The 64,233-nt window shown below is 50.5% G+C and overlaps 3 protein-coding genes and 1 long non-coding RNA gene across 10 annotated transcripts; 1 reads left to right on the plus strand and 3 right to left on the minus strand.

Annotated features, from left to right (window-relative positions):
- Nucleotides 1–261: 261 nt before the first annotated feature.
- On the minus strand, nt 262–15,170 carry LOC110545597 (uncharacterized). 2 transcript variants are annotated; one of them, XR_002476267.2, is made up of 3 exons: nt 14,872–15,170; nt 13,930–13,989; nt 262–6,697 (listed from the first exon to the last, which is right to left on the minus strand). It is a non-coding gene; the product is annotated as an uncharacterized LOC110545597 (long non-coding RNA). The 2 variants fall into 2 exon arrangements; XR_009591514.1 differs by having other exon boundaries at nt 262–6,065; nt 6,305–13,989; nt 14,872–15,167.
- Hnf1a (HNF1 homeobox A) lies at nt 13,130–33,218 on the plus strand. 3 transcript variants are annotated; one of them, XM_021631806.2, is made up of 10 exons: nt 13,130–13,455; nt 19,899–20,098; nt 24,276–24,462; nt 24,823–25,064; nt 26,245–26,396; nt 26,502–26,703; nt 27,679–27,870; nt 29,359–29,477; nt 29,598–29,742; nt 31,465–33,218. In XM_021631806.2, the coding sequence occupies exons 1-10, from the start codon at nt 13,130–13,132 to the stop codon at nt 31,590–31,592; spliced, it is 1,893 nt and encodes a 630-aa protein (XP_021487481.1). In that variant the 3' UTR covers nt 31,593–33,218. The 3 variants fall into 3 exon arrangements, with proteins under 3 accessions (XP_021487481.1, XP_060238548.1, XP_060238549.1); XM_060382565.1 differs by having other exon boundaries at nt 31,572–33,218; XM_060382566.1 differs by lacking the exon at nt 31,465–33,218 and adding an exon at nt 30,406–30,556.
- On the minus strand, nt 33,188–38,845 carry C4H12orf43 (chromosome 4 C12orf43 homolog). Of its 2 annotated transcripts, none has more exons than XM_021631808.2 (6): nt 38,652–38,845; nt 35,872–35,914; nt 35,613–35,711; nt 35,343–35,416; nt 34,588–34,678; nt 33,188–34,161 (listed from the first exon to the last, which is right to left on the minus strand). In XM_021631808.2, exons 1-6 carry the CDS (start codon nt 38,797–38,799, stop codon nt 33,828–33,830), a joined length of 789 nt encoding a protein of 262 aa, XP_021487483.1. In that variant the 5' UTR covers nt 38,800–38,845; the 3' UTR covers nt 33,188–33,827. The 2 variants fall into 2 exon arrangements, with proteins under 2 accessions (XP_021487483.1, XP_021487484.1); XM_021631809.2 differs by having other exon boundaries at nt 33,188–34,158; nt 38,652–38,844.
- Nucleotides 38,846–42,016: 3,171 nt separating this feature from the next.
- On the minus strand, nt 42,017–55,303 carry Oasl (2'-5'-oligoadenylate synthetase like). 3 transcript variants are annotated; one of them, XM_021631759.2, is made up of 6 exons: nt 54,875–55,298; nt 50,958–51,240; nt 49,761–49,936; nt 47,050–47,291; nt 44,273–44,420; nt 42,017–43,016 (listed from the first exon to the last, which is right to left on the minus strand). In XM_021631759.2, the coding sequence occupies exons 1-6, from the start codon at nt 55,070–55,072 to the stop codon at nt 42,516–42,518; spliced, it is 1,548 nt and encodes a 515-aa protein (XP_021487434.1). In that variant the 5' UTR covers nt 55,073–55,298; the 3' UTR covers nt 42,017–42,515. The 3 variants fall into 3 exon arrangements, with proteins under 3 accessions (XP_021487434.1, XP_060238550.1, XP_021487435.1); XM_060382567.1 differs by lacking the exon at nt 50,958–51,240 and having other exon boundaries at nt 54,875–55,303; XM_021631760.2 differs by lacking the exons at nt 42,017–43,016; nt 47,050–47,291 and having other exon boundaries at nt 44,310–44,420; nt 54,875–55,301.
- Between the last annotated feature and the right edge of the window lie 8,930 nt (nt 55,304–64,233).

A 64,233-nucleotide genomic window follows, 5' to 3' on the forward strand; every position in this document is an offset into this window, starting at 1 on the left:
AAGCGTCACTGGTTCCTGGAGTGATTGGGAAGAAGGGAGAGGGAAGGGCTGTTTGTTTGTTTTTAGAGACAGGGTTCCTCTGAGTAACCTTGGCTGTCCTGGACTTGGTAGAGCAGGCAGGCCTCGAACTCACAGAGATCCGCCTGCCTCTGCCTCCCTGAGCCCTGGGATCACAGGTGTGCGCCACCACACCTGGCTGGGAGAGTGGCATTTTACATGGAACTGATAAAAGAAAGCCTATTTGATCTAAGTGTGTCTGGATGGGAATAAACTATAATTTATTAAAAATAAAATAAATAAGTAAAATAAAAAATAAAATAAAATAAATAAAGGGAGAGGTAAGCTTGGGAGGTGCGCTGGGCGTGGAGGTGCACGCCTTTAACCCACCGCCTAAGGCAAGCGGGCCAGCCATGAGCCTCAATGCTGTCGCCTGGAAAATGAACCAGCTTTTACCCAGAACACAGAGAAACGGGAGCACCAACCAACGAAAAGCATTTTGCAAAAGTAGCTGTTGTCACCGCCAGGGCTGTGGAGGACCCCGTGAACATGCAGTCATGGGCTGCTGCTGTGACCCCGGGGACCTGCCCAGTCCCTGCCCGCTGCTGCACACAGTTTACCATGTGACTGCTACCTGCATTTTGACTGAAGATAAATCCCTTTCTGCCGGAAGTCTCCGAGAGACTCGAAGCTTCTCTCTCTTTGCTTTACTTCAACTGCCCCTCACGCGCCTGAGCTTCCTCTTCTACTGTAGAGTCCTCTCTGCCTGTCAGATGGCATCTGCAGGGGCCACCTTAATCATCCCAGCCGGGCTATTTATTGCGACAGACACCAAGCTCTATGCATAATATATGCAAGCCAAATATAACCAAGGCTTCTCACTGCCCGGTCTCTGTGTGGTGACTTACTTGGCAGAGGAAAAAAATGTGATTGGAGGTAATTAAAATCTTTTCCAAGCCTCTTGGAAAGTGCTAGGCTGAGTAGTTTCTTTTTATTTTTTTCGGTGGCATGAAACCAAGAGCCTTGTGCAAGCTTGAGTGGTGCTCTGCCACTGAGCCACGCCCTCCCCTATCACCAAGAGCGAGCACCAGTTTTTAAAAACATGCAGTTTCTCTTATCTCCGGCTGGCCTCAAATTCACCCTGTAGCCGAGGATGACCTAGCATTCTTGATTCTCCTGCCTCCACCTTCCGGGTGCTGGGATTAGGGCGAGAGCCACCATGCCCGGCCTTATTCAGTGTTTCAAATCAAAGCCCGGGTTTCAGGCTTCCTAGGCATGCACCCTACCTGCTGAGCCACAGCGTTAGCCCCAGAGAGACATTTGTAAAAGCTCTAGGGCTGGCGAGACGCCTCAGTGGGCAAACACGATCGCTACCCAAGCCTTGTAACCTGAGTTTCATCCCTGCTCTCTGGAGGCAGGAACTGACTCCTGCAGATTGTTCTCTGACTTCCACAACTCCACATATGTGCTTGAGTGCATCTGTAACCGTGGGATACATATTCACAGCACACACACACACACAAGCACACACACATCAGTGATGATGATGATGATGACAGGGGCATGCCTTTGATTCCAGCACTCGGGAGCCAGAGTAAGGTAGATCGAGGTGAGCTTGAGGCCAGCCCGGTCTACACAGTTCCAGGACAGCCAGAACTACACAGAGAAACCACCACCACCACAATAATAATAATAAAAGTAAATAAAATGCAAACTGCTTTGTGGAGGTATGATGGACCAACGGCACAGGGTGTGCCCTTCCGACGTGTGATCTGATGAACTTCAACAGAGATGGCCGCTGTCTCTCCACAGGATGATTTGGGAATTACAACTGGAGTGATCAAAAAACAATTCCCTGGTAGCCATGGAGGCCTTTAATCCCAGCTCTTTGAGTAGAGGCAGGTGGATCTTTATGATTTCAAGGCCAGCCTGGTTTACAGAGTGAGTTACAAGACAGCCAGGACTACACAGAGAAACCCTGTCTCAAAAACAGAAAAAAAACAGAAAGAAAAAAATTAATCTTGAGTATTTTTTTTTCAACTCCATCACATCTCAAACATTGGTGGGTTAAACTCTCTTAGATCTTTCCTGCTTTACATTTTAAATATTCTATCATTTTAATTATGTGTATGTACACACAGTTGCCATAGGTGTCAAGAGTCTCTGAGCTGGGGTCACACCTGTGACCCACCGATGGGTGCTGGGAATTGAACTCGGCAGGAGCAGCATGTGCTTTCAGTCACTGAGTCACCCTCTCTCCAGCCCCGTTTCACGTCTTAAGCACAAATGAAAACCCTAAATGGCCATGGAGAGAGGAGGGTCTGAAATCGGCTAAGTTCTTTTCTTTGTCTTTGTGGCCTCTATACAGCCATCCCTTTGCGTCTCTGGGGACTGGATACAGGTCACCCCTTAGATACCAACCTAAGAGGCTGGTCCACATGGCATCATCCTCTTCTTTCCTCCCTCCCCCACCCCCTTTCTTACTCGGGTCCAGGGCCTCAGACATCCTATACAAGCATTCTTCCACTGAGATACACCACCAGCTTAAAGACAAACCTTTGATTGTTGTCACAGGCTTTCACTAAGCTGTCCAAGCTGGCTTTGAACTCACTCTGCAACCCGGCCGACACGCAGTCCTCCAGCCTGGGGCCCTCTTGCCTCAGCTTTCTAAGTGGCTGACATTATAGGCTGGCAGCACGCAGCAGGCCCGACTCCCTCCACGCTCGTAGTCACTGTAAACACAGTCTAAGCCGCTCTTCTGCTATGGTGCTTACAGTAGGATGACAAGGGAATTCTACCCACACTCAGCACAAACCTTAAAACATTCATTCTTCACCCGTGATCAAATCCACAGTCATGGGCCCAAGACTCAGACGTGGCGGAAGAGCAACCTATCAGCCACAGAGCAATCTGTAGTTTCAATGCAGGCATATCTATACGGGAACCCGACTCCTACCCTGTGCCCAGCAATTCTGTAATATCGTAACCTGCCTTGAGACAATTGTGTATAATTGATTCCACCTGGGACAGGGGAGCAGCCCTCCAGGGAATTCCTTACATCAGCTTCCATGAGGACTAAAAGATAAACAGAGCAGGCGTGGCCGACAGGGCCTGATTTTCAGAGAGCTGGAGGTCAGTTCTCTGCATCCATATCAGGTGACCGTTAACAACGGCCTCTGAGTCCAGCTCCAGGCGATCTGATAAACTCTTCCGGCACCCTCAGGCACCCACATACGCCTGTACTCTCAGAGAAACACAGGTTCATGCGCATGAATAAGAAGATGTTTTTTTTTTTAAGGGCACCAAGCAGGCAGAGATTTTGTTTGTTTGTTTGAGACAGGGTTTCTCTGTGTAGCCTTGGCTCCTGGACTCACTTTGTAGACCAGGCTGGCCTTGAACTCACAGAGATCCGCCTGCCTCTGCCTCCCTGAGTGCTGGGCTCACAGGCGTGTGCCACTGCACCTGGGAGGCATAGAGAATTTTATCAGTGATACAGTTTAGAGTTTGTATAGCATGACAATAATAAAACACAAACCTGGTTTTTACTTGTTTTCTTTTTTTTTTTTAAGTTAGTTTTACCGTTATTTAGGAGTGTACACAGGTGTGTGGGGGGAGCTCACACATTCACAGTTGGTTTTACCCTCCAGCCCTCAGGGTCCCAGGGGTCAAACTTAGGTCATCGGGCTTGTCGGCAATTGCCTTCATCCTCTGAGCCATCCTGCTCGCCTAAATTTTTAGTTGCTTTTAAATTTCCTCTCGGAAATGATCTCCATGGCAGCCATGCTCCTCCTGGCTCAGCATGAGTGGGTCACTCGGGGAGGGGTTGGCTGTCTGGGGACACAGGGCAGAAACGCAACCCCGAGGACCCGTGACAAGGCAGCCTTAGCTTTTCTGGGCCCATTTCCTTCCTACCCAACACGGAATGTAATCCCACCTGCAATCAAAGATGGCTTCGAGGCAAACTGCCTATCACCGGGCGTGGCGGCACACACTTGTCATCCCAACCCCAGGGAGGTAGCTATCGTGCTTGCTTGGACAGCCTGGTCTCAAACCAACCAACCAATGAGGGCTGGAGAGACAGCTCCGTGGGTAAAGGCGCTTGCTGTCAAGCATGAAGCCCTGGGTTTGATCCTCAGGCACCACCTGGTGGACGGGGGGGGGGGGGGGGGGAGCCTATTCCCACAGGCTGTTCTCTGACTCCTATGCATACCCTCTCTCTCAAAAACTACCCTAAATATTTGTTTAAATTAAAAGCCAAAAGCAAAACAGAGGAAACCATGGACCTTTGTAAGGTGGTTGTTTCCCCCAGAAACTCACCCCAAGAACCCCTGGCGGGCTTTTCCCCACCCTGCTGGGCAACCCCCAGGGTTTCTGATCAGGCAGGCTTGAGCTGAGGCTGGAGGATTTGCTTGTTTAACAAGCTCCAGGGGGTGGGGCTGATGCAACTCCACTCGGAGAACAGCTAACACGTCACTCTCCTGCCAGTGGGTGGTTCACTGGAGCCTGTGCACCAACGATGGGCAGCCGGTGCTTGCTCTTTGGTGGCCTCTAGGAGAACTGACTCTCCGTGAAGCTGGCCCCAGGAGCCTCATCCTCAGGCTCACTTGATGGTTCGACTGAGATGTCCCTCGTAAGTCTGGGACCTTTGAGCACAAGTCCCCAGTTGGTGGCTCCTTGGGAAGTGTGGCCCTGGGGGACAGGCTTTGAAGTTTCAATACGATCATTCTCAGTGAGCTCTCTCTGCGCCCTGTCTTGGGTTCGAGATGTGAGCCCTCAGCTGCTGCTTGCACTGCCTGAGTCTGCTACCTCTGCTCCACCATCCTCGGTTCTGGAGCCTCCCACTCCAAGTTAAGTACTTCTTCTGCGAGTGGCCTTGCTTCTGTCACAGTAACACAGTAAAAGTGACGACCACCCCTCAGCTTGGGCTTGTTTTAGTTTATGATTCTTGGGAAACTGCCGAGCTCAAGAGCAACTGACTGTGAGACAAGTAGAGAGGGAGTTATCAGGTCAAAGCCCTGGGAGCCTGAGACAGGAAGATTTCCAGGGCCACACAGCAAGCGCCTGCCTCCAAACAGAGAGAGGACAATGAATTAATCCCAAAGGACACAGCTTGGCTGCCCTGAGAGAGAGAGAGCACTGGGAATTCTTTTTTGTTTGTTTGTTTTACAACTCATGTTTCCCAGGCACAAGATGACCGTCAGTAAATGGTGATCCTCCTGCCTCCACCTCCTGAGTGCTGGCTTTATGGGCATGCATCACCAAGCCCAGTTAACAGCCTTCTGGGGCTTGAACCCTGAGCTCTGTGCAACCTAGGCAGGCACTCTACCAACCGAGCTACGCCCTCAGCCTGAAGACTGAGAATTCTGGTTAAAACTAAAAACCTCCCGCTATTCACAACTTGGACTTCAGGTGTTTCAAGAGCTCCGTCCCCACTCATTTTTGCCCCACTGCTCTTTGAGACAATGGGCTGCCTTGGAAAGTGCCCCAACTTTTGCCTCCAATCTGCAATGCCTCAGGCTCCTGGGTAGCTGGGATTACAGCCTACCGCTGTACCGGGTTTAGGCTTAGTATATGCATATTAGCAGAGTGGAGGAAAATGCAATTGAGTGAGCTCAGACCCTCGGCGGGCAAGTGGCAGTCCCACAGGTCTCGTGGGATCTAGCCTGGCCATCTCTTGAAGACAGCAGGGTAAAAGGGTGATGGTGACATCACGGAGGCCCCAGTGCTACTTCTGGAAGGAATTAGTCCGTATTTGGAATACCGCCACCCCTGAGTTTTCTGCTAGCTTAGCTAGACCCAATACCCAATACCGGATGATACTGAATTGTTATTTTCTGAACTGACCTGGCCCAGTGGATCCTTCCTGCAGCTCGTAAAGCCACACCCAGGTTTGCCTGAGTGCTAAGGACCCCCATCACGCTTGAGTAGAAAGCACTCACCCAGCGAGCCCTCTCCAGCTCGAGTTCCCAGCCCGCGTTTCACCTTTTTGCTCACTTTGATTGGCATCTTTGTATCACAGATGTCCTTGGGTTTTTACTTGTGGGAACCAGATTGTCTCCTAAAAGTACCTGGAGAGCGGAGAAAGCAGGTGAGATCCCGGCAAGACTGCCTGAAGTGTTTGCTCAAACAAGAGATTCTCAGCCATTTGGGCAAGGGACTCCGATCCAGGAACAACGTGGGTGGATCCGAAAAAAATTTCCCCGACTGCGAATTCTTAGGCAAGGACTAGCAGAAAGCTTTAGCGAATGGAGGTCGAGCGCCCTCTTCTGATGAAAACGGGGATTGCACCAACGCGGAAGGACAGTACCTGCGCTGCCACCTTCTGGTTCTGCTGCCCCAAGTTCTTCTCTGTCCAGATCAGAGCTGGATACGAGGAATGAAAGCAAGGCCAAATTGTCCTGTTCTCCACCAGTTCACGTCTAACGGGACTGACAACACGCCTTCTGTAAATCCAGGAACATGGTGGAAGGAGAGAGCTGAGCTGTCCACCTGCTTACCCCACCACACACGATGATGATGATGATGATGATGATGATGATGATGTTACTCAAGGGCCAGGCACACCCCAGTATTCTTTCAGACGACAAGGACCACAATGCAGAAATGTTGTCACAACTTACGGACTCCACTCAGAAAATACTTCTTCGGTCGTGTAAACGGCGCGGGCGTCTGGGAACAGGCGCACCCTTATTCTTGCCGCCTGCATTCACAGCCAGGTGCACATGCAAAGGAGGGTGAGTTAAAGCCAAGACTGCTCTGGGATTGGCTGAGCCAGCATCCTTCTTACTGAGGCAAAGAAAAGCTAACCAGGTGTGTTCACCCAACTATTTTTTTTTGTTTGTTTTTTTTTGTTTTTAAACTCTTTCTGTGTCAGTGGAGGCCCTTAAGTTCTAAAGTTCCCAAACCATGCAACCCAGGACCCAAAAGAATGAGCTTAGGTCTAGCGGGTAAGGCAGAGACGCCTGTTGGGTGCCTTGCAAACCACCGACTCCCAGATCCTTCAGTCTGATCAAGGAAGCAGCTCCCATTCTTTGTCTACGGTACCTTCCCGAGGCCAGTTTTCCCGAGGCCAGTTTTCCCGAGGCCAGTTTTCCGGGCCTGTTGATACTGAGTGAGTGGTGTACAAAAACGACCCCAGAGCCAGAAACGAAGGAAGTAGATTCTAATCTAATGCCAAGGTTCGAGCAGTTATGCTGAGTCAACAGGCTACCTTACTGCTAGGACATCATCACAGGTGTTAGAAAAGAAAGAAAGAATAAAAACCCAAAACAGAGCATGCCTTTAACAGCTCTTAGAGACAGAGGCAGGTGGACCTCTGTTACGTTCAAGGACAGCCTGATTTACATAACAAGTTCCAGGCCAGCCAGGCTATGTAGTGAGACTCTTCATGGTAGTTTGAATGAGAAATGTCCCTTAGGCTTCGGAACACTTGGTTCTCCCGCTAGTGACATCAGCTGAGGAGATTTAGGTCATGCCGTCTTGCTGGAGGCTTTGAGATTCAAAACCTCCATCACTTACAGCTGAGTTCTGAGCCCTGCTTCAGCCACCACGCAGGCATCCCTCAGCTGTAGAAGCACGAAGCCACCGAGGAGAGCTCATAGTCCTCTCTCTGGTCATCGGCATGGACACCCGGACAATGCCTGAGACCGAAGCACCAGGGGTCCCACCCCCACAGGGGGCTGCCCGCTCATGCCAGGCAGTTTGGTTTAGATGCCAGCTCTGAGGGACTCTGATCCTCACTGAAGCCCTCTCCTCCTCTCCTTTCTTCTCTTCGGAATGGAACTATAACAGAACTATAATGGAACTATAACTATATTCAGAGGTGTCTGAGAACCCAGTCCAAGAATGAAGCGTGCAGCAGAGCCAAGCCAAGCACGGCGCCTTCATCTGTACCCACGGCTACAAAAACAGATGGGAATGGGTAATTTACAACAACCAGAAAGCAGTTGCGGTCATGATCCTAGAGGCTGGAAAGTCCAGCATCTAGCCAAGAAGGCTTCTTACAAAACCATCCATGGGGGAAGGCAGAAGGGCAGGAGGCGGGCACGTTCCCTTTCCCAGCAAATTCACTCTGGGCAACTAATCCGCTCTTGAGATAAGGGCAAGAAGTTCTTGATGAGGCCGACACTGAGCACTGCAGGTGGTTTCCAGACTTTGAAGAAAACATTCAAACCATAGAGCATTGGATTGGACCTCATTAACACACATACACACACACACACCACAAAAACCCGTAAAACATGGTTAGTTGTAATGAGATATATTTAATGAATACTTACTGAGCATCTACTGTTTAGCTCAACACTGTATTCCCAAGCATTATACGAGCTCTGGGCATACATCTGTGAACAAGGCAGAGGAGACCCCACCCTCATGGGGCTCACATTCTAGAAAACGCACAACCGGTCTACACAACCATGCCCGTTACTTTTCCCATTGCTGTGCTTAATGAAAACAGATCCTCAGGAGGAAAGGGTTTATTCTGACTCATGGTTGGGGGGAGGGGTTGCCCATTGAAGTAAAGGAGGCATGGCCACAGGAGCATGAGCCCCCTGGTCACATGGTAGGAAATAAAACCCAAAATAAACAGGGAGAGAGAAAAGAAATGAGTGAACTTTATTTTTTATTTCTATTTATTTATTGGTGGCTCTCTCTCTCTTTGAGGTAGGGTCCCTGGCTGTGCTGAAACCCTTTATATAGACCAGACTGGCCTTAAATTCAGAGATCTGTCTGCCTCTGCCTCCCAAGTGCTGGAATTACAAGCATGTACAACCACACCTGGCTTTCTTTCTTTCTTTCTTTCTTTCTTTCTTTCTTTCTTTCTTTTTTCTTTCTTTCTTTATTTTGAGACAAGGTCTCCCCTAGCTCAAGTTCACTATGTAGTTGAAATTTACTTTAAATTCATAATCCTCCTGCTTCCACCTAATTAAAAAGTTTTTAAATGAAAAATTGTCAGGCACAGTGGCACATGTCTATAATATTATCATTTGAGAGTCTGAAGCAGGAGGATTATGAGTCTAAGGCTAACCTCAGCTACTTACTGAAACAAAAACAAGCAACTAGTTATGTAGAAAGACCATATCTCAAACAAACAAATAAATAATAAAATTAATTGAAAAATGCCAAATCCCAAAGTGGTAGGCACAGTGAACCACATCTTTAATCCCAGCACTCCAGGAGCAGAGGCATGCAGAGCTCTGGGAGTTTTAGGGCCAGCCTGGTCTACATAACAAGTTCCAGGACAACCAGGGTTCCTGCTGAGTCCCTGCCTCAAAACCAAACCAAACCAGAGCCATAAGCCAGCTGGGCTCATCCGTAAAGGTAGGTGCTTACCACTGAACCCTGCAAGTCTGACTAAATCGGTTCGGTGCTTGGAGCCTGGAAAGTGGAAGGTGAGAACAGAGGTCACCAAATTGTCCTCTGATTCCATACGTGTGCCATGGCAAGCACCCCCTACACATATTTAAAAAAAATAAATAATTGAAAAACAAACAAACAAAACCAGAAAGTAAATAAATAAGTGTCTTGGTTAAGGTTTCTATTATGGCAGGAGGCACCTCTGGGAGGAAAGGGTTTGTTTCAGCTATACTCTCAGATCACAGTCCATCACTGAGGGAGGTCAAGACAGGATCCCGGAGCAGGAACCGATGCAGAGGCCATGGAGGGTGCCGCTCACCGGCTTGCTCCTCTCCGCTTGTTCAGTCTGCTTATACCATCTAAGACCACCTACCCAGGGTTACACCACCCACGTGAGCTGGGCCTCCCACACCAATCACCAAGCAAGAAAGTTCATCACAGGCTCTTCCCACAGGCCAACCCAGTGGGAACATTTTCTTGGTGGAGGTTCCCTCTTTCCAAATGACTCTAACGTGTCAGGTTCACATAAAACTAGCCAGCACCACAAGTTAACAATAAAATAATTTAAAATTAATTATAAGTGAGTGCAATATATTACAATAATGAATTTTCTTCTTCTTCTTCTTTTTTTTTTTTTTTTGTTTGTTTCGAGACAGGGTTTCTCTGTGTAGTCTTGGCTGTCCTCGACTCGATTTGCAGATCAGGCTGGCCTCGAATACACAGAGATCCGCCTGCCTCTCCCTCTCTGAGTCCTGGGCTTATAGGTGTGAGCCACCGCACCATGAATTTCATTTTAATGAAATATCATTTAAATCATTTTAAATTTTAACTTAATTGTTTTTAAATGCTTTGCTGGGGACAGGACTCAGGGCTCATGCATTCAAGCGTCTGTGCGTGTGCATGTGCGTGTGTGTGTGTGTGTGTGTTTGTGTGTGTGTGACCATTAAGCTACTTCCAGCTCTTTTAACACTTCCTCCTAGCTTTGCTTTAAACTTTTAATCCAGTTCATCAAAAGTAACACCATTTCAACAAGAAATGGCCTCAGCCACCATCCAAGTTCTCGGTAGCCATGTATGGCTGGTGGTAGAATTGTTGAGGGGGACTTTTTTTCTTTCTTTTCTTTTAAGATTTATTTATTTACTATATACACAGTGTTCTGCCTACATGCCAGAAGAGGGTACCATATATCACTATAGATGGTTGTGAGCTACCATGTGGCTGTTGGGAATTGAACTCAGGACCTTTGGAAGAACAACTAGTGCTTAACAACCAGTTAAGACCTCTGAGCCATCTCTCCAGCCCGTGGGTGACTCTTGTGTGGAGCACCAGATGTGGGAAGGGCCTCGTGGGAAGGGGACAAGGTTTACCACCGTCATGTGTGCGTGGCTCACCAGCTGCTGGTTTTCTGGCTGTTGCCTCCTCCCCACCCATGCGCTGCAGGACTTGGCCCTAGCTCCAAAGAACCTTGAAGGCTCTGGAAACAGCCCGGCTCAGGCGCGCAGCTCTCCTCACCAGGAGAAAGATGCAGGGGACCATGAGGGTGAAGTCCCTGGAGCCCAGCTAGGATGAAATCAGGGAAGGATGGGCTTGTTTCTAGTGAAAAGTGTGATATTTTATTCACGGATTAAAAAAAAAAAATTAACTTGTAGTATGTAGTGCAGGCTAGCCTAGAACTCCTTGTCCATGTGCTAAGTATTTTAAATTGATGAAAAACTGAAAAGATGAAAAGACACATTCACATAAACTGTTGGATATGGATGTCCTGAGCAGCACTGCTCGCCACAGCTGAAACACGGGGGGAACCATCCGTGGATGTATGGGGAGAGCCACATCTCCTCAAAACAATGGGCGTCCATTCTCTATGAAAGGGATAAAGGGACCTGTGCTCTGACTAGTGAGCTTTGTCACAAGGCTCTACTCCATTTGCATGAAATACCCAGGGTGGGAGGGAAGGAGGAAAGGAGGGTAGTCCCTGGCTGCCAGAGGCTGGGCTAGAGATAGGTCTCTCTGTAGATGCGCAGTTTCTTTTGGGATGATGAAAATGGCTCTGAGTTGATGGGATGGTGTGGTGCAGGGCTGGGGTATACTAAAAACGGGGAAGGGAGCCCCTCAAGTGGCTCAGCAGGTAAATGCGCTGCTGGCCAAGTCAGACCAGCTAAGTTCCCACATGGTGGAGGAAGAGCACTGGCTCCTGCAGTTGTCCCCTGACCTCCACACCCAGGCTGTCACACACACACACACACACACACGTTAAAAAAGATTTTAAAAAAATGAATCTCTTTCATTAAGTAGTTCTGAAGAAAATCATCCCAAGAAAAATGAAAAGGGTGCATTTGGTGCTGTGGTTGAGGCTCTTGGTACTTGCCCGGCATATCTAAGGCCCTGGTCCCAGCACTTTGTAAAACTGCCTATGCTACAGGCCTGTACCAGCACTTGGGAGGTATAGGCAGGAGGATCAGAGGTTCAAGGTCAGCCTGAACTACACAGTAAGATTGTCTAGAAAAAAACAATACACGTGTGTGCACACACAGAGAGACACACACAGAGACACATAGACACACACATAGATATACAACACACATTGACACATACACACACATACTAATACATACACAGACACATAGAGATACAGACACACATAGACACAAACACACAGACATAAACACATGCACACACAGACACATACAGACTCACACAGACACACACACACACAGAGATACACACAGACATAAACACATGCACACACACAGACACATACAGACTCACACAGACACAGACACACACATAGATACACACAGACACGCACATAGAAACACATAGACACACATACCACACATAGACACATACAGACTTACACAGACACAGACACACACACAGATAAAACCACACAGAGACTCCTATACACATAAACACACACACACACACTCACATACACACACTCTCTCTCTCTCACACACACACACACACACACACACACTCACATACACACACACTCTCTCTCTCTCTCTCTCTCTCTCTCTCTCACACACACACACACACACACACACACACACACACGGTTGGGATCTCACATTGATGAGAAGGGACACATCACAATAGTATAGTCCTCAAGACGGCAGTCTGAAGTGGTAAGACCCAAGTCTGGGGAGTCTGGTGTTGCGCTAGGACTGAGGTGCACTGACCTACTCCAGGGAACACGGCCTAGCTCTGTCCTTGAGAACCGGCCCAGTGGCCCAGCTTCCTGCTGCTCCAGCTGCCCAAAGAAGCCCGCCCTCAAAGTTCTCCCGCGCCCGGCTGGAAACAACCTGAGCGGTGGGCCCTGGCGCTTCTCTCAGAGGCCTCCTGGCTCCTGGTGCTTCTGTCCCTGAGCCCCCGACCCCCACTCCACCTCCCCCACCCGCCCTTATGCTCACTCCCAGTGGCAGGCCATGGCTCCCAGTCCGGTCTCTCTCACGACCATGAGGCCTGCACTTTGCAAGGCTGAAGTCCAAAGTTCAGTCCCTTCGCTAAGCACACGGATAAATATGAACCTTGGAGAATTTCCCCGGCTCCAATGTAAACAGAGCAGGCAGGGGCCCTGATTCACTGGCCGCTGGGGCCAGGGTTGGGGGCTGGGGGTGCCCACAGGGCTTGACTAGTGGGATTTGGGGGGGCGGTGGGTGCAGCGAGCCTGGTGCGTTGACTGCCAGCCTGCCGGCAAGTAGACACCGGCCGTGGGTGGGGGAGGCGGCTAGCTCAGTGGCCTTGGGCCTCGTGGCCCGGTGGCGGCGGAGCCATGGTCTCTAAGCTGAGCCAGCTGCAGACGGAGCTCCTGGCTGCCCTCCTCGAGTCTGGCCTGAGCAAGGAGGCTCTGATCCAGGCCTTGGGGGAGCCGGGGCCCTACCTGATGGTTGGAGGTGGTCCCCTGGACAAGGGGGAGCCCTGCGGTGGGAGTCGAGGGGACCTGGCCGAGCTGCCCAATGGCCTGGGGGACACGCGTGGCTCCGAAGAGGACACAGATGACGATGGGGACGACTTCGCGCCACCCATTCTGAAAGAGCTGGAAAACCTCAGCCCGGAGGAGGCCGCCCACCAGAAAGCCGTGGTGGAGACACTTCTGCAGTAAGGACCCTACCCTGTCCCCGGCACCCAGGAAAGAACTCAGAGCGGCCCGTTCTATGCTCCTGGCAAGCTCTGCGTCCCGTGGAGAGTCCTTGGGAGCTGTGGCCTTCAGGCTGGTGGTCAAGAGGGGCGCGAGCTCGAGGGGTGCTTGCTGAACCTACCCGTGCATTTCCTCTCCTCCCACATATCCCATATCCTTAGGCAGTGGGGACAGGCCGGAGGTCACTTTGAGACAGAGGACAAAGGAAGCAAGGCCCCAACAAAATGCTTGGAGAACCAGCGGCTGGGTAGAAATCTTTAGCCAGGGTGGTCATTTGTATTCCCACAAATTCTACCTTCTTTGCTAGGGGGTCAGAGCCCAGGTTTGGGGGTCACAAAGCCTCTGAGGAGGCCAGGCTGATGTTGGGGTGTTAGGGGATTTCCTGGTATGCCAGGGCCTTAAGCATCTGGCTGGGTAAGCCTGGGGTTTCTTACCTGAGGCAGATGGAGCTTAGGGGTGGCAGCCTCCCTGTGTGGCCATGTGCCCCTCACCACCTGGACAGACAACAGGTTTAGAGGCCTTCCCATACCAGACCCCCTCATCTGTTGTCTGGCTCCCCGTCTCCTGGAGGGCTGCGTGGGTTCCTGTCATGATGCCTCCCCTCTCCCCAGCAAAGCCGATCTGGTTACTAATTACCCATGCACATTATTATTTCTTTTGTTTTATAAATTTATAAATAGCAAAAGGCTCTGATAAGGCCTGTGATCATTAACCTGTAGGGATGGTGGCTGGGAGATGCCCAGTGGAGGGGGGAGGTCGAGAATGGCGACACCCAGATGGGGGAAGGGTAACCTGGGGGCCGTGGGGACTCCCCCCCCCAGTTCCCAAAGCCTCCACAATTTCCATGGGATTATCTCCCTGCTGGCTATTTTCTGTTGGGGTTTCGTATACCTAAATTCCTGTAACATAGAGATGCGCCCTGAGAAGGAAGCTGTTAGTAAATCAGCTTTACAGATGGGGAAACCGAGGCATAGACTAGGGGAGGAGTTAAGAAGGAGGGGCCTGAGGGCTGCCTGAGGACTTTGAGGATCCTCTCCCAAGAACTTCGGGAGGCAGTCTCTTTTCTGTCCAAGGTCCTGATCGTGACTTGGGGAGGGGGAGGGCTGGTGGATCCCAGCATTTCTAGAAGTGTCAGGGAGCCTCCCTGGGCCTTGGGCAAAGGGGCAGGGGAGCAGTCAGGCCCCTGACTTGGCAGAGAGAAGAGGGCAAAGGGCTGCCTCTCTGCAGGGGAGGGGCAAAGGCCCAGGAATTGCCAGAACCAGGGCACAAGAAACCTGGATGGGGTGGGGCTGGGCCTGACCTGTTCAGAGGCCCCAGGTGGGACTAGGGGCTTAAGTATGGGGCTAAGGGGCCAGAGATGCCAAGGGCCTTCTTACCTCGCTAGGTGGACCCTCTTGATCAGCAGCCCACATGGTGGGGGTAGTGGGGGCTGGAGGGGGGCTTGATCCAGAGCAGCTGAGCAGAGGTCAAAGTGTTCCCCTGGAGACCAGCAGAGTCCTGGAAGCAGAGGGGGAGAGGGATGGAAGAGAGGAAGAGGAGCTGGCAGAACAGAGGAGCCAGGAGAGGCGAGGGTCTCTGAGCAGCTGGGAGAAGGGGCAGGGGAGAGAGGCCGAGCTGGGTGGAGGCCGGAGTGCGTCCCTCCCAGGTTGGTTTTCTTTAATGCTAACAGCGTGCTATTTGCTTTCCATTTAAATTCGAGATGTTGCTATAAATTATCAACCAGCTCCTTGTTCCTGTGGAGTTTATAACTAACTACCTGGGTTACTTATTGTTCAGGTAACAAAGGGGACCTGAAAATGTCCCAGGGACAAAAGTGGGGCCTCTAGTTTTGGGACAGTGGGTCAGAACTCTGGGGAGAGGGCTGGAGGACCCCTGATGAAGGCCTGGGTAGTGGGGAGGTTGAGGCTGGCAGAGGTGATGCTAAGGACCAACTCCCCGTGGGAGCTGTTGCTTCAAAGACCTCCATTTGGAAGAGGGGAGGGGTCTCAGATCCTCCCACCCTCCTACGCATCATGTGTGATGTGAGGGCCACAGCAAACACCTCAGGTCTCTCTCGGGTCTCTGTCCTTCTCTACCGTGTGACCCTGCCTCAGTGTCACCAGGTAATGAGTAAAGACAACCTCTCTTTGGTTCTAGCTCCAGGCCCTCCCCTCCCCCAGCTTTCCCACGCTCTTTATCCCGTGATTTTGGCTTCGAGGGTCCTGGATGCACATGCCGATTTCTGCCCGGCCTTTGCCCATCCTATTCTTCCTGCTCAGGACCAGTTCCCTGCTTCCTCCCTGGCTGCCCTATCTACATGGGGGCTGTACCCCACTTTCTTTTCCTTCACCGTTTTCACCTCCTTTTCTCCTGCCCCTTAATTGTTGAGTTATTTTATTTGTCTCTGTACATTTCTTGTCTCCTGATGTAAAAACATCTTCAGGGAAAAGCTTGTAATGTCACCACTCGCCCCCCCCCCCATCCAGCCCTGACAGACGCCAGGCACAAGTGACTAGACTTCTCTGAGGACACCTCCTATTCCTCCCTGGGAGAGCACTTGGGATCCAGAGTTCTGAGCTGGCTGCCCTTGTATAGGCCTTCCTGTCTGCCAACTGCTTGAACACCAACCTCGCTGTTTCCTGACACCCTGACTTCCCCAGCCACACAGCAGCAGAGTTCTCCCAACCAAGCCCACAGGAGCAGGGCAGCACACAGGGTGCCTCACAGACAACGGCCTGCCTCGGTTTCCAGCCAGCCAGGCGGTTGGTGAGGACAACACTCAGCCACAGACTCAAGGCATGACACACAGCTGAGCGGTAGCGCCCCTGTAATTTGAGCCATCCATTTTACAGAGGAGCAGAGGAAGGCTCAGCGAGGCAAAGGACTTCCTCAAGTAATAAGGCCAGACTCGGAAGCAGCACCCTGGTGCTCCCTGCCACTCTTCTTCACACCTTCCCCGCTCCCTTCCCCTCCCATTCTTGCTGCTCAGCTTGAATCCTATTGCATGCCAGGCTTTAAAACTCACTAAGGGCTTACTTATAGATACACTAAGCTTGGGTTTCCCTCTGCACAATTTCTGAAACACACAGACACAGACACCCACCCACCCACCCACCCACACCCTTGGGTGTGCCAGACTAGCCTCAAACTCAGTGTATCAAGGGTGACCGTGAACTCCTAATCCTTCTGCCCCTCAACGGCTGTGTTTATAGGCTTGCACCACCATACCTGTTCTATTTGTTTTGAACTTTTGACTTTTTGAAACAGAGTTTCTCTGTGTAGCCCTGGCTATCCCACAGCTCACTCTGTAGACCAGGCTGGCCTCGAACTCAGAGATCTGCCTGCCTCTGTCCCCAGAGCACTAGGATCAAAGGCATGCGCCACCGCAACTGGTTTGCACCTAGTTTTGTGTGCTGCTGCAGCACCTGGATCCAGGGCTGTGTTCGTGCCTGGAAACTGCTCGCTAGCTGAACTGTGCCCCAGCCTGAGGATAGGAAAGATCTGTAATTCTACTGTATGCATGATGGAATTGGGGGACACGGGCTTTAAGCCATATTACAGGGCGATTCAGAGAGTGGGTGGCACAGCCGGGAATCTTCCTCGGGTCTAAGCCTGATCCCCAGCCCCAGCTGATAATCCAGCTTCCTCTCCAGGAGAGTGGCCCTTCAGTCTAGTCTCTTAGCACCATGGCTCTGTACACACGAGAACCAACGGCCCAAAGCCTTTGCTTTGACTCCAGAATTGGGAGGGGAAGCTGAGGACACATCTTTATTCTTTCTGGGTTCTGAGGTGGGGGCAGAACCACAGTGATGATGATAATGATGATGATGATAACAAGATTATTCGAGTTACTGAACCCTTGCTGTGGGCTAGGCTCTGTCCCAAAGCCTTTATTTCCACGGGGAACTCATTTACTTCTTCCAGTAGAGGAAGTGTACATATGCTTGCACACATGTGAGGGAAAGAGACAGACAGACAGGCTAATCCAGTAGATCCGACCCCCAACACACAAGGGGCACAGATGACTTCTCCCGGAAAAACATAAAAGATGGGTCTGCTCAGCTCTGTCCGGCATTTTTGTTTTCCATGTATTTTTTAAGATGGTGCCTCAAACTCATGATCTTACATCCTCAGCGTCTCAAAGTGCCGATCATAGGCCTGGGCCGCCATGAGTGCCTCTGCCTGCCATTCTATAACCACTTTTTCCTGATGTTAAAAGAAGTGTTTAATTCCCAGCATTCGGGAGGCAGAGGCAGGAGGATCACTGTGAGATTGAGGCCAGCCTGGTCTACAAAGAGAGTCCGGGATAGCCAAGGTTACATAGAGAGACCTCTCATCTGCCCTCCCCAAAACAAAACAGAAGTTCCTATGAATTTGAACGCTTTTGCTTCCATTCAAATGCTTGCCTTCCGTGCAAAACTCTTTCCTGTGTTTGTGCAGGGTGGCTGCTGTAGCTATTATTTTATTTGACCTAGTATAGCAGAAATAAAAAGAGATAGAGATGGGGAGGGAGAGAGAGGTTGAGGTTAGGGAGCGAGAGAAAGAGGGAGGGGAGAGAGAGAGAGAGAATCAGAGACACAGAAAAACCCCACCTCTGTACCTCTGTAACTCTGTACCTGTGTACCTGTGCTGACAGCCAAATGACCCATTCTTCCTACAGAGGAGGGAGGGAGCAGAGCAGAGGGAGGGCTGCCCTTGCCAGAGAAGGGAAGGCCACCAGATAAATGTGTTTGCAGAAGTGCAGGCTGAACTTTGTCCTCCCTTCCCTCCTAGCTCTGACTGGCAGCCAGGAAAAGGGAGGAGGGGTGAGGCTCCCAGAAGCCTCTGAACATATTGGGGGGAGGGGCAAAGCAGGTGGGGCCCCCAGCTAGATCAAACCTGGGACAAGGTTTCATGGTGCTGAACCAGAGTTTTGTCATAGGTGGAACCAGCGTCCAAATCAAACGTACTTCCTGGGTTTAAAGAGAGATTCAGGCAGCTTCGGTGACCTTAGGAGTCATCTGCCCTTCTTATTTGCTGTGCAAGTTTAGATTACTCTGGCCACCTTCTTTGTGCTGCTGCCGGTCTGGTAACTGCTGATAAAGAGGAGGAAGTCAGAGGGCCTAACCCGGACAACCTTCCTAACTGCGACCCTTTAATATAATTCCGAGGCTTACAGTGACCCCCAGCCAGAAAATTACTTCACGGCTGCTTCATAACTGTAATTCTGCTACTGTTATGAATCGTAATGTAAATATCTGTGTTTTCGGATGGTCTTAGGTGACCCCTGTGAAAGGAACCCGCTGGTGAGCTGTACTGCCTCTGAGAACAGGTGTGAGGTAGAGCTGGCTCCAGGAAGGGCAGGAAAGCCAGCAGGAAGGCTGTGGGGCTGGCCTCAGAGAGCTAGGGGCAGGTTTCAGTCCGTAGCTCAGTTTGAAATGTTAGAGGTTTGGAACTCTGTATCGCTGAGCTCCAAATGTGCCACTCAACCAGTTGGGGCTGAAAATAACTATTCATCTATCATCCATCCATCCATCATCTATCCATCTACCCATCATCAGTCATCCATCCACCATCCATCTATCCATCTGCCATCCATCAATTCATCCATCATCCATCCATTATCAGTCACTCATCCACCCATTCATCCATCACCCATCCATCATCTATCCATCCACCCATCATCTACCATCCATTCATCATCCATCCATCACCCATAATCCATTTATCCATCTATCATTTATCTATCCATCCATCTATCCATCATCTATCCATTCATCCATCACCCATCATCCATTTATCCATCTATCATTTATCCATCCATCCATCCATCCATCATCTATCCATTCATCCATCACCCATCCATCCATCCATCCATCCATCCATCCATCCATCCATTTATCATCATCCATTCATCACTCACTTCCCTGTGTATCATCCATGGCATACTGTGTCAGGCTCATTTTGGGTTCTGGGAACTAAACAGTTCTCCCACTGTTAACAGTTGTTTAAAACTCACTTAACAAGGCCAATGAGATGGCTCAGCAGGTAATGGCATCTGCTGCAGAAGCCTGGCGGTTCAAGTTCAACCTGCAGGGCCCGTGTAAAGGCGGGAGAAGAAAACTGACCTCCACACACATGTTGTAGTGCACATGCGTGGGCTCACACACATACTCATAGATATTTTTTCATATATATATTCTTCAAAAAGCATCCTATAGCACCTCTGGGTTCAGGAGGGAGGAGGAACTTTGAAGAAGTCACAAGGTGAGAGTCTTCCCTACTTGGCACAACTTCCAGTGTGAATCTGCTCATGTATATGTGTGCTCTAGCATGGAGCCCGAATACAGCTCTTCTCTGCAGAGGAGGGTCCTACTCCCCAGGACCCCAGGGTGTCAGGTGTCAGGAAGGGCCACTGAGCCGACCTGCCCTTGCTCCCTTCCAGGGAGGACCCATGGCGCGTGGCAAAGATGGTCAAGTCCTACCTGCAACAGCACAACATTCCACAGCGGGAGGTGGTGGACACCACGGGCCTCAACCAGTCCCACCTGTCACAGCACCTCAACAAGGGCACCCCCATGAAGACGCAGAAGCGGGCCGCTCTGTACACCTGGTACGTCCGCAAGCAGCGAGAGGTGGCTCAGCGTAAGTAACGCCCCCGGCCTGGGTCATCCCTGCCAGGTCCCACAGCTCAGAGGGGGGTGGGGGCATCACCACCCCATCACCCAGTCCCGTGAAACTGAGAGGGAGCCAGAGGGACTTCCCCAAACGTACTGCCCATTTTGCAGTGCCGGGGAAGGGGGCGGGATCAGTCCCAGGAGCTACAGAAACACATGCGGGGTCTCTCCTTCCGGGGGGCGCACTGCTCAATGGGAAATCGAGAGAGGGGATCGCTACGATGTAGTGAGACGAGGATTATACTAGGTTAATAAGAAAGAATGGCAATAGCTGGTATTATTGAGCACCTATTGTGTGCAGGGCTCAGCGCTGAGTAAAACGCTGAGCTGACAGTGGAAGCGAGAATAAGCCCTTCTACCCCAGGGAGGCAGAGGTTTCAGGAAGCTTCAATGGGAAGCATGACCATTACGTGTCTCTGTGGAGGCATAGGGAAGGGGGCTGTCGTCAGGAGGAACAGCACGAGAAAAGGCTCAGAGGTTGGTGTACTCTGAGACACTATTACTTAGAGACTGAGAAACTTCTGATCTCTCTCTTTCTCTCTCTCATACTTGGAATGGAACACAGAGCCGCATATAACTTACACACGTGCTCTACCATGGAGCTAGGTTTTCAGCCTCCTGTTTACTTTTTATTTTGAGACATGCTCTCACTATGTTGCCCAGGCTAGGCTTGAACTTGTGACTTTGCTGACTCAGCCTCCCAAGTGCTAGGATGACAAGTGTGTTCTGCAAATTCAATTTTGACTTCCTCTAAGGTTTGTAACAGTTGGCTGTCACTAGAAGGTATTGCGGTTTGTTGAGCTGGCCACTGACTGAGGGACTTTTAGGGTTTTTCCATTGATACGCTCTCATGACTCTTTGTTGCAAAGAACACCCACACAGGGAAAGTTCCTAGAAGGCTGCATGGGTCTGTCTAGGCCCTCTGGCCCTCTGCATTTGTGTTATGGTTGTGTAGCTGGCTGTTCTTGTGGGACTCCTTAGAGTGGGAGTGGGGGTGTCTCTGACTCTTTTGCCTGCTCTTGGAACCCTTTTCCCCTTACTGGGTTGTGCCATGCAGCCTTGATATGAGGGGAAGAACCTAATATTACTGTAACTTGTTATGCCATGTTTGGTTGCTGTCCCTGGGAGGCATGCTCCTTTCTGAAGTAAACAGAAGAGGATCTGGGGGAGAGAAGAGGTAGGGGGAGGGGCTGGAAGGAGTGGAGGGAGGGGAAACTGCTGTCTGGATGTAATGTCTGAGAGAAGAATAAATTAAAAAAAAGTTTCTAGATGTGGGGTGTTGGGGTGCAGAGTGAGTGGCTTTCAAGTTGTTGATGGACAGCTGTGAGCTGGCTCAGGGGGTAAAGTGCTTGCCATCCCATGACCTGAGCAGGATCAACAGACCCCAGGATGGAGGTTTTTGTTGTTGTTGTTTTACGATTTATTTATTTATTATTTATACAGTATTCTGTATCAACGTGTGCCTGCTGGCCAGAAGAGGGCACCAGATCTCATTGTAGATGGTTGTGAGCCACCATGTGGTTGCTGGGAATTGAACTCAGCATCTCTGGAAGAGCAGCCAGGGCTCTTAACTTCTGGGCCATCTCTCCAGCCCCCGCGCTGTGGTTGATTTAAAGATCTATTTTATTTAACTCTTTCTCTTTGTTTCATTGTCGAGATTATAATTACATCATTTCCCCTTTCCCTTTCTTCCCTCCAGCCCTCCCACACACCCCTCCTTGCTCTCTTTCAAATTCCCCGCCTCTGTTTGCACTGGCTGCTGTTACATGCATATACGTACGTGTATATACATTTGTTCCTAGCTGTAGCCTGCTCGGTCTGTACAGTGTTACCTGTGTATGTTTCCAGGCCTGACCATTTGGTATTGGATAATGAGTTGGTGTGCTCTTCCTTGAGGACACCCATTTTTCCTGCTCTCAGCATTCCTCAGTTGCCTTTATCTTTTTTGTAATACTGAGGCCTGGAGCACCCCTCCCCCTGTCCACTCTGGCATATCTATTGTCCTTGCTCAGTTCACACTGAGCTATTTTCTTGGTGAGACTTCATGGGTAGATTCTGACATTTCTAATAGTCTTGCAGCAAACTTCCTGATCCTCTGGTTCTTACATTTCTGCCCCAGTCCAAAAATGTCCCTGAGCCTTACGTGCAGGACTCGTTTTATAGATGTATCCCTGCAGCCCAGGGAATACTTGTTTGTTTATTTGTTTAGGTGTATGGGTGTTTTGCTAACATAAATTATATCTGTGTGCCTGGTGCCTTTGGAGGCCAGGAGAGGGCATTGGACCCCTCAGAACTAAAGTTACAGATGGTTGTGAGTCTCCACATAGGTGCTGGGAACCGAAGCCAGGTCCTCTGGAAGAACAGCCAGTGCTCTTTACCACTGAGCCATCTCTTTAGCCCCTAGCCCAGAATTTTTAACTTTAAAAGAGAAACTGAAGGATAGGAGAAGAATGTTCAAGACAAGCCCGAAGTATTGGTATCTTTCCATAAAATGCGGCAGGGCCTCAATTCAAACTGATGTAAGAATTTTAAAAAAGGAATTTATTGGCTCACGAATGTGAACAACCCAGGCTGTTCCAGGCAGGGTCACCTTCGGGGGCCTTAACTGACTGCTGTACATTTCGTGGCCTGACTTTTTTCTTTTCTTTTCCTTTCTTTTCCCCCTTTCCTCCCCACCCACCTTTTTTCTTTTTTTTTGTTTTGTATGTTTTGAAAGGGTCTCATGTATAACTGATTCTGGCCTCAAACTCACTACACAGCCAAGGACGGCCTTGAACTGCTCCTCCTTCCTCCAACTCCCACATGCTGAGATCACAGCTGTGCACCACCATGTAGGCTCCCTTTTCTTTTCTATTCTGTTGGCATCCTTTTCAGGGGTCTTCTCCTAGGAGCACTGACTGGTCCTAGGAGTCTTGTAGCATCATCCTACCAGCTCAGGAACCCCAGAGGCGAAAGCAGTCTTCTAGTTTTCAGTAGAATGACTTATTTTAATAACGATTTTTTAAAAAAACCTTTAAAATAGGCCTAATATACAAAAGTCTGCAGATCTTTAGTTGTTGGTGGTGAGGTTTTTGCTGTTGCTATTGTTTTATCTTGTTTTTGTTGAGATAGGGTCTCGCTATGTAGCTTTGGTTGTCCTGGAACACACTCTGTAGACCAGGCTGACCTTGAACTCAGAGATCCACTTGCCTCTGCCTCCCAAGTGCTGGGATTAACAGTGTGTACCACCACACTCAGTACCAGCGCACAGATTTTTAAGTGTACAATTCATCTGGGCCTGGTAGCCAACCTGATCTACAGTGTGAGCTCCTGGACAGCCAGGATTGCACAGAGAAAACTATCCAAAAAAAAAAAAAGTGTACAACTCATCGAAATCAACTTCCTACCTTCCCTCCTTCCCTCCCTCCCTCCTTCCTTCCTTCCTTCCTTCCTTCCTTCCTTCCTTCCTCTGTTTTCTTTCCCCCTACCCCTCTTTTCCCCCCTTTTCGAGACAGGGTTTCTCTGTGTAGCCCTGGCTGTCCTGGAACAGGCTCTGTAGACCAGGCTAGCCTCAAACTCACCGAGATCCACCTGCCTCTGCCTCCCAGGTGTGAGCCACCACCAATTGGCTTCTCTTCCTTCTTGAGGCAAGGTCCTCCTGTAGCCCTAGCTTGCCTGGGACTTGTTATGCAGCCCAGGCTGGCCTCAAACTAATAGCAACTCTCCCGATACAGCCTCCAGAGGGCTGGGATTTTAGTAGGGGTGACAGTACCAGGCTCTCTCAGTGCATTTTCACAGAGCTAATACAGCCATGCAGCTACCCCTTGGGTGAAGAGTTGAACAGACCTGGAATTCCACATGCAGACCAGGCTGGTCTCAAACTCACAGAGTTTTGCCAGCCTCTGCCTCTTGAATGCTGCCATTTATGGCACCAAGTCTCCTTTTAGCAGTGGATGGGCCTGGCCCCGGGTCGGACTCAAGGCTTCACGCATGCCAGGCAGGCTCTCCACCATCAACGTCCGACAATTCCGAGATTTTAGTCTTGGCTGCCACCTGCTGTGCTTCAGCACCTTGGGGAAGAGGGACAATCTGGGGAGGGTCAGGAGAGCTGACAGCTGCAGGTGGGAGTCGCCGAAGCCCCGCTTACCCACTCCCTGCCCCTACAGAATTCACCCACGCGGGCCAGGGTGGACTGATTGAGGAGCCCACAGGCGACGAGCTGCCGACCAAAAAGGGGCGGAGGAACCGGTTCAAGTGGGGCCCGGCGTCCCAGCAGATCCTGTTCCAGGCCTACGAGAGGCAGAAGAACCCCAGCAAGGAAGAGCGGGAGACCCTGGTGGAGGAGTGCAACAGGTAGAGGGGCCGGCTGCCGCCAGGGCCGAGCCTGAGTGGGGGAGGGGAAGGCATTTCTGGGTCCTCAGCGGGGCTCACCAGTCCTTCCTTGCTGTCCGTAGAGAGGAGTCAGTTTCTTCCCATTGCTTTGAATCCTCCGCCCACGGGAGCAACACTTCATGGGCCCGTTCACCTCATTTCATGTCCTCTGCAGCCTATGGCTATTTTGTTCACATTATGACTAAGGTCAGAGAGGCCAAGATACTTGCCCAAGGCCACACGTCGGGGCTGGTCCTGTAATCCAGCACCTGGGTAGACCCCATTTCTCAGCCCTGTCCTCCCTCCTCCGAGGCCTGAGGCTCATGGGCGCCATCTTTGCAGGGCAGAGTGCATCCAGAGGGGCGTGTCACCGTCGCAGGCACAGGGGCTGGGCTCCAACCTTGTCACAGAGGTGCGTGTCTACAACTGGTTTGCCAACCGGCGCAAGGAGGAAGCCTTTCGGCACAAGTTGGCCATGGACACATACAACGGGCCTCCACCAGGGCCAGGCCCAGGCCCTGCGCTGCCTGCTCACAGCTCCCCCGGCCTGCCCACACCCACCCTCTCCCCCAGTAAGGTCCATGGTGAGTACTGTGAGGCAGGGAGACTAGAATAGGACGTGAAGAGAATAAGTGGACGGGTAGGAGGGTGGGAGGAGTTTCCCCAGTGGGGACAGCCGCCCCTAAAATGCTCAGCACCCTCCCCTGCCTCACCTGCCCATCCACTCCATTTCCCTCTGCTTTGTTTCCTCCCCATAGGCTCAATTCACACTTTCTACATCCACCTCTCTCCGCTCCACTCTCTCTGCTCACTCCAGCTCACACTGTGCCCTCTGCCCACCTCATTTAGGTGGACCCACACTTGCTCACACCATTCTCCCCACTCTCTAAACCCCAACCGTGCCATGCTGTCCATGCCGCGCTGTCCGTCCCATGCTGTCCACGCCACGCTGTCCGTTCCGTGCTAACCCACCCTATTCAACCTAGCTTGCCTCTGGTCTCTTCCACGCAACACAATCACTTTGGATCCACCAACTCCAACCATTTCAGCTGAACTTGATTGTGTTCAAAGCATAGTTTAATCCAGCCAAGTCCCACTCAAGCCATTCGGTTTGCACAAGCTAATTCCTCAGAATCCAGTTCATTTTGCATGCTATATCCCTTGGTGCCTGGGAATTAGGGCCGGGACCTCGAGCAGTATCTGACTCTCTCTCACCCATGCACACCTGACTGTATGCTGAATCATCTCTAGATGATTTATAATACCTAATGTACCGTGATGTTGACAGTTACACTGTTTGTCTGGGGACTGGTGACACACACACACACACACACACACACACACACGAAAAACCCTACATGTGCTCAGCACAGATGTGAAACAATTGATTGACTCTTGAGGATGTGGCCCTGTGGATAGTAGCCTGCAAAGCTCAATTCAGTTCAGTCTGATTAATTTAATTAAATTTGGGCAATCGCAGTCATTCTGCTCCGCTCAGCTCACTTCCATTTAGTTCTATGAGCCTCGATTCAGCTCAGTCCCATTGTTCTTTCAGTCTTCTGCACAGAGAGGGGAGCTCCAAGCGGTGGGGCACACAGGACCATGCATTAAAAGAGCTGGAAGCAGCTAGCCCAGGAGGAAAGTTGGGGTGCCAGCCAGAGCAAACCAGTCGGCTCCAGTGTGGGGAAGTGTGTGGGACAGGAGAGGACAGGAAAGTGGGGGTACTGAGGCTCCCCAGACATTAGACATTGCTCCCCACCCCAGGTGTGCGCTACGGGCAGTCTGCAACCAGTGAGGCGGCTGAGGTGCCCTCCAGCAGCGGCGGCCCCTTGGTGACGGTGTCTTCGGCATTACACCAGGTGTCCCCCACGGGCCTGGAGCCCAGCAGCAGCCTGCTGAGCACAGAGGCCAAGCTGGTGAGTGAGCAGCCCCACCCCGGGCAGAGACCCCTCCCAGCCCTGTTCCCTGTGGCTGGGAGACAGTGTGGGGACACTCCAGCTCTACTTGGCTTCCCCTCACAGGTCTCAGCCACCGGGGGTCCCCTGCCTCCGGTCAGCACCCTGACAGCACTGCACAGCTTGGAGCAGACGTCTCCAGGTCTCAACCAGCAGCCGCAGAACCTCATCATGGCCTCGCTGCCTGGGGTCATGACCATTGGGCCTGGAGAGCCCGCCTCCCTGGGTCCCACGTTCACTAACACAGGCGCTTCCACCCTGGTCATTGGTGAGTGGGTGGGGGTGGGGGGCACCTGTGCCCTCTTCAGAGTTTGGGATCTGGAAGGAGCCTCTGGGACTCAGAGAACACCCACTCTCTGAGAGCCTGTGGCTAGGCATCCATGATGCCAGGGAACCAAACCAAACCAGGAAGCACCATGTAGAAATTATATTGAAATCGAAGTCTGAGAAGACAGTAGGAAAACAGCAGGGGAAGGGTTTGTGTGTGTGATGTTTTCTTCTTTATTTTTGCTCCTTTTTTTTTTTTTGAGACAGGGTTTCTCTGTGTAGCCTTGGCTATCCTAGACTCTCTTTCTAGACCAGGCTAGCCTTGAACTCACAGAGATCTACCTGCCTCTGCTGCCTGAGTATTTTTAAGTCATAATTTCCCTTTTTTGCTGTTAAAGAGTTTACTATTTTTAATGCATATGAGTGCTTTCTTTGCATGTACACCCGCATGCCAGAAGATGACATCAGATCACATTATGGATGGTTGTGAGCCATCAGGTGGGAATTGAACTCAGGACCACTGGAATTGCAGCCAGTGCTCTTAGCCACTGACCTATCTCTCTAGCCCATGTGTGTTCTAGGTTTGGGGCGTTTTTATTTATTTACTTATTTTAAGTCTCAAACCCTTTATATGCAGGAACTTTGCTCAGTGTGTGAAACATAGGGAGCAGAGAGCTAAGCTTCACCCCTGGCGCAAACCCCCAGGGCGGCAGGGCGCCCAGCCTGACGACCTCTAATCCACTCACGGCCCAACCTTCCCACCAGGCCACACACAAAGCTGACGACCTGGAGAATGACTTTTCATGGCCACTAAATTTGTCTTACTCCGGGGCTGTTTCTCAGCCCCTCCCCTCCCTCTTCTAACCCACAGGCTCTGAGAAGAAGGAATAGTGTCCCTCAGGGTCTGCGTTGGGTCCAGAGAGGACACGGGGCGGCGGGTGGGAGGCCTGGCTGAATCCCGCCCTGTCGCGCACAGGTCTGGCGTCCACTCAGGCACAGAGTGTGCCGGTCATCAACAGCATGGGCAGCAGCCTGACCACCCTGCAGCCAGTCCAGTTCTCTCAGCCACTGCACCCCTCCTACCAGCAGCCTCTCATGCCCCCCGTGCAGAGCCACGTGGCCCAGAGCCCCTTCATGGCCACCATGGCCCAGCTGCAGAGCCCGCACGGTGCGTACCCCTCACGCCGGCCTGGGAGAGACGGGCTAGGGGCGGGACCTGGGTAGGCACCAGCCAGGGCAGGTGCTGGGGTCTGCTTACGTGTGATGCAGGCTGCCTGTGGAGCTCCTGTGAACGTTTCGGTGTGTGCTGGCGTCCGCTGGTCATGCTCCCAGCTTTGCCTAGGTGTGGAAGCAGCCTCTCCTCTGAAACCCTTGAGGCCGTGAACACTTCCGTTTATGAGAGAGGTGGTGTGTGGGTAGATGACTGGGACGTATTACTCCCAGGCCAGCTTGGGCAGCGCCTGTCCACACAGCACTGTTATTTCTGCAGCAAAATGTGGGAGCTACATGAAGCGGACTGAAGACTCATGCGGGCTGGGGCTGGGGGAGATAGCTCAACCGGGCAGGGCCCCAGTCCCATCCTTCAGAAGCCAGTGGGGGCGGGGGTGGCCTGGTGGGCACTTCCTGTGGCCACAGAGCCCAGACATGATCGCTGGGGCTGTGCCAGCCAGTCTAGCCTCCTGAGCTCCAGGCAGGTGAAAGGGATTTCTCCAAAGTCATGGTGGGTGGTACGTGAGGAACAACAGCTGAGGTTCTACTGGCCTCACATGCCTTCATGTGTACAGACACACACGCATGCATGTACACACATGCACGCACACGCACCTAGCCTCACACCAGATCTGCATCAGCTGGCCACAGAATGGGCCATGGGGACCTTATGCCAAGTTCTGGGTTCAGATCTTTTGCACTTCGGCAGGGAGACAGGGGCTATCGACTTGAGGACCAGCGTGAGGCTGGCAGCGTGTGTCTCTCTGGGTGTGGGCGCCCCGCTCTTAGCTGAGTTGCTGGGAGGGCGTGCTGTTGCTGTGTGAGGGCTTCGGCGAGTGCCCAGGCCTCTCGGAGAAACTAGAGGTGAAACTCTGAGGCACATGTTGGAGGCATCCTGGACGCAGAGGCATTGCCTCTGCCCTGCTCACCCAGATGGAGACCACCAGCCTTTCCTGCTGAGGCCTGCATCTGGTATGGCGGCGCACCCCGCAGTGAGCCCGCTTGCCTCTGTGGTCCCTTTGCTAAGCTCAACATGCTGAGCTTAGTACTGAAGAGTACCTGCACCTGGTCCAGCAGCACCGCCTGTACTTAGTACAGCGGTGTCCGTGCCTGCCACATTACCTGGACGTGGCACAGGGCGCGGTGCCTCTGCTGCCCGTTGGCTTAGACAGCTGGGGCTGTATTCTTCCTGGGGCAGTGGGGGGAAACTGACGCAAAAAGTTCAATACACAGAAGGAGCTAGAGTTGGTGCGGGGCAGGCCCCTGGCTGCTCCCTGTTCCGTTCACCTTAGCTGAGCAGGCCCCTGGAATGGGGGAAGCTATGGGGTCCATCTCTCCCACCTGGTCCCCGAGCGCTGCCCCACGCCCACTGCTCATCGGGTACTCAGTCTTGAGGCTCTCGGGGAAGGGACCAGGGAGCCTATCTGTCTGCACCTTCTCCTCACAGCGCTGTACAGCCACAAGCCGGAGGTGGCCCAGTACACGCACACAAGCCTGCTTCCACAGACGATGCTGATCACAGACACCAACCTCAGCACCCTCGCGAGCCTCACACCCACCAAGCAGGTAAGGCCCTGCCTGCTGAAGCCCCGCCCCTCCCACGAAGCCCCGCCTCTCTTCAACTTCACCCCTTCCCCAGCTCCATGCTTCAGTGGCTGGGCTCAGTGGGTTACTCTGATTCCCTAGGTCTTCACCTCTGACACGGAGGCCTCCAGTGAGCCTGGGCTTCACGAGCCATCGTCTCCAGCCACCACCATCCACATCCCCAGCCAGGACCCATCGAGCATCCAGCACCTGCAGCCTACCCACCGGCTCAGCACCAGCCCTACAGGTGAGCCGTTTGGGGGTCTCCCAGCAGGATGTGAGGTGATGTGTACTACGGAGCAGAGCAAACGGGAGGTGCTTCCTGCCTGCTGAATGGGTGCCTGTAGCGTGCCAAGCAGCGTATACAGTTGTTTGGGATCAAAGTTAAAGGCACAGCTCCATGACGGAGGACAGGTTAAACATTCAAAAGATGCAGGAGCGGAATGGAGAGCCGGAAGTGATGCGCCAGTGTGTGGGTTTGGTTGGTCTCAGGCCTGTGTGTGTGTGTTCTGCATGTGAGTGTACAGGGGTATATACACATGCATGTACATGCAGAGGCCGGGGAGGATGTTTTGTCTTTCTCCGTAGCGATCTGTCTTCTTCCCTTGGGTCGGGGTTTCTCACTGAACTGAAAGCTCACCATTTTGTCTGGGCGGGCTGGCCAGTGAGCTCCCGGGCTAGTGAGCTCTGGGGATCTGCCAGCTTCTATCCCCCAGCACGAGGGCTGCAGGCTACATGCGAGTGCAGACTTTTTACACTAGTGCTGGGGATTCGACCTCGGTGCCCTTTTAAAAGAGTTAAAATTATTTTAACAGTGTTTTGTGTTGTGGCTGTGTGTGTGATGTGCCTGTGATATGTGTGTAGAGGTCAGAGGTCAACCGATTTTCAGGAGTTGGTTCTCTCCTTCCAGCGGGGGCTCAAGGACTGAGCTGAGGTTATCTCAGTTGGTAGCTGACGTCTTCACCTGCTCAATCTCCTCACCCGCCCTGAAGTACCCCTACCCACCATGCCATCTCCTCAGTGCTCAGGGCCAGCATTAAAAGCTCAGCTTCCACCTACAAGTCTGCCTCTCTGGCCTCATCTGGGAAACTGGAAGGGCTCATGGGTTTGCATCACAATGGCTGTGACCTCCTCAGTCCCTGTCCCACTCCGCCTACTCAGTTTACAGCCTATATCATGGAGTGAGGCTGCTGGGCTCTGGGGTGCTCTCTGCTCCCAGTTTGGGGACTTCCGGAAACCTGGTCTCCTATGGAGCCTCAGATCCCACATTTGGCCCTTGTGGCTGTAACGGCAGTTACTGAACACACTTGCTGTCTCCTTGTCCGGATGGGCAACTGCACAGTCTAGAGGTGAGGGACCACTCCACCTCCCACAGCTGTGGTGGCAGACAGGTCACCAGGTCAGCCCCAGAGCTCGTCTCTTTGCCACATGAGCAGTTAGGGGTCTCTGGAGACAGTGTCAATAGCAGTCAAGTGTCCAGGGAGATTCCTGATGGGACTGACAGGCACAGCTGTGGGACTTGCACATCTGTCCAGCAGACCAGCAGCAGCTGGGACGCAGGTGGGAGTAAACCAGTCTCCTCAACGAATTCCTTCTCTAGGAAACTTCAGTTTTCTCTCCAGTTTAGGGCTTCTGATTAGTTGTAGCTCACCCACACAGTAACTTCTTTTACCATGAGCCACTTCACTGTTAACCACGTCTCCAAAATACCCTCTGAGGAGCTGTATACAAGCAGAAGCAGGAGGCCCTGGGTTCACTCCCCAGTAACACAAAAACAGCCATGTTAGTGTCTGACTCAGCCCAGGAGAGCAAGAACCCGAGTTCAGGGGCTCCCTATAGGCTGAGGGCAGAGGGATGCCAGGTTCCTAGACTCTTTTGAGGCCCCACCTTCTCCCTCCGGAGCATCCCTGGGGATGAGTGGGTCAGAGGGGACTTGGCTGACAGCCAGTGACATCATTTGCTTCTGCAGTGTCCTCCAGCAGCCTGGTGCTGTACCAGAGCTCCGACTCCACTAATGGGCACAGCCACCTGCTGCCGTCCAACCATGGTGTCATCGAGACTTTTATCTCCACCCAGATGGCCTCTTCCTCCCAGTAACCATGGTGACTGCCTCCCAGGAGCTGGGTCCCCAGAGGAAGCACTGCCTGCACGGGGTGAGGAGGGCCACAGCCATGCTGCCTGGAGGACATCTGAGCCTGGAGGACATCTGAGTCTGCCATGTGTCCCCTGACACAGGCTGCTGGCCTTCCCAGAAGTCTATGCCTTCACCCCATGGCTGCTCCTCCAGTTCCAGGGATAGCCCTGAGGCGTTTCAGCCTGAAAAGGAAGCCACAAAGAGCTGGAGGAGAGCCCGGTCAGGGCAGTATTTTGGAAGACTCCCTGCTGCTTTGAATCGAAAACTTGACACTTGGAACAGAAGGGGGAGACCTGTGATGCCGGCACCCTCCAGTAGAGCCTGTGACCCCAAAGGATCTCTCTGTGCTCAGCTCTGAGGCTCTAGACTGACTCTGCTGCCTTTTGTCTCCTGTGCATCACAGGTCATCCCACCTGGGGCCATCTCCTTCCAGCCAGAGATCCACATGCCTGTTTGTGGCTTTCCCTCCTTACCACAAAGGGGCATTTCCCAAGTGCCTGTTCTTCAAGGCTTGGGAGCTGAGGGGAGCCATGCAGGGCTCTCCTAGGCTTTCCCTGAGCTAGCCCTCTCCAGCCCCTGGATCTCATTTGCAGGCTATTTGCTCCCATGACTGTCTTCTGATGCCAGATTGGTCACTTGCCTCCACTAGAAAGGCCACTTCAGGGCTAAGGTCACACACACCCTAATGTTCCTTAGGGTGCATGACTCATGCCAAGGCTATGTCATGGGCCATCAGCTCCTCTGGCTTTAGGGCCCTGACAAGACTTCCTTCCTTGTGTGAGGGAAACCAGCAGAACTCAGAAAGCAAGGTCTGGGCAATGTCTAGTGGAGAGCATGCTGCAGAAATGAGCCACCTACGTGGCCTGTGGCTGGCAGCCACTCTGAAGAGTCCAAGGTGCAGCTGTGAGAAGCAGAGCACACGTGACTTCATCTCCTTGTGCCTTCTGCAGAGAACCAGGCCCTCAGTGGGATCCTTGTCAGGGACTAAGGCCTGGAGCCAGTGTCCCCTGCAGCTTACACCCAGCTATGGGTGAGAATATACATTTATTTAACTTTTAGTAAAGCCAGTAAAAAGCGCATGGGAGCTTCCTGACTGTCCATCAGTGGCCAGGAGGGAAGGCAGAGGGAAGCCGGCACAGGCTTCACACGCATGTGAAGACACATGTTCACATGCCTGTTTTTTTCTAACTGGAAACCAGACCACCTGAATTTGTGTGCCCTCCTTGCAGAAGACTCACGGCAAGAGACCTGGCGCACACGTGGCGTCATTTTCTGGAGTCTTGAGGCTGGGCGAAGAAGCAGATCTGGGGGTGTGGGTGGAAGGATCCCACATGTGGTTTGTATTTAAGATGTCCCCTTAACATTCCACACTGAGGATGCGGCTCAGCGGTAGAACGCTCGACTAGGAAGTGTGAGGCCATAGGTCTGATCCCCAGCACTCAAACAATAGCACAGCACCGATGGCTCATTCTTGTAACCCTACCACATAGGAGGCAAGACAGGAAGCTGGCCAGTTTGGAGTTAGAGACTCTTTCAGACAAACAATAAACAAAAAAGATCGGTACTGACCAGGGATAGTACCCAGTCTACATCTGGGGTCACCTGATAATTTAATTTCCTTTTTCTCTTTGATGGTGGGAGGCAAAACTTGGGGCCTTGTACCCAAGCCTGCACCCACCATTAAGTAGGCCCTCAGCACTCTGGCACCCGGTTTTCAGGGAATGAACTGACTTAGACATGTTATTATGGATAGCTTAGTAACAAATCTGGGGGAAAAAAGGTGGGGAATAGCTTTCCTTCTATTCCACACAATGTTATGTCTGTAGGCTGGGGGAGAGGCACAAAAGTTTTTCTGGGCCTCAGTAGCTTGGAGTCTTCTCCCCCTCATTCTTAAAGACCATAGTCACAATGGGCTTGGCAGGTTGGGGGAGATGGAAGCTCTGAGATTTGGTCTCAAAAGCTGAAAGAGCTGTTCTTCCTGAGGTGATGGAAGGCTCTGGAACCACAAGTCCATCCAGCCTTGCTCAGGCTTCTCCCCACACACCCGCTTTTCTGCGTGGACTCTTGAGCAAGCCCAGCTGAAGTCATCTGTGGGCAGAGTCAATGCTGGAACCTGGGGGGAGTGTGGCTTGGCTCTGCCTTGACCCCACAGGTGCTTCATCCTCAGAGCTAGTAGCCATGGTACCTATAGCCTGGGGTCAATTCTCAGGCTCAGCCACTGCACACTCTGCTGGTGGGCTAGGGGAAGCCGCTTTGGCTTTCTTGGCCTTTTTCTTCCTTTTCTTCTTCTTGGTCCCCAGTGTCACCGGGTCCCCGTTGATGCTGCCTGCTTCCTTTCCCTGTTTTAGGCCTGTGGCTCCAGCCAAGTCAATGTCAGCTTCCTCCTGGGCTTTCTTTTTCAGCTTCTTCTTCTTCTTGGCCTCCTTCTCCACCTTGACAGGGCAGTGTATGGCTGACTCCTGGAGAATATCTGATGCAGACACAGCCGCCTCCCGGCAGCGCTGCCATTCCTCGCCACTGTCCTCACTGCTGCTGGGGACAGGAGTCAGGTTAGCTGGCATCTAGATGGGCCTCGGTGCTGCGGTGGCAGCCAAGTAGCTCAGACTTAGAGGAGAGGCAGACTCGGGCTCCAAGGTCAGCTTTGCTGCTTTTTGGTCACGTGACTGCATCAAGTACCTGAACTCTCTGACCCTTGGTACTCTAATCTACAAGGAGGACCCCGACAGTGCCCAAACCTCACAGAGCTTCTCAGAGGAAAGGATGATAAAGGGAGGAACCTGGCCCAAGATGGCTGCTGGTGAAGACTAGCCCCCCAGGAGGACCCTGCTCACTTCCTGCTGGGGCATACTTCGTACTGTTACCCAATCGGTCTCTCCCTTTGGTGTGGACCTGATTGGGGCTGCCTCGCTATTCCACGGGCTCAGCCAGGAGAGGCAAGGAGAGGTTGTGGGCTCTCACCTGGAGCTGGGGGGCTGGCGCTTCCGGTGGGGTCTCGGAGAAGCTTCCTTCTCGTGGCCTCCGGGGATGGATGTGAAGAAGAGGCGGAAGCCTAAGAACCACAGGAACAGAGTCAGAGTCAGCTGTTGGTAGAGCAGAGGCAGACCCTGGTGCTGAGGCTGCAGCCTGTCCTGAGGGACTCCCAGTCTAGTGACAAGGGCTCAGACATGTCTTCTGTGTGAGTGTGAGAGAGAAAGCCAGAGGGTGGGAGGCTGGAGGGGCACTCGCTGACTGCCACATTTAGATGGCAAGTTTCAGGGGCTTCTGGTGAACTTTGTTTGTTTTCAGACAGTGCCACGCTATGTAGATATGTAGACCAGGCTGGCCTTTAACTCACAGAGATCCACCTGCCTCTGCCTCAAGAGCAGGAATTAAAAGCGTGTGCCACCCCACGTAACCTTCAGAGGCTTCTAGAAGTCAGCAGTTGAGTCTCTTGCCTGCATCAGCCTCCAACAAGGCCACGGGACAGAATCAGACAGGGTGAGTGGGAAAGACTGGAATAAGAAGGCATAGTGCTTCTCTGTGTACGAGGACAAGTGGGGGTTCTCAGAGCTAGCTCATTCTGGAAATGGGGTGCCATAATGCCTGCCTTAGAGTGCAGGGACAGCAGATGCACAAAGAAACCTGTGCCGCTGCTGGCCCTGAGATGCTGCGGATGCGGGGCACATGGTGACACCTCCCTATGGCAGCTGCTATCAGCACTTTTAAGGACTCACCATCCTCCTCGCCTGCCGCCTGCTGCACCTCTTCCTCTCGTGGCTTCTTCCATACTTCTGAGATGGCGATGGAGCTGAGGGAGAGGAGTGTCACACTCAGGATAACATTTAGGGTAACACCAAAAGTACCTTTTGTCTTTTTATTTCTTTTCTTTCTCTCTCTCTCTCTCTCTCTCTATTTTTTTTTCCCCTGGTTTGGGGCACAATGGTTGTAATCCCAGAATTGTGAGGCTGAGGCAAAAGGATCATGAGATAAAGTGCACTGCTCACCTGTCCAGCAGCGCGCCCAGCTTCTTGGCCACATGGGCTCGGAACTCAGGAGTAGTCTGAAGCTCGTTGCCATCTTCGTCGTGCTGGTTCACCTCACGCCTGTAACACACACACAAGGTTGTCACTTAGAAGCTGCCCTCAAGGGAGGGACTGCTTGTTTTGTTCCCTCTGACACCCTGTGGTCTGACCTAGCATCTGGCACGCACAGGGGATATTTGTTCACTGACTCAAAGAAGCGTCTATGCAGAACACACAGTACCTGCGGCTTGGCTGGGAGGCTGGTGCTTGTTTCCCCGCAGCACCTGTGGAGCAATAAGAATGCGGTGCTTAACAGTGAGTGACAGTGGCTGCGTATGTAAGTGACCTGCATGTGTAACTCAAGGACAGTCCCCCATTTCCATTTGAAAGGTGACCATTATCCCCATTCTGCAAAAACAGCTAAAGTCAAAGACATGTAAAATAATTTAGACTAGAGTCTAAAACCCAATTTTTTTCGAAATGAGGTTTTGTTGTAGTTCAGGCTAGCCTTGAGTTCACGAGTGACCAACAGCTGATATGACAGGAGGTGGAAAGAGGGTACAGGTCATTTGGCTCCAGAGGCCCAGTTAATGTTTACCAGGCAAGCCCAAGTGCAATCTGTCTACGGTTTACTGAGTGCTTGTGCCGGGCTGTACATGTGGGAGAACTGATGACTGGGGATGCTGAGGGCGGTGGAGTCCACTGAACAAATGCTGAATACCCTACCTGCTGGACAACTTAGACAGATGAAGGTGTCCTCTGAGGACTTGTGTTCTTGGTGAAAGCAGATGCTAAGTGACACTTTAATGCAATATAAAACTGGGTAATAGTAATAGCGTATAAAAACCATAAAACAAAGGAGAGGTGAGGAGCACAGTGTAGGGGTCTCTTCCTCCAAAGGCGGAAAGGGAGGCTTTGTAAGATTGTTGGGCAGGTATCTGAGAGACATGAAGGGGTGGATCAAGTGGGCACCTGGGAGAGTCTTCAGGCACCGGGAAGGAAGTCTGCCAAGGCAGGAACCTGTGGTACCGAGAGCTAGCTAGACGCCAGCGTGGCTAGGAGAGGAGTAGAGAGAGAGACTTTTTTTGTGGGGGCTAGATTACTCAGACTGCCCAGGAGGCCAATGTGAAGACCTGGGCCTCCAGTGATACAAACTGGCTCAGGTTTTTATAGAGTATCTCAGGCCACTGGACAGAACAAGACCGAAGAGGCCAAGGGCAGACAGGGGCTCTGTTCACATGACTGAGGAGTCTGAGGATGTGACAGGCTAGCTGTTATACAGGTGAGATGCTGAAAGATGGCTCTGATGGCTCCCAGAATGACGTACAGCGGGGAGCATTAAGCCCAGGGTCACCAATGTGCTGATGCCTTTATGTATGCGCAGCGGGCCTGCCTGAGACACTGCTCTGCCAGTGTGCTCTCAAATGCCTGCTTCCCCTGGAGGTGGGTGTGTGGGAGACGGACATCTGTCTTTTCAAGGGCAAAAGTCATGAGGAGTTGCTCCCATTACGAGTACAGAGAGATGGACAGGTCCTCCCCCAAAACAGAAACAGTGTCAAACTCTAGGCCCAGGGTGAGCCATTTAACTCGCAACGCTTTTGTTTCTTACATCTATAACATGAGGTGATTACCTTTCAGGGATGACAAGATTATTCACCAGGCACTTGCCACTCAGCCTACCAACTTCAGTCTGATCCCCAGGACCCACATGATAGGAGACAAGTGACTTCTGACCTCCATATGTGTACTGTAGCATGTGTGTGCATATGCATACTTGTACATACACACAATAAAATATAATAAAAATTTTAAAGATCACTTTTTAAACCAGGCTTGGCAGCACACATCTTTAATCCCAGTACTCAGGAGGCAGAGCCAGGTGGATCTCTGTGAGTTTAAGGCCAAACTGGTCTACAGAGTGAGTTCCAGGCCTACATAGAGAGACCCTGTCTCAAACAAATAAAATCACCTTTCATAGTTACTGTTATATTTTTGTTTTCATGTCTATTCCCTTCGTAGAGTTGAAATGATAATATTGTTGTTGTGTGTCTAAAGTCCTAGGACAAGTTTTGGGAGTCAATTCTCTCTTTCCACCATGGGTTCTGGGAATCCAGTTCCCAGGCTTGTGTGGCAATTGCTGAGCTGTCTCACTGATCTAGAGATGGCTCTAAACATTACAGGAACTTTGAAGTAGAGAAGAATATAAATGACTTCTTACCAACATTGTACTGTAAATAAAATACTTCAATACATCTGTAAAAAAAACTGTAATGGAGCCAGGCAGTGGTGGTGTACGCCTTTGATCCCAGCATTTGGGAGCCAGAAGCTGGTGGATGTCTATGAGTTCGAGATCAGCCTGATCTACAGAGCCAACTCCAGGACAGCCAAGGCTATACAGAGAAACCACTTTCGAAAAAACAAAAGACATAACAATATGGTGACAGCTGCTGAATAAAAGCTGCAGGTTTTGTCAATTGTGGCTTGTTGCTCACATGCATGAAGACAAATTACGTTAAATTTCACTTAGGAATTAATGAAAGTAAAATGCAGTATTCTTTCTATTCCACATAATAGGAACTGTTGGATTTTCTAACCATGATAAGAATCCCTATACTGGCAGATTTTGGATTCATTTCCAGTTTGCTAGGGAATCTCGGTTAGATATACTCACTGGTGACCTCAGTCAGAGTGGGACAGCATGTGGGGGCCGGGAAAGGCAGAATTCTGATAATACAGGACAGGGTGCAGCTCGGTCATCTCAGGTGGCTGGCTACCTTCCCAGAGGGTGGCAACGAGGACGCACGGAGGAAAGCGCCGTCAGGAGACACTCAGGTGCCTCAGCCGCCTCCGCTGGAATAAAGGAATCACCCTCCGCCCTCGGTGTGAATCTGATCCCCAAGTGGTCTCAGAAGCTTTCTGAAGAAAACGCCTCGAAGACGTGAAGTCGCGGAGGCTGCTCCTCCACCATGCATCCTTTTCAGGCCCCAGGAGAGGAACCCGGCCCTTCGGGCAGCCGCCTACCGGCTCTGGGTTTCTCCGCTTCCAGCGGGCGCTGCTCCAGCCCCCAGGCGGGCGTCGCCGCCTCGCGGCACCGCGCCAGCTCCTCGGCATCACTGTTGCTGCTGCTGCTGCTCTCCGAATCGCTCATGGTACCGCTGGGCGCCACCATCTTGAGATGCTGCAAAGGATTATGGGGAAAGCGTCCATTTTTGATTTGTCCTTCCCTTTCACATGACCCACGCCAGAGCATCATGGGGGTTGTAGTTCTCAGACTACCATTGGCGGGGACCCGTACTGAAAGATGAGCTCTAGAAGGGTCCAAGGCACCACCACCTTCTCCAATCGTCTTTTTCCTTTTTCCTTTCCTTCTTTCCTTTCCTTTCCTTTCCTTTCCTTTCCTTTCCTTTCCTTTCCTTTCCTTTCCTTTCCTTTCCTTTTTCCTTTTTCCTTTTTCCTTTTTCCTTTTTCCTTTTTCCTTTTTCCTTTTTCCTTTTTCCTTTTCCTTTTCCTTTTCCTTTTCCTTTTCCTTTTCCTTTTCCTTTTCCTTTTCCTTTTCCTTTTCCTTTTCCTTTTCCTTTTCCTTTTCCTTTTCCTTTTCCTTTCCTTTCCTTTCCTTTCCTTTCCTTTCCTTTCCCTCTCTCTTTTCTTTCTTTCCTTCCCTTCTCTCTCCTATTCTCTTTTCTTTTCATAGTCAACAATAATATCCTTAAGTCAAGCAAGGAGGCGATGACAGAAGGATTACTTCTTTTTAAAGAAAAAAGCATTTATTTGCGATTTGATGAAATTGCCGCCTTTTTAAGTTCATATTTTGATCTTAGGAAGATTGCTAAACTGTAGGCTCTGAGGCTCTTACAAACAAACAAATCAGAATGACTCCTAGAGTCGCTGAGGCTTACCCCTTAGAGCATAGTCCACAGCACACCTGAAGATTAGCCCTGGAGAACTTGTTTAAAATGCGGAACACGGTGTTTAAACCTCTCTGGTGACTTGTACGTAAAGTGAGTCTAAGGCCGGTCAGATGATCGGCTCCTCTGGGAAATACTGTGATTTTGGTGGGCCCCACCATCTTGAAGTATGGGGAAATGAATGTGGAGGGTCATAAAAAATATGGCAATAGTCAAGGTTTCTGAATGTGCAAGGAGTGAAAATGATTTTGCAAACAAGCATGTGATGAACTGGCGCTTGCATGACTTTCCTGCAGCACCGGAAACACGCTGTGCATACTCCCCATTGCGTCTTCATGCCACATAACGCCGACAAGTGCTGAAACTTCTTGGCCCAGCTGTGAGAATAATGCATGCCAAGGACGGTGTTCTTACACACAAACTTTTCTTCCCTTAGGAAACATGACAGTTTAATTGCAGAAAAAAAAGAACTTTTTACTGTCATTCTGTGGCACATATCAAATTATTACACCTTTTGATTGTTTTTTATTAGAATATCTGATTGTAAAGTTACCATTTGGGTTACTAACTTGAGTGTCGTTAGAAAAATGGTGGACTTTCAGCCTGGGTTTAGGTAAGCGTTTTTTTAACAACTTCCGAAATGGCCCTAAACATGTGTCTGCCCTTTTTCACAATGTATTTACGAGAAGAGGCAGTCTCAGCATTGACGAGGATAGGACCAAAATACTGATCTACCCTGACAAACACTGAGGAATTTCTGTGTCCATGGAATCAGACATTTAGGCAGTATTTATGTAAGAGTAAGCAAGCACATCCATCTCATTAACATGCAAATTTGCTTTTGTCTTTTGTCATGTGTGTTCACATATGCGTGTTTGTGTATGCAGCTGCACGTACACGTAGGTGGACATGTTCTTGCATATGTGTGCCTGTATGCATGTTTCTGTGTGTGCAGATGAATGTACACACAGGCCAGCAAGCCCTAGGAATTTGCCTGGCTCCTCTGGTGCTAGGATCACAAGTGTGGATCATCAAGCTTGGTGTTTATTTGGAACTCAGATCCTTGCAAAGGTAAATGATTTACTGAATGAGCAATAGTCCCACCTACCTCCCCGCCTTTTTTCAAGACAGGGTTTCTCTGTGTAGCCTTGGCTGTCCTGGAACCCAGTCTGTAGGCCAGGGTGCCTCAAACTCAGAGATAGGCCTGCCTCTGCCTCCCAAGTCTGGGATTCTTTTAAAGGTTTGTGCCACCACTGCCCAGCCAGTAAATTAAAAAAAAAAAAAAAAAAAAAAAAAAAAAAAAAAAAAGGCTGCTATGATCGAATGTTTGACTCTCTTGAAAATTTCTTTGCTGAACCCCTTCCTTCTTGATACCATCTCTTGATGGTATCAAGAGATGGAGCCTTTGGAGATGATCAGAAGGGAACAGAGCCTTTGTCCCTGCCATCAGTGCTCTCAGAGGTCTGCCTTTCTCTCCTGCCACACGAGGACCTGGTGAGAAGCTGCCATCTATAAGCCAGCAAGAGGTTGCACCAGGTGCCCACGATCTTGAACTTCTCAGTGAGAAACAAATGCTTGTTATTATTTTGTTGTTGTTGTTGTTATTTATAAGCTACTGAATTTGTAGTGTTTTGCTACAGGAGGGTAAATGGAGCAAAACTTATTCATCTAGACTATTTTTTTCTTTTGAGAAAGAGGCACATGTAGCTCAGGCTGGCCCCCAACCTACTATGTAGCCGAGGATGACTGAATTCCTCATCTTCCTGTCTCTGTGCTGGTACACGCTACCATACCTGGAAGTGCTGGGGATCGAATCAGGGACTCCATGGGTGCCTGGTGAGTGCTCTGCCAGCTGATCTGCCTCAGCCCTGTTCATTCCTTTTGTGTAGTACCTACAGCGTGGGATGTAATGTGAAGTATGTGAAGGTCTGAGTTGAGCTAGCCTGTTAACCCTTTGATAAAGAGACTCTCTCAGTCTCTGGAGGCAAAAGAACCAGAAAATATATAGAATAGTATTGTTAAATTGTCCAGAGGTTTTTGAAAACCAGTTGTGAAGTGAACTTGAAGCTATGGTAAGTCCACCAGAAAACAGATCACAAGGAAGGTGTGACATAAACCCAAGTATAATATCCTTTGGCAATAAAAATCGGGTCATTTTTCCTTTGTCTCTGGATAATTATTTTCTGTTTGTGTGTGGGTTTTAGGAGGTAGGGACAGAAAACTTTGAGTTCAGCGTCTCACTATGGAGACTTGGCTGGTCTAGAATTCACCATGTAGACCAGGCTGGCCTCCAGATCACAGAGATCTACCTGCCTCTGTTTCCCAAGTGCTGGGATTCCCAAGGCGAGATACCATGCCCAACATGAATTTTTAAAATATCGTCAGTCTCCCAGACTTTGTCTCTTTTCATCTCAGTTTCCCTGTATTCATTAGTCCCCAAAGTTGAGAGGCATTTGTGGCTGTAAATGAAGACTGCTCAGATGTGAATAAACAAAGGCTGTTTATTCTCAGTTTAAAAGGAACTTGATGCCCTACCTCGCCTTGGATAGTGAGAGGCAGGCTGACTTGAGTCGGGGGCAGGGGAAGGCTTCAGATAGACCCTGGAGGTTGTTGGTGTGGGGAACTTGGAGGTGGGACAACCAATTACAATTCCTGTGACTGGTTGGAAAGCTTGTTTGGCTTCCTCTGAACAAATGAGGGTAGCTTATTAGAGAGACTGCCATTTACTGACCCATGTCCTGACAATGTGGCCATGAGGATCGCAGAGGTCCTGGTCTGGCCTCCCAGGTGGCTGCAGAATTCCACTGTCACACCGAGTGCCCTGCTATTGTCTGATTTCATATGACTTCTCACACCCCTCCTGGTTCCCTGCTCGCTGGGTACCAAAGACTTGGACCATCCAGCAGAGGTCTGGAAAGGAGGGACCACTGGGCTAAGTCTAAGACAGTGAGTGAAAGTGCAGAGACATCGATAGAGGAAACTAGCTGGGTGTGAATGGAGCTCTCCCCTCCCTCTTCTTGGACAGGATGAGGGTGACACTGTCTTGGATGCCATAGGATTTAAAGTCAAACCAGTCCTCCAAGACATGGCCCTGGAACTCCAGCTGCTGCTCCTGGCTTCGAAGGCCCTGCCTGTCTTCAATCTGCTGTTTCAGGCTCAGGACAAAGTGGAGGGGGTGGATAGCATAGGCATGGCTCCCACCATCCGGGTTCTTCACAAAGACCTGGATCTCAGGGGAAATGGTGTCCAACAGGCAGATGTGGGTGTCGGAGAAGATCCCGTAGTAGGCAAGAGAACAATGGCTTCTGATGAGCTGCCGCTGGCCGCCGGGCTCCTGAAAGGACAGGCGCTGCAGGCCCGAGTAGCCCCGGCTCAGTCGGATTTTCTCTTTAAGTTTCTTTATGGGTTCATAAGGGTTCACCCAGAGGATTAGATTGGGGTGACCCCACTGCTCCACTGTCACCTGGATATCTGGTGCTCTCTGCAAGAGAAGAGGCTAGGATTAGGCTCACATTTCTGTCTGATGGCTCACAAATGCCCTTCCATCTTTGTAATAGCAAAAACAGCTTTCTCCTCCCCCCTTCCCCTTCTCTTCCTCCTCTTTCCCTCCTCTTTCTCTTCCCACCTTCTCCTCTTCCTTCTCCTCATCATCAGCAAACATTTAGGGAGTGCCAATTACTTTGTGGGTTCTGTGTTGGGCACCTCCCAGGAGTACATTTTCAGTGCCATGAGGTTGGCTCTCCCCCCACTTGGCAGACAAAGTGATCGTGCCTACGTGGTGTTCAGTGTTCACGGCCTGACAGGAGGAATGGAGGGCACAGCAGGGCTCTGAAAGACTCTAAAGCTAGGGTTGTAAAGTTTTCAAGAAAGAAAGATCTTTCAGTCAAGCGGGGGGTGACAGATATGTGTCACTCCAGTTCTCAAAACAGGGGGATCTGTGTGAGTTCAAGGCCAGCCTGGTCTATATACAAGCTCCAGGCCAGCCAAGACTACATAGCCTCTGTTTCACAAACCAGCCAACCAGCTTGAAGCTCCTGCACAAATCTTGTCTGGTGACTCTAGCTAACATTTGTCGCCTACTTCCGGAGCCTCATTAAAGATCTGACCGAACCTGGCTTTGTTGCCTATTAGCACTATGAACTCGATTCACGGGCTTAACTCTCTGGAGCCTCGGCTCGGTCTTCTACAGAATGGACCAGTACTACTCACAGTAACAAACGATAAAGCCACTGATGAAATGCAACCTTTTTGTAGAATTGCCCGTGGAGACCAACGGAGACAGCCCATAGGCATTTCTTTGCATTTTTTATTTTCTAAGAGTCTTATCTTTTCTGGTAATCTGTCTAGCAGGTTTGTACAAACTTGTTTTAGCTCGTTTCTAACAGTGTTGCATGAGTTCCTCAAGGGCACAGGTCGTGTTCTATTTCTGGACCTTCCATGCTTCCTCCTCTCTCTGCCCCCAACCCCAAGTCCAGTGCCGGCACTAAAGGCTGAGTGACTTGACTTATGGGCACACGGTGATCATGGTGGGAAAAGTGTCAGGATGAATGGTCAGGATCTCAAGGCTTAGAAAGTCAAAGAATGCCCAGGTTGAGAGCTGCCGTGTGTGTGTGTGTGGGGGGTGGCGTCATGGATGACTTCCTCCTCTGAAGTGCCGTGCTCCACAGGCACCTAACTGGGGGAAGCAACGCTGCGCAGGTGTACTGTTCAGAGTGTCAGGCTGGGAGGAACCATTACCTTCACAGTCCAGCTGGGGACCGGGGTGTCCCTGTGGTCATAGCAACAGTCCTGCTTCAGACACTGGTTGGCCCGCTGAGCAACTATGTCCCATCTGTACCCTTCCGCCACATTGTGGGTTGGGTCTGCTGGGTCCAGGATGATGGGCCTGAAACACAGAAATAGGATGCTCAGGCTCTTTCTGGTCTGGAAGTTGTAGGCCAGGAAGATGCTCGCCAGCCAGCATCCTTTCCAGCCACTAAGCATCCCTGCATCCCCAGAGCTGTCAGTCAGGGGCCTTGATTGGGTATCGCTAGACAGCGAGGGCATGGAGATGAGGAGATTCCTCAAGGACTCTTCTTCTTGAGGAGAACACTCTGGGGAGTTGCAAAGAATTTGAGGGATGGAGAGGGTGGCTGAGGCTGCGTGATGCACCCCGGAGCAATAGCAGAGGTCCCCTCCGGCGGGGAAGGCCTCGTGAGGTCATAGCAAGCTATACTAGTTTGAGGACAAATTTGCTGAATGGCCTTTGATAACAGTGACATCACCAATATCTATTAATCGCTTGTGAAGCAATGGACCAGAACCTGAATGGGCCTGCCGTAATCCTCCCAGCAATTCTAAAAGGTATCATTATTATTGTTATCCCTGTTGTAGAGGTGAGGGACCAGAGATATAGGCCTTAAATTCACCTCCCCCTTTCTCTTTCTCCCTCTCCTTTCCCCCCTTGAGACAGGGTTTTTCTGGGTAGCCCTGACTGTCCTGGAACTCACTTTACAAGGCTAACCTCAAGCTCAGAGATCTGCCTGTCTCTGCCTCTGGAGTGCTGGACTAAAGGTGTGCCCCACCACCCAGCTGACCTAAATTCTCATGGCTGATAGAGAAGGCTCTTGGCTGTTCTAATTCTACTGCCTCAACAGGGCAGAGCTCTGGCTGTCTCTAAGATATCTCTCCGGTATGCAAACCCTGAGTGATGAAACATTACCAGCGTGAGCAGAGTCTGAGCAGAGCCTGACTGTTCCCCTTAGGAGACTGCCTGAGGTGAACCCCCAGCTCATAAGTAAAAGCTGCACTTTGTGTTTTTTGACTTTGGGACTTTGCCACTGTGACAGAAGGTGAAAACAGGCTACTGGGTGGACCGGACACCTTGAGCTCTATGCCTGAGGATCCTGGCATTCCACGGTTATCTGACCCTGATGATCGGTGAGCAGTCCGAGCTGTCCCCAGGGCTGGGGCGCAGATGGGCTCATTCTTTCAGCTTGGCAGATGACCCAGCAGGGGCGCCACTGTGCTGGCTGTGTGCAGGGATCGGGCCGTTTTCCCCTGCGGGTTCCGCCAGGGATGATGGAGGCCTCTAACTGGGAAGAACTGAGTAGAGCAGGTCGGGAAGAAGAACCAAAGGGAAGGGTGGAGGAGGGAAAAGCAGCAAGAGGGACGCAGAGATTCCGATCTGCTTAAGACCCGGAAGCCAGTTCCCAAGAATAGGTCCTCTATGAGGGTACCTGGCTTTTCTTCCTTGCAAAACAAGTAACAGACCGCTCAGGGACGACACAGGAGTACTGAAAAACCTCAACACCAAGTCTCCATTGACAAGGGCTCTGGAGGCTGGATTCCCCTGAAGCAGATCCACAGCTGAGGACTTGATTGACGTGGAAGACACCGAGGGATGCACCAGCAAGAAACGGAGACAATGGGACGGGCGCAAGCCAGCCTGCTCTCACTGGACAGCAAGGAGGGCGTGGTGTTTATCACCAACGCCAAGCCATTGGTTGAGGGCTACTGGGAGAAGTGTGCCAGCGTGGGGAGACCTGGGGGCGATGGGAGGCCGGTGCTGGCAATTAGAACCCAGCCTGTAACCATGTGATCGAGGCCAAGGGCGATAGGTGGGGCAATGATGGTTTGAGCTGCCGTCCTGATCGTTGATGCTGCATCTAGCACAGACCGTGGACCGAGAGCACACTTAACATGAATTTTCTGTGACCCTCAGAGGTCTACGTGGAAAGCACCAGTTTCCGCTTGGTGTGTTAATTTAAAAATGACACCTAATTTGTGTGTGCGCGTGCATGTCACATGCACGTTGAAGTCAGGGGATGATAGCGGGTGTCTTCAGTTATTTTTCTACCTTATTTTTTGAGACGGGGTCTCCCATTGAACCTGGTGCTTGAAGATATGGCCATACGGGTTTTGGTCAGCAAGGTCCAGGGGGCCTCCTGTTTCTGCTTCCCTGAGCTGGGATTATAGGTGTACACCCCACACAGTTTTTACACAGGCGCAGGGGATCTGCACGATACTCATAGTTGCAGGCCAAGCAGGTTCCTGACTAAGCCACCTCACCTCACATCTTTTTGGTCTTTTTTGTTGTTGTTGTTGTTGTTTGAGATTGCCTTTCACAGTGTTACTCCATCCGTGTGATTCTACAGCTTTAGCCTCCTAAACAGGGGTTATGGACACACCCCCGCTGTCCCTGGCATGAAAATGATGACAAGCTCCTACCGGGCCACACCTGTGCCCAGGCTAGGATCAGACCCAGTCCCCACGCACGCTAGACAAGCCGCTCTGGACTCAGCCTTTGTACTTTCTCATGGCTTTTTGGGAAAGCAGAGGGTGGCATTGGGGAGCTCATCTGCCCTACAAACCCTGGGAAATCTTAACCGGCTTTGAACTGCTATCTGATCACTTGAGATTTCAATGCCGAGTGGTCTCTGTGGGGACTCAGTGCATACTTAAAGCCAAGTCATAGCTGTGTTGTTTTTTTTTTTTTTCTTTCTGTGAGATTGGCGGTGAGCAGGGGCCCATACCTTTCTTTTTTGAGCTGTCTTCTGATGAAGGCCTCAATGACTGGGTTCTCCAGTGTGTAGTACTTGGTCCAGTAGATGCAGATGAGTTCATGATCCTGGAGCAACTCCATCACCGTGACGAGGCCTTCATCCAGCCTGAAGTTGGCATCCTCCTGGGTGCCCGCCTCCCACGCATAGACAGTTAGCAGCTCCAGGGCATAGGGAGGAGGCAGGTTGGCCCGGGGGCACTTGTCTCTCACATACTGCGGAAGAGAGGGGGAAGAGACAGAGAGGGATGCCAAGATTAAGTGCGATGATGGCACCAGGTCCAGAGTGGAAAATTCAAAGTCTAAGCTTAGTTCTACCTACTTTCCATCCTTGGGCCTTGGTTTCCCCATTTTAGGATTAAGAGCCTAGGTTAGCCCAGTAGACTTCAAATTTTGTCTGACTTTAAATTTAGGGGAATATAATCTGTTTTTGAATCATCCCTTCTCCTCCCCCTCCTCTCTCTCTCTCTCTGTGCATGTGTGGGTGTGGAGGTCAGAATTAACTTCATATAGTTCTTTCCTTCAACCTTCACATGGGTTCCTGGGATCAGATTAAACCCCTGTTGCCAAGCTTGTGTGGCAAGCACCTTTAATTCACTGAGACATCTCACCAGATGGATTTTAAATTCTTTTTGTTATGTCCATGTAAGTGTGCAACAATACAAACTCATGGGTCTGGAGGCTAGAGGTCAGGGTGAGATCTTTTCCTCTGTTGGTCTCCACATTTTGAGACCAGCTCTCTCACTGGATGGCAGCTTGCTAACTGGCTGGACCAAGTTGGCCAGCAAGCTCCAGGGAGCATCCTGTCTGTCTCTCCTGTGCTGTGATGGCTGCTGTGCTCACCTTTTTACACAGGTGATGGGGATCTAGGCTCAGGTTGTTATGTTTGTGCCTCAAGTGTGTTACTGACTGAGCCATCCATCTGCAAACAAAGCCAGCCCTGCTATGTTTATTTTTGACCTATACTTTTAAATGTACAACCACTGATACTAGCCTGTCATGGACAGTTTTATCTCAACTTGACACAAGTTAAAGTCATCTGAGTGAAGGGAGCCTCAATTAAGAAAATGTCTCTGTAAGATCTGGCTGTGGGCAAGCCTGGAGGGCACTTTTTTACTTAGTGATCGATGAGGGAGGGCCCAGCCCAGTGTGGGTGGGGCCATCCCTGGGCTGGTGGCCCTGGGTTCTATAAGAAACACAGACTGAGCAAGCCATGGGGAGCAAGCCAGTGAGCAGCATCCCTCCATGGCCTCTGCATCAGCTCCTGCCTCCAGGTTCCTGCCCTGCTTGAGTTCCTGTCCTGACTATCTTCAGTGATGGACATGATGTGGAAGTGTAAGCAAATAAACCCTTTCCTCTCTGAATTGCTTTTGGTCATGGTGTTTCATCATAGCATTTGTAACCCAAACTAAGACATAAGTTCTTTTAGTTTTGTCAAGGCCAGGCCTGGTTATGAAGCCCAAGCTCAGGTGTGTATGGGGGGTGTGTGTGTGTGCAAGAAGGACTTACAGATGAGCATTCCACCTGACAGCTAAGTTTTGTTCTTTTGTTTGTTTGTTTTTGAGACAGGGTTTCTCTCTGTAGCCCTGGCTGTCCTTGGACTTGCTTTGTAGACAGGCTCGCCTCCAACTCGCAGAGATCTGCCTGCCTCTGCCTCCCTGAGTGCTGGGATTACAGGTGTGTGCCACTGTGCCCAGCTGACAACTAATTTTTAAAAAAGAGTAGATTGATTATAATATAATCTGTTCATGGGCGATCTTTTTCCTCACTCCAGTATGGCAAAAGGATGAAGTGTAACTGGAGATGAATATTCCAGGTAAAATGGACAGCACCATCAAAATGGGCTGATGTAGAAATTCTACCAGACTCTGCTAAAAAGATTTCCTTTATTTTTAATCATGTTTGTATATGAGCCTGTGACTATGGGTATCCGTGGAAGCCAGAGGCATCAGCTCCTCTGGAGCTGGAGTTACGGGCAGTTTCAAGCTGCCTGATGTGGGTGCTGGGAACTGAACAAGGGTTCTCTGCAGGAAGAGCATGTGCTCTTAACTGCTGAACCGTCTCTCTCGCTCCTGTGTACTTGTTTTGAGGCAGAGTCTCCCTGTGTAGCCCAGGTTAGGTCCCTCTAGATCCTCCTGCCTCAGTCCCCCAAGTGCCGGGGTTACAGGTGTGTGCCATCACACCTCACCTTTCTCTTAGTGCATCTCTTTAGCTAATAAGAAGCCTGCCCCCTACCACGAGTGTGTTCGTTTGTGCATGCTCATGTGTATGCATGTGCGTGAGCGCCTGTGTGCATGCGTGGTGTGTGTGTGTGTGTTGCGATTGTTTCTGATTCTTCCTTTACTCAGTTTACAAAATTCTGCACACCCAATTACATTGAATGTACTGGGTTCTTATCAGATCCCATATGTGACATCTGAAAATGTCACCCAGGACCCAGTCATTCAGCACTGACCAGGACTCAGATGCCGGCATACCTGAGCGGCAGGGCAGTAGGAATAGATGTAAAGGCATCCTTCTTCCCTTTAGTCTTGAACTTGTTGGGCTTAATGCTCAGACACCACAGAAATGGGCATCAGCCAAAGGAGAGCACAACTGTGGGTTAGTGCTAGCATCCTCCCACTCTTCCTCCAACCCTGTCTTCCCTCGATGCCTTTTCCCGGCCTCACCCTGGCAGCCCCTCACCTGCTGGTACCAGTGTTTGATCAGCCGCAGGAGGCTCTTCAGCTTCGTTGGCCGATGTTTCACGAAGTTCCTCTGCAGCTCGCTGAATGATGGGGAGAAGTTTCCTGGGTACCCATTAGCCTTGATCAGATTCACATAGACCTCGGAGGGTAACTGAGAGTTGGGACAGGAAGGCCCTGTGGAGAACGGAAGCAAAGAGTGAGTGGAGATTCGAGAGGCCCAGGTGGACTCAGTAGGCATTGGGGAGGGGGCTGGCTGCTCTTTGGGGTTTATCTACAGGGAGACTTGGGTCGTTGTCTTTCTGGTGAAATTCTTTTGTGTGTGGGGCGGGGGGTGAGGGGGAGGTGTTTTAAGAGGGTTTCTCTGTGTAACAGCCTCGTCATCCTGGTCTCAATTTGTAGACCAGGCTGGCCTCAAACCTCACAGAAATCCTCCTGTGTTTGCATCCCCAAGAGCTGGGATTTAAGGCGTGCACCACTGTGCCCTGCCTGGCAAGAGTCTTATTTGGGACAGCCAGCTTTGGGCTTACCACGTCTCGGGTCCTCCCTGGATGTCCCCAATACTTCCTGCTCTCCTTTATGTCTCTCTTATCAATAGCTCTCATTCTGGATGATTGATTGAAATTTGTCAGTATTCATAGGGGAGACCTGGGGCCATGACATGCCATGAATAACTTTCTTCCGTGGGCAGAGTGGGCATCAGCCAAAGGAGAGCACAACTGTGGGTTAGTGCTAGCATCCTCTGTGTAGCCCAGGTTAGGTCCCTCTAGATCCTATTATTTATAGCATCCATGGAATAATGCTGTACAGCCTGCAACCAGTGGGAGGTGACAGGCAGAACTTACTGTGGTTTGGATCTCTGAGGTCGATTCTGGGAAAGGTCACACAGACACAGAAAGTGCTACTGCATGCCTAACTGGACCCACAGTTCCTGATTTGACTCCCCCTGCTCCCTGGATCTTTCAAAATATTCTTCCCACAGAAAGTCCTTTCCTGAACATGATCTGGTGGTTACCCAGGGCACCTCATTCCTGTCCTCTGATCGCTGGCTACCATTGGTCATGTGTACATAGCGTTCCTCTGTGTTAAGTTTCTGTTTCCCAAGTCCTGAAGCAGCTCAAACTGCAGCAACTCAAACCCAGGATGGAGGCAAGGGGTCATCCTGGGCAGGCCATGCATGTACTTCTGTTCTCCTTACCCAGGGCTCTGTAGGCAGGCACGATGGTGACAGTGATGGGTTCCCAGGTCTCCCTTGTCTGGAGAGTGAAGAAGAGAGCACTGGGCACTCCTTCAATCACACTCAGGTTATTGAGCCCAAGGTCCAGCAGGTCCTGGCAATAAGATATCCTTTTCTGGATCAGTCTCAGAACAGCCTGGTGGTGCTTGGCCTCTTCCTGGAAGCTGTGGAAACAGCTCAGGAACACCACCAGTTCCACGTCTGTGGTACTCCTGAGTACCGTGCCGTTCCCGAAGGAGCCCACCTGCAGAAGACAGGATGCTGTCACCCCGAGGCCCTCAGCCACGTGCCGGGCAACCTTGGTGCTCTTCATGCAACAGGTCCCTCTAGGATACAGCCATTGCACATGGGCTAGGTGAGAAGCGCTGCCATCACGTCACAGATGCTGGCAGATGGAGGAGGACATTGTGCTCAGCATCTGTGGCAGCTGGACACCAGCACCCAGGCTTCCTCATGCTTTCTTTTCTGACATAGGGTCTCCCTGTGCAGCCTACAGCTGGCCTGGAACTTGCTATGTAGCTAAGGCCGTCCTTGAACTCACAATCCTCCTGACTCAACCTCCCAAGCAATTCAGGTACAGTCGAGCCCCACCAGAGCTTTCCCATTGCCCTGCATACCTTTGGAGACCCAGTCTTGTCCCGCCATGGTGCAATGAGAGTCATTAGGTTACTGGGAAGATCAGATAAAATGCTGTGTGCCCAGGGTGTGGGGCCCAGGGTGGGGCCCCATGTTCTGGAAGTCAGCAGTATGTCTCTTCTCTGTCTTGTCGATTCCACGGCTGCCTACACATTGGTTTCCCTGTCTCTTAATGGCAGAAGACTGAACTGTTTAACTGTTTGTTTTCACTTTTTTTCTCTCTCTCTGTGTGGTGTGTAATGCTTATGTAGTTGTATTGTATATGTGTGTGTTGTGTGTGTAGGTGTATTGTGTATGTACGTGTGTGTTGTATGGTTGATCTGCGTATACCATGGCGCACATGTGGAGGTCAGAGGGCAACTGGTGGAAGTTGGTTCCCTCATTATAACAAGTGGGTTCCTGGGATTGATTATGCTCAGGTCATCAGGCTTGGTAGTAGGTGCCTTTCCATGCTGAGCCATCCTGCTGACCCCAGAACCAGATGGTTTTGAAGAGCGAGTCTAGACTCCCCCATCCCCGACCTCCCTGACAAACAAAGCCCCTCAGCTCTCTAGCTCACCCCTGTCTGGTGGAGGTCGGACTGTTGAGGACAGTCATTCTCTGGGTGGCTACCTGTCCTTGTTAGTGGAGTCAGTACAGGAATTAAAACACTGCTGTCCCTGGCTGAGCAGCCCCTGTCGCCGGCTCCCCCCAGATGTCATTTAATGCATATCTCCTTTCTAATCACAGAGATAGGCCCTGTGACCAACACGGAAGCAGTGGGGCAGAATCCACTTGCAAGGTCTCCCAGTCAGGCAGGGAGTCTGATGGAAAGTCAGCAGACACGGCCGCCACAGGTTCTTCCTGTCCCGTCTGTGAGTGTCCACGAGCTACACCCTACTCCCAAAGAGCAGGCGCCCGCCGTCTTCAGTCTCCATTTTCATTCTGACTCCACTAGCAATCAGACTTGGCAGTCCTACCCCAGGAGAAAGGACTGAAATTGATTCTGGAGGTGGGCAAAGGGCGACCCCTCTGCAGATCAGGTCTTGTCCACACTGCCCTTCCCCTCTCCCAGTGAGGAAAGCATGGTTTAGGACAGACTCCACTATTTGTTTCTGTTATAATCTACTCCCGATTGTTCTACCAATCTACGCCTGTGATCTACAGGATTCCTTAGATAAGCTCAGGTGGACTGTGGACGGCTCAGCCTTCCAAACTTCAAGGGTGGGAAAGCGAAGGCTTTGAGTCTAGGAGCCATTCTTACTGGGTCTTGCTCTTCGGGCATGGCTGTCATTGAGTGGGTTAAGGGGGAGGAGAGATGAGGCTCAGAAGCTAGCATCTGTCACCATCAAGACTCTATTTGTTGAGTTTTCCTCTTCCTACATACTTTCTTAGGTCGGTCAGGGAGGGAGTGGTCTTAGAAGGTGGCTTTCCCCAAGAGAGAGTCCCATGGACCAGAAAGAAGCCCTAGGCAAGCATCACAGAGAAACCTTTGTTTCTAAGAATGCACCTTGAGAGAACCTTTAGGCTGCCACAATCTCAGATGAGCAGACAAGGGCTTGAGACACGAGACAGCACAGCCAGAGTCACACAACTGACGAGAGGAAAAGCCAGAGTCAAATCCCGGTCTGCGTGGTCTCAAAACTATGACTGCAGCTTCTAAATCATGTGACCTGAGGCCCTGAAGACAGAATGGGTTTCCAGGAAGGCAGAGGCTCAAGGCTGCTAAATTCTTCAGGAGGGAAAGTTAAATAACGCTGGGAGTTCAGAGTCCCAATTCTCCTCTGGATGTTGCCACCAATTTGGTGTGATATGTCACCCTCTCTGTGTGTCGGTCTCCTTAATGTTTAATGAACAATTGGCTAAGGCTAATTCTCCAAAGCTGTGTCTGTGTGCGTCACATACACTCTCTCTCTCTCTCTCTCTCTCTCTCTCTCTCTCTCTCTCTCAAGCATGCCTGCATGTGGAGGCCAGTGACCAACCTTGGGGATCATTCCTTAGGCTGTCCATTTTGATTTTCTGATACAGGCTCTCTTACTGTGCCCTGGGGTTTGCAGATTCATTTAGGCTGATGGGCCAGAAACATCCTAGTGATTCTCTTGTCTCTGCCTCCCTAGGGCTGGCATTGTAAGTATGAGTGGCCACACTCAGCTCTTTCCAGCTGCTGGGAATGAAACTCAGGTCCTCAGCTTGCAATTGTCCCACCCCCTTCCGGGGTCTGTCGACCTCTGCTTATTTTTGAGTTGAGCTAGGGAGTGGATGAGGCAGCTGGGGGAAGGATTTAAGAAAAAAAAAAAAAAAAGTCTTAGTGAGAAACTGGGGTCACGGTTTGAGTGGTTAAATTTAAATCCCAGATCCAACAGCAGCTGTGCAGATCCGGGCAAGCCACAGGGCTCGCTCAACCGTCATTTTCAGGATCTTTCTGTGATCAGAAAATTAGAACACGCCAACACAGGAAGAAACAAAGACCACCCAGCTACTCAACATATCTGAATCGGCCACATCTGTGTCTCTCTTTTGTTGGTGCTAAGGTTTGAGCCCAGAGACTCATGCGTGCTAGGTTTGTACTCTAGAGCTCAGTTAACCCCCACCCCCACAGCTGCTTCATTACAACCGCTTGAAAGTGATTAGCAGACAGCAAGGAACTTTGTCCCGAAACAGATAGCATGTGAATTCTTCAAAAGAGAGCTCCCCCACCCCAATAGCTGCAATTAGACTTGACACGACAAACAGCATTTTTTTTTTTTTAATCAAAATGCAGGTCATTTTAAAAATTCACCAATAGTCTCTAAACATTCTCTCTCTCTGCTTTTCTGAGACATGTAACCTAGGCTGGCTTCTAACCCATGATCCTCTTGCTTCCACCTCCCAAGTGCTGGGATTGCAGGAGTGGGCCCCCATGTCAGGCTCCACAAACCGTATTTTACAGATTTTATATCAGGATCCAGCGAGAAGCCCTGCATTGCACGTGGTCATTGTAAACTCTTACATTGCTGAGCCTTTGTTAGGCTCCTCTGTAGAATGGGAAAAGAACTGTCTATCTCACAGGGTACAGGTCTTAATGACAGAACACGAAGGGTCTAGGCCACCTTACTCCCCAAAGGGGTCTGTTGTTAGCTTCTTTGCTGGTTCATTCTGCTCAAGGCCGTAGCTGGTAGACAGACAGCTGGCTGTAGTGAGAGGTCAGACACAGCAAGGAGACCCTCTGACCCTGGGTCTTTTCTTGCCCTGTCCCGGCCTGGAATGGAGGGAGCCAGGCTTACCTTGACCACCTTCAGCACCCGCACGTCTCGGGCCAGGCCCCGTTCTCCATGGAAGTTCTCCTGCCTCAGGAACTGCTCCACCGCCTGCACGCTCTCCAGGACCTCTTCTTTCCATTCCCGGCTTGGCTGCAGCCACTGAGCCACGAAGGAGTCCAGCTTAGAGGCAGGGAAGCTGTACAGCTCCTGGGCCAGTGCCATGTCTGTGCTGACTGCCCACTGCTGCAGCAGGAGTATATAACCAAGAACCCACTCAACTCCTGGCACGCACCTCCTTTTTTTTTTTTTTTTTTTTTTAAGGGGGCTCTCTTCCAGCTGACCTCTGGCACCCTGTGGTGACAAAGGTGGGAAAAGAGAGGAGCCTGGGAGTAATAGGCTCACTGGGGGTCTCCTTCTTGGAGATCTGTCATCTCGGCAGGTGTGCTTAGGGGTGGGAGGCTGGGGCCAGTAGGTCGGGCCTCCTTAACAGGCTTGGCATCCGGCCAGCTCTTTTGCTGTAAGTTTCGATTCTCAACATTTGTAGTTTCCCTTCTGTGACGTATGTAAACTGAAATTGGCTTGAGTTTGACCTTCTGGCGACACCTTGCCTAGATGACTCAGGCCAACTGCCCCCACCCTTTATATGGAAACTGAGGTTTGGAAAGAGAAAGAGCCTACTCACGGTTGTGGTTAAGGAATGAGGAATCTGGAGTCAAAGGGATACTTTGAAGTCCTGTGCTCTTTGTCAGAGGCTTAACTCTTGACTTCTCACATTGTATTTAAAAGAATTTTAAATTATATTTATGTATTTGGGGTTTGGGGGGGTCATATGCCACGACACAAATATAGGGCGATAGACTACAACCCAAGGGGTCAGTTTTCTGCTTCCGTCATGTGAGTTCCAGAAATCGTACTCAGGTCATTAGCCTTGGCAGCAATCACCTTTAACTGCTGAGCCATCTTGCTGATCCAGACCCTCACATTTGTGTGCGTGTGTGTGTGTGTGTGTGTGTGTATGTATGTGTGTGTGCGTGTGTGTGTGTGTGTGTGTTTGAGACAGGATTTCTCTGTGTATCTTTGGCTGTCCTGGACCAGGCTGGCCTTGAACTCTCTGAGATCCACCTGCCTCTGCCTCTCCGAGTAATGGCATCACAGGCATAAGCCACTAAGCCCACATTCTTAATGTACTAGGTGGGTTTAGTAATAATAGCTAGCTCAGAAATTAGTGTTGGTAAAACCAAAGACTACTGGGCAGAGAAAATATATGGTCAAGGCAAGAATTTTTATTTTCTCTGAAAACATTTAAGTGACCGGCGGACACCATACTGGGAAGATAAGATAGGATCAGTGTCTCACGTCCCAAAGGGCTCTCTGAGCGACGGCGCAGATGAGCAGGAGGGGAGATTCTCATGGGTATGAAGCCCTTGCCTGGCTCAATCCTAGCAGAATGACAAAGTTAGGACAACTAGGAATCATCCAGAAAAGGGGGCATGAGGCCCAATTAGAGGCTGAGAAGTGGGAACAACCTTGGTGTCAGAGACTGACAGGCTGAGTGTACCTTGGAATTTGGTGAGGAGAGGATGTACCTGGGTGGGAGAGCACAGTGCTGTTCACTCATTTATCCCCGCTTTCCGGCTTTCCGCTATTGACTCATCATCCGAAAGCATTTACTGAGCACTTACTATGTCCCAGCCAGGTGAATATACCGATGAATAGACAAGAATCCCTGTCCCAGAGAACTTACATATTAGAGGTAGAAACATACTAGTAGGATTAATAAAAATTGAGAAGTAAGCGGAAAAATAAAACAGAGAAAGGGGCCAATAGGGTGCACGCGTGTGCGTGTGAATGATTTAGGTACTGGGCATGAGAGCGCACACTTGTTGTCACAGCACTCAGGGAGGCAGAGGCAGGTGGATCTCTGTGAGTTGAGGTCAGCCTGGTCTACAATTTGAGTCCAGGATAGCCAAGGCTACACAGAGAAACCCTGTCTCGAAAAACAACAAATCAGGGAAGGCCTACTTTGGCTGTCCTGGAACTTACTATGTAGACCAAGCTGGCCCCAAACTCAGAGATTCACCTGCTTCTGCCTCCAGAGTACTGGGATTAAAGGCTTGTGCCACCACCACCCCGCAGTAAACTATTTTAAAAGTCAAGTCAACCCAAATGAAGATGCCTCTAACACAGAGATACAGGGACTATGAAAAGAAGAAGAGAGAGAGTGTAGATGGAGCTCTGAAGAAGTTACAGGATTCAGAGTCTGAGGATATACAAGAGCTCAGCAAAGAAGAATAAGGAAAAGCAGGAGGGTGGAGAAAACTAGAATGTTCTGGAAGCCAAGTGATAATACTGTTTGAGAAAGAGGAAGCGGCCCGTTGAGTCACATGCCAGGTGAGTCTTTTCTGCCTCTGTCCCTAAGGCAGCGGTGAGCCGGAAGCATGGCGTGCAGAGAGTTCAGAATCTGGGACAACTGCTCTACCGCCTTCTGTACCGAGGACCGACGGCAGAAGTGCCAGAGTAGATGTAGGGGCATCGGTCTGGCACTGTGTGGTGGTCCAAGCAGGACACAGTGGGGAGCTGGCAGTGGTGGTGCACGCCTTTAATCCCAGCACGAGGGAGGCAGAGGCAGGCAGATGTCTGGGAGCTTGGAACCAGCCTGGTTGACATGGGGAGTTCCAGGTCAGCTGAGGCTACGTAATGAGACCCATTTGAAAGGAAGAAAGAAAAGGTGGGGCGATGGCTCGGGCCAGGATTCGACACAGAGAAGGTAGGGAAAGGGGGTAGGTTCTAAGTCTCTTAAGGGGGAAGCAGGGCAGGAGGTAGGAAGTGAGGAACAGGAGAAAGCAGGGATGATTGTTCCATCTTAGGCTTGGTCCTTGGGTCACCATTGTAAAAGGAGTGTGGCTACAGTGGAAGACGTGGAGGTGTCCACGAATGAAGAGGCAGAAGCTCCATGTGAAGACCACATTTGGGTTTTCTCGGCACACAAATGGTCACTAGTACCCTGAAGAAAGATAAATAATGCTAAAACTTCAACGATGGGAAGAGGGAAAGAAATGCATGCTGTCCTAATGGAGTGACCAAAGAGGTGGGGCCAAAATCAGAAGTTTAAAAATCTTTCACATCGCATGCTTATGATAAGTGAAGAAACGCAGGTCTGAGCTTGAGGCCAGGCTGATCTAGAGTGAGTTCCAGGACAGCCAGGGCTATAGAAAAACTCCTGTCTTGGAAAACCGAAACCAAAACAAAGGCAGGTCTGAAAGGGACCCAAGAAGTTGCTGATGATCGAAGCACTTCTTCAGGTTGGTGGGAGGGGTGTGGGCATGAGTCAGGTTAGGGTGACTCGATGGTGATGTGATCGCAGTGTGATTGGATTAGGCAACTGGGTGAGTCTAGAGGGACTCTCCAGGGCCACTTACAACCACGACGTTTTGTCCTAATCGATAGCTTAATCCACAAATGGATTCAAAGTTTGAACTGACTGTTGGGAGGTGGAGAACCCGCAGAAGGTAGGGTTGGGTTAGAGGAAGGGAATTACCATGCCCAGACCCTGTCCTGTCACTCCTGAACTCCGGTTCCTGTTTGCAATGACGTAAGTCAACCTTCCTAATGCTGCCACCCTTTAATACAGGTCCTCGTGTTGTGGTGACCCCCAACCATACAATTATCTCTGCTGCCACTTCATAACTGTAATTTTGCTACTGTTATGAATCATAGTGTAAGTAGCTGATATGAAGGATATCCGATATGCCACCCCCGTGAAAGGGTCGCTTGACGCCAAAGGGATGGTGACCCACAGGTTGAGGGCCTCTGATGTAAACTGTCCCCGCCCACTTTGTTGTGACAGACTGATACCTCCTCCGCAACAATGAACAAAATCAATTTTCTGCCTTTTGGGAAGTATCTTAGCATCTTTCTGTCTCCTCGTCTTTGATGGTTTCTGAGCCTCAGTAGAAAAGGGTGTGATATATGTCCCGTTGATGGCGGAGCACAGCACATGCACTCATTCTCTGTCCTTCCAGCCAGCTAGGGATTTGTGTAATAACCTCTTCACAACGAAAGTTCTCTGATGAGCTCTGAGAGATGTACTAATCCTACAGGTATGGAGAAATAATTTATTTTTCCATCTCCTTAGGCACTGTATTGTTTTGTTTTGTTTGAGACAGGATTTGGCCTTGGCTATCCTGGGCTCACTTTGTAGAATAGGCTGGCCTCGAACTCACAGAGACCGCCTGCCTCTGCCTCTGCCTTTCCTAGTGCAGGACTGTGCCTGGCTGGCCCTGTATTTTTGAGATATGAACTTAGAGTTCTTTTAGCAAAAATCGTACTATTAGGTTCACCACTGAGACCCAAGTGCTCCCCAGCTATGGGTTCTAGGCTAGGTTGACAGTACTGGGCATGTGTTTCCTCCTGTGGCATAGTCCTTAAATGTAACCAGGACGCATACTTTTATAACATTCCTGCCTCTACTGCTCCCATGAGCCTATCTTGTAGACGGTCATTATTGTAGCTCCAGTTGAAAAGACTGTTGATGACCTTTCACCTGAGCAGCCTGCACAGTACTTCGCCGTACTATGACAGCTAACCACCAGAGGGAGCTGCGCCATGCTACCGATTTGACTTCCCCAAGTCCGTGACATCACTATGTAGCCCTAGCTGGTCTGGAATTCACTCTATAGACCAGGTTGTCTAAGCGCTGCCAGATTTTGCCTCTGCACCCGAGAGCTGAGATTAAAGGAGCACGCCATCACAGGCAGCAAGCAAGAAGGTCTTAGCAAATTCTGGTGGGCAGCTGAGAGCAATGGCAACAGCCTGTAATATTTTGGGAGTCTCCGGGGGACCCTTGACTAACAGCTGGAGGCGAGGTATCCCAATCCTGTGCTGGGATTTTTATTTGGCAGTTTATAGCTTCTGGGAAGGGCACTGTCCCCTGTGTAGGTTAACTCCAGCTAAAATATTTTACCTGAATGTATGTGGAGCTTACGAAATAGCAGGCTTCCGTGTAGCCTTTTTAGTGTTAGCTAACCCTCCCCACCCCCTATTATCAGCACCTAGTTCTTAAGTCGCTGCATATCATGACATTTTATAGAGCAGTGGCGATTTTACAATTGGAAGTCAACGCAGACTGAAACTTCAGCATTCACCATGTGTTTATAGTGACATAATTTATTCACATATTCTTTCTATTCATCTTCACGAAGCATCTTAGGGCCAAGCAACATCAATCATTTCACCACTCATTCTCTGGATGTCATTTGGATGTTTTAAAGGGAACATGGAGACAGTAGTGCGTTGGCTTTCTTGAGTATCAAATTGCAACTTAATTAAATAAGTTTCTGGGGAGAAGGAGGAGAGACAATTATTGGAGAAGTGAGACTAGGTTTGGAGCAGGAGGCAGACGTAGGAGGATTGTCTTGGCTTGGAGTCTCTAGAATGCAGAACATCAAAGGAGGACTTAGGTAAGGATGGTTTGTTCCTGGATGCTTTCAAAAGGGAGAGGGGGTAGGTCGGGAGGTAGAGACAGAAAATCCAAGAAATGTTACCTTGACAGCTGTTTGTGTGTGTGTGTGTGTGTGTGTGTGTGTGTGTGTGTGTGGTGCAGGGTTTTCCAGAGGAACAGAACTGATAGGATGAATATTTATGAATTCATCAGCGTGGCTTGCAGGCTGTGATCCTCTGAGTCCAACAGAGAAGTCTTTCCACTTCGAATGATCCAATCAAGGAAAGTCCCTCACAGATGTGCCCAGTTGGTTGGGTCTCTGTGGATTCCAGATGTAGTTGGGTTGACAACCAAGCTTAGCCATGACAATGTGTGTTGTGGGGGAATGTGTGTGTGGTGCACACGTGTGAGCCTGTGGGTGTGCACAGCCATGGGTATACACAGAGGCCAGAGAAAGGTGCCGGGTGTCTTCCTCTGTTGCTCTCTGCCTTCCAGCCTTGGGGCATGGTCTCTCACTGAGCTGGAAGCTGTGTTTACCCCAGACTTGCCATCAAGCTCTGGGATGCCCATAAGGACCAGAGTTACAGATCAACAGCTATGGCCTGCTTGTCACTGTGACTGCTGGGGACTCAAATTCTGTCCTCAGGGCTTATAAAGCAAGACGTCTGTCCTCTGTCCTCTTACACATGGACCTCCCCACCCCCAAATCTTCCCTCCTGGGGTCTCTAGGAGCTGTGTAGAAAGTACCATCATTAGATATATTGCTTTGACCCTAGGACTTCAGCACCATGGAGCAAATGAAGCCTTGTGTTGTTTTAACACCAGTGACGACAAAAAAGTCGTCAAGGCTTAATAAAAATGCTTCCTGATAGTTACTCTCTGCTGACAGAATGATCCAACTCAAGCCAAATTAAAGTATAAAGGCAGGTTTACTGGGGGCTGCTCTCCTGGGGAGTTATTGACCTCCAGGAGGCCAGTGAACTCACCATGCGAAGGGAGACAAAAAGGGGTGGGACAGAGTGAGTGGAAATACAGAGAGAAAGAGAGAGAGAACTAAAATGTCTGGATTATATGGTATAGAGCCTCTGGGGGAAACGTAGCCAAGCCCCTGGGCTGGGAAGTTCAGGTAGGGACTGAGGGATGCTGGGAGAACCTGGAGGCCAGGTCCAATTGGTTAAATAGGCACCTCAGCTGCTTGTTTGGGGTCTGACTCCCAACACCCCCAAATTCATCCCACTATAGCCTGAACACTCCTCTGCAATGCTGGCTTCCCAGAGCTTTCTAGAAGCATCATATGGTCCCTTGGATCAGGGTGTGCCCATACATCTTGCTGGACTACTGTGATAAAGGCAGAGGCTTTAAAACTGTGTGCAATCAAACCTCATGACCTTTCATACACGCTCAGGTCATACTGCTAGATAATGCGAACACTTTTGTGAAAACACTGGTATTTTGTTGTTGAAGTAGATGGCCGTCTTGCAGAGAGTTCCCTATGCCCCCATTCCAGTAGAGCAAAGGCCTTTGTAAAACACCTCCCGTGGAAGAGCCTGAAATATGTAGGGAAAACTTGGGGACACGAGGAAAGTGTAGACAAGCTCTGGAGGGAATGTTGGGTCCTTGGGTCTCTACTCCTCCGTCCCTGATCCTTAGGCCTCAGATCACAGGAGCTGGCAAGTCAGTGTCTGTGATGTTCAGCGCTTGTGTGGCCCAGCCCTGGCGTTTCTTCCTCACCTCCACGTCTCTGCTTTTGCAGCTGTTATTGGACAATTGCCAGACATGTGATGGGGGCTGTTCTGAAAGTCTAGCTTCAGGTAAGCTAGACCCAAGCAGATGAACCTTTCAGTAAATTCAGCCACAAGAAAATAAATGAGTGGTTCAGGATGACCCAACATGTGGCATAAATAACTGGAAGGCACTTTGGCATCACTGGGGCTGTAGTATCCATATGGCAGTTGATTTTAGGAGCCAGCTCACTTGCCCAGGGAGCAAACATTCTCTCTCTCTCTTTCCCTCTCTCCCTCCTTTCTCTGGAGAATCCTGGCTAACAGCATCCACTTATGCCGATGATTAATTACTCTCTTTTTTTTTTTTTTTTCCCAAGAGAGGGTTTTTCTGTGTAGCCTTGGCTGTCCTAGAACTCATTCTGTAGACCAGGCTGGCCTCGAACGCAGAGATCCACCTGCCTCTGCCTCCACAGTACTGGCATGTACCACACCACCCAGCAGCCCACCCCCCTTTTTTAAGACAGTCTACTCTGTAGCCTAGGCTGACCTTGAACTCTCTCTCTCTGTGGCCCAGGCTGTTCTGAAACTCATGGTAATTTTCCTGCCTCAGACTCCTCATCACTGGTTACAGATGTGAACCACCACCTGGCCTTGACTTAGTTTTGCTTAAACTAACTTCATTTAGGCTCCTGTCCCTTGTGACCTGAAGGACCCTAAGATGGATAAGCTGGCTTGTCAACCTGGCTGGATCTAGACTTGACCAAAAGGCAGGCCACGGGGCACGATTTTAGGGGATCTTCTTGAGCTCATCAGGTCATCTGAATAGGGAAGACCCACCCAAAATAGATAGTGGATTCTTCTGGTGGCATCCCAGGTAGAGGGACGTGGAAGAAGAAATCTGTGTTTTGCCTGCTTGTCCTTCCTCCAGTCTAGCTATCCCGTGGATGTGGCATTTTTTCACCAAAATTAGAACCAATGTCTCTGGGATTCCAGCATAGACTGATGGATGACCAGCAGCTCTCCAGGCTTCTCCAGCCCTTGGCTGGCAGACCCGAATTGCTGCTGAGACATCTGGCCTTGTGGCCTGAGCTTCTCCTGGATTCTTGGCCTCTCCAGGGTAAGGCAGCCATTGCTGGATCACCCGGACCATACCCTGTTCCCCAATCTAATGAATCCCCTTTTCATATGTATCCAGCCATTCGTTGTTCTGTTGTTTCTTTAGAGAACTCTGACTGATACAGATTCTTAAAGGAACAAATGGGCAGTGAGCACAGATGGTCAGGAGACTGAAGGCATCCATGAGGGTGTGGAGCCCTGGCTGGAGAGAAAAGGAAGTAAGCCTGGGCTGCAGAGGAAACAGAAGGCTCATTGCTCAAGGTCCTTCCTCTTTGAAATTTTAGCATTCCTTCTTTAATCTAGATCAAAGTTCACTGTGTTCCTCCTGGGTTCCCCTAATGACACCAGGCTCATCCAAGTCCTGATTTCTATAGGCTCCCACAAGTATTGTGACTGCATGTATGCCTGCAGACCAGAAAAAAAGTACCAGATCTCATTGCAGATGGTTGTGAGTCACCATGAGGGGTTGGAATTGAGCTCAGGACCTCTGGAAAAGCAACCAGGGCTCTTAACCCCTGAGTCATCTCTCCGGCCCCAGCCCCCCAATATTATTTTTGTTTCTCTTTCTTTCTTTCTTTCTTTCTTTCTTTCTTTCTTTCTTTCTTTCTTTCTTTCTTTCTTTCTTTCTTTTTCTTTCTTTCTTTCTTTCCTTTCTTCCTTCCTTCCTTTCTTTCTTTCTTTTTTTCAAGACAGGTTCCTCTGTGTAGCCTTGGCTGTCCTGGAACCAGGCTGGCCTCAAACTCACAGAGATCCACCTGATCTCCCTCCTGAGTGCTGGTACTAAAAGTATGTGCCACCACTGCCTGGCTAATAGCCTTTATTCTTATACAAGTCCATCCAACTCCAAGGCAGCTGTGAAGATGGCCAAATGACATAGTGGAGACTTTGGTACAAAGCCCACATGAGTGCATGGGAGTCGTCTACCTATATTGAGGGGCAGAGAAGTGAACTGAATTGAGTTGCTGAAACAGAAGGTCGCAGGGCAGAAAAGGTGCCCACTTTGATTTATTCAGTGATGTGAGGATGATAAGGTACAAGGAGAATTTGGGAGAAAGGAGAGACAACTCAGGAGCCTCTCTTCCAGGGCATGAATGTAGGTAGGC

This window comes from Meriones unguiculatus, chromosome 4 (genome assembly GCF_030254825.1).
Source record: "Meriones unguiculatus strain TT.TT164.6M chromosome 4, Bangor_MerUng_6.1, whole genome shotgun sequence".
In the NCBI taxonomy this organism is placed as follows: Eukaryota; Metazoa; Chordata; class Mammalia; order Rodentia; family Muridae; genus Meriones; species Meriones unguiculatus.

Excerpts from the sequence above, each read along its gene's own strand:
- Hnf1a (XM_060382565.1), top strand. The coding sequence starts at position 13,130 with ATGGTCTCTAAGCTGAGCCAGCTGCAGACGGAGCTCCTGGCTGCCCTC. Across the intron at positions 26,397-26,501 it reads TGAGCACAGAGGCCAAGCTG|GTCTCAGCCACCGGGGGTCC; the intron begins GTGAGTGAGCAG and ends TTCCCCTCACAG. Across the intron at positions 29,478-29,597 it reads GCCTCACACCCACCAAGCAG|GTCTTCACCTCTGACACGGA; the intron begins GTAAGGCCCTGC and ends CTGATTCCCTAG.
- C4H12orf43 (XM_021631808.2), bottom strand. The coding sequence starts at position 38,799 with ATGGTGGCGCCCAGCGGTACCATGAGCGATTCGGAGAGCAGCAGCAGC. Across the intron at positions 34,679-35,342 it reads GGCGGCAGGCGAGGAGGATG|GCTTCCGCCTCTTCTTCACA; the intron begins GTGAGTCCTTAA and ends TGTGGTTCTTAG. Across the intron at positions 34,162-34,587 it reads CGCCAGCCCCCCAGCTCCAG|CAGCAGTGAGGACAGTGGCG; the intron begins GTGAGAGCCCAC and ends TCCTGTCCCCAG.
- Oasl (XM_021631759.2), bottom strand. The coding sequence starts at position 55,072 with ATGGCACTGGCCCAGGAGCTGTACAGCTTCCCTGCCTCTAAGCTGGAC. Across the intron at positions 47,292-49,760 it reads TCAAACACTGGTACCAGCAG|TATGTGAGAGACAAGTGCCC; the intron begins GTGAGGGGCTGC and ends TCTCTTCCGCAG. Across the intron at positions 43,017-44,272 it reads TCCCCAGCTGGACTGTGAAG|AGAGCACCAGATATCCAGGT; the intron begins GTAATGGTTCCT and ends CTTCTCTTGCAG.